A 72,089-nucleotide genomic window follows, 5' to 3' on the forward strand; every position below is an offset into this window, starting at 1 on the left:
CATGACAAAGCTATCCGCAAGATGGGTACCGCGATTGCTCACACTTTGACCAAAAACGAAATCGTGTGAAGTGTTGCAAGGACGGTTTGCAGCTGTTCCAGAAGAATCCGCAGGACTTTAAGCGTCGTTTCGTCACTGTGGATGAAACATGGATACATCACTACACTCCTGAGACCAAAGAACAATCTGAACAATGGGTTACCAAGGGGGAATCTGCGCCAAAAAAAGGCGAAGACCGTTCCTTCGGCCGGAAAGATTATGGCGACTGTCTTTTGGGATTCGCAAGGAATAATCCTTATCGACTATCTGGAAAAGGGTAAAACTATTACAGGTGCATATTATTCATCGTTATTGGACCGTTTGAAAACCGAGCTGCAAGAAAAATGCCCACGATTGGCCCACAAAAAAGTCCTTTTCCATCATGACAACGCACCAGCTCACACCTCAGCAGTTGTGGTCGCAAAATTAATGGAAATAGGGTTCCAACTCGTTTCACATCCCCCCTATTCTCCAGACTTGGCTCCCTCGGACTACTATTTGTTCCCCAATATGAAGAAATGGCTGGCGGGAAAAAGATTTTATTCAAACGAGGAGGTGATTGCAGAAACGAATGGCTATTTTTCAGACTTGGACAAATCCTATTATTCGGAAGGGATCAACAAACTAGAGCAGCGTTGGACGAAGTGTATAAGTCTAAAAGGAGACTATGTTGAAAAATAAAAAAGGTTTACCCCCAAAAATTAAGTAGTTTTTATTTTTGCACGGACTTTTCAAACGACCCTCGTACATACATACAAAAAATTGGTTAGAATTACGATAAATTTAAAAGTTGTGTGTGTGTCCCTGGTAGATTCATAAAATTACGGGATCATTTAACAGAAAAAACAACGGACAGACAAACACACATCTAATAAAGTAACCACATCTCAATTTAATGTTTGATCAACCACCGGAAACAGGATCAATTTGTCTGTAGACACAATTATCGCGCACACCTAGCCGATAATCAGGGAAGTTCTTATTTATATTTCCGGTATATCCATTAGATAAACTAACTGTAACGACGGAAGATGGGGCAGCCTGCCTTTGAAATCTTTGTTGGGTCAGTTCGAGTTGGAATGTGTGTAAGTGTATGTGTACAGGCAGGCAGATGTAGAAGATATCAAGGCTGCAGCAGCTGCATCAATTAATTTCAGATTGCTTTGGGAATTTTTATTGAAATTGTAAACACTTCCTGAATGACGTAATAAATGGACATCCGTTTATTTTATTTATGTATTAATTCTGTTACATATTTAAAAAGCCATTTATATGGGTTTTATTTCTTGGGAAAAACAAGAAAAAACAGGAAACTGGTGTAAACATTTACAGGAAATACAGTTTGTAAAACCTTTCTTTACACTGAAACCGGAAAGCCTACTTCAACCTCTCTCGCAAAAACCTGGCCTAAAAAACTGAAAGATGACAAAACATACGAGGTCTGTAAATTAAGTAATGAGACTGATTTTTTTTAAATTTTTTTATTCAAAAAGAATTACAATTCTATATTGTTACCACCAAAATAACTTCCTTCTGAAGCCACACAGCGCTGGAGACGTTTCTTCCACTCCTCATAGCAGTGCACGAACTCCGATATTGGAATAGCCTTCAGCTGGTCGGTTACAGCCGCTTGAATGTTGGAAAGGTGCCTTGACTTTTTAGATTCAATTGAAAATGACCCCCGATTTTCTGGAACGTGTCATTACTCTGGTGACGCGTCTTGGGTGTTTTGAGCACGACCCAGAAACCAAGTGCCAGAGCCATGGAGTGTGGCACACTTCAACCTCTCCAAGGCCCAAAAAAAGCAAGGATGGCCAAAGACGAAGATAAAAAATACATGCTGATTTGTTATTTCGATATCCACACGGAATCGTCCACAAAGATTTTCTACCTCAAGATCAAACGGTCAATCAACACACTTTTACCGAGAGGTTCTTGAAAAACTTCGGAAAAAGGGTCATTCGTGTGAGACCAAACATCAAGAACAAGAAAGGGTGTTGCATCATGATAATGCTCCTTGTCTCAACAGCAATTTCAATAAACCAGAGTTTTTGGCCAATAAAAACATTCCTCTGGCTCCTCAGCCTCCTTATTCGCACTGACTTGAGTCCTTGTGACTTTTTTCTCTTCCCGAAGTTGAAAAATCACTTCAAGGGAACAGCCATTTTGGGACAGTCGAAAACATCATTCAAACGGCTGTAACTGAAGGCTATTTCAGTATCGGAGTTCGAGCACTGCTATGAGGAGTGGAAGAAACGTCTCCAGCGCTGTGTGGCTTCAGAAGGAAGTTATTTTGAAGGTGACAATATAGAATTGTAATTCTTTTTGAATAAAATAAATTTAAAAATTCAGTCTCATTACTTAATTTACAGATCTCGTAAAAGCAATAAATCTTTCTGTATGTAATGTGAAGCTCGCCGAGAGCTATTGTTTGACCGGAAATTGAACTTGCTAAGTGGCTTCCCCTAATTATCGGCCTTCTAAATATTACCTTTTTCTTTTTTCTTTCTTTGGCCGAAGAATTTCAAGTAGGCAGGGGCGCGCGTGAAAAGTAGCTTATACATATTTACCCTACAATATTAACAACAATACAAGTGAGAGGGGAGAATTATTCCCCTCTTTTGCTCAGTGTTCAGGTAGGGGAGAGGAACTTGAAGGCAAAATATCTCCACCAGCTCCTTCTGGTTGTACTTTACAGCCCTTACCTTTTATGCTAGAGAGCAAGATTTAACGATCTTTATGTCCTGGGCCACCTTATTTCTCTCCTTGGAGCTCTCAATTGAGGGTTGGCTCCCCCTCTCTACACCCCATTATCTTTGGCAAAGAGATTAGCATGTCGAGGAAAAAACTGCTGTACAGTAATGGCGGCGGTTGATAGGAAAACAGTTTTCTTTGTAGTAATTTTATGTAAAAAAAAGAAAAGTGGAAGTGGCTATCCTACCGGAAGTGGTACGCGGAATAATTAAGTGACAGATTTAGGCCTAATAAACCAATCGAATTAAGAGGACTTTTGTCGAGGTAAAACGGGAATACAGGTAAAACCAGACTATAAAGTTTCAAAAGCAGGTAGCGCAAATACCTGCGCTAAATTTCAACTGTTGCCCTAATTTCAGCTAATCAACTATTAACCTTAATCAACTCCATTATTTCTATAGTTCACTTCACATGGGAATAAATGGGGAAAATTTCACTACCTGTTAAATTTTTTAAAATTGGGTCTATACAGGGTGACCAGAGTTATATGCTCCACCCACTTTTTTTTTAACGGCGGGAAATTTCGAACAAATTTAAAAACACGTATTTAATCATTTTTAGTCTAGTTTAGTAACCCCTATATCTCGAGATACAGCATCCAACTTTTGTTTTTTTCAAATGGAACGTTATAATTTTTTTTCATATTTTTATAGTATATGAGTTCCTAAAAAAAACAATAAAACTTTTTTTGAAATCGGTTAGGTTTTTCAAAAGTTATGGTGGTTTAAAATATGAAAAACAAATTTCAGTTTATTATCAAAATTGCGCTATTTTTTTTTTTTTCAAATAATCTGTTCAAACTAGGCACAACAGATCAACAGATAGGCAAGCCAAAACTCTGGACTACCACGCTTTGCTTGTAGCAGCACTTATGGTGGCGAAGTCAAGATCTCTAGGCAGGCTAGAGTTATTCCTACGTTTCAGATAATGGACTGAAGCCACGGGATTAAGGATACTGTACACTTTTTTTTTTTTAGATATCCCCACAAAAAATAGTCCATTGGGGTTAAAGTCCAGAGATTGTGGTGGCCATTGGATGGGACAATGACAAGCACTTTTCATGGAAATTTCTGTCCAGATAACCTTGAACAACTCTCACATTATGTGCCGGGAGTTGATTTCCTAAAACTCCACACCAAACGTTTATAGAATAAAACAACCTAAAACGTCGAATAACTCTTTCGCCAATCTCTCTGAGCAAACCTAATTCGGTATACTATTAAACAGTTTGCAACCTTTTATCTTTTGGGAAATGAAGAATCTACAGCCAACAAATTAGAGTTCGAAAAAAAAAACTTTAGAAGGAGATTTCCGGATTCCATCGCAAACTGGTAACATTTCGTCGTTCTTACAATACCGGAACTACTATGGACGTAACAGGATATATACGGCAGCCCCTATACTGGATCCATTTTATCCATCAACACAATTAATACTGTTTGCCACAGATAAAGGGACAATATTATCATCTAGGGAAAAAATATGACCTCACCATAAAACGGGAAATAATTTATCGCATCAACCCAACATTACGAATAGGTCAAAACAGGATATTCAGTAATTGGGCAAAATTAAATTTAAAGTAAATAGATAATGTAAATTTGGCATTTTAAGTAAAATTTTCAGCATAACACCAATTAGTGAATAAATTTATTGAGGTTAACAATTTTAGAGAGAAAGATTAACAACCAGCCAATTATATTGAATAAAGCTAACGTCAACCTACAATGTTATTATATTAATTATATGCATAGTTAATAATAAAATTGAATTTCTCTACAAACTAATAATATTAATAATAATTCCAGTGGTCTTTGCGAACTGTGTACACCATTATCGATATTACTATTCCGATTTTAATTATATTAATTTCTTACAAAAGATTCTTTACTTTAAAAGGAATTTTTGTTTTTTTTTAAATACGCTATCGATTCATAGAAATGGATTCATCGAAATAGTACTTCCGCTTAATCGTTTTCTTTCAATTTGTTTGTTTATTTTTTTGTTACATAATTAATCTTTATTAGGTGATAAATCCGTACATTAACCTGCACGTTAAAGAGAAGCTTAAAAAATACGTATCGCCCGGAAGTGCTTCTAAAGCAAGTTTCATTAGAAAATGTTAGCAAATAGGAAGTTATATTAGCTTTTAGTGACTATAAAAATATTATATTAAGCATTCAAATTAGCGAGGAATTATTTTGTATGGTTTTATTTGTAATATCCGGGCCCTGAAGAAGGCAATATATTTGTACGAAACGTTAGCACAAAAGACGAGTTGTTTGTTTTTTATTTGGACCGATTCCTCGTCAATTTTGAATTATTAATACAGTAAATAGGAAGTTAGCCAGAGCTGAAGTGATAGCACAGACATAAACACCAGCAATTATACTGGATTTCAACGCGGAGATCACAGGTTCGAATCCAGCTACAGGCCCACAGATTTTCTCTTTCTAGAAGCTTCTAATAGTTTCACTGACCGGTGATGGGACAGTCTTGTCTCTGTAACGAGAGAAAACTCACCGAAAACTGGCAGTGTACTGCAAAAAAAAAAGCACCGGTTACGTTTTAAGTAAACCAACCTTGTACCTGAGATTATTGACACCCTGAACTCTTTCTAGTATACAGGCCGCCTCCTGAGACAGTGTTCTCTCCGATACAAACAATACTGCTCTAGTGAGCTGTAAAAACTTCTAGAAAGCTGTAGAAACTTCAGTAGCTGAGAATCATACAACGTAATCTAAGCGTGGAAATCCAGTATGCTATCCGCTAAGCTAATCCCCCGATCACCACATGTATATGAAGGCGCCACGGTAGCGAGACCAGTAAAGCTAATATGTTTTGTGATACTGGGTTCGATTCTCGGTCTTAGGTCTTGGATTTTATTTAATGGTTAATATGAAAAATTTATAGTAAACTATGTTAGGCGGTTGTAGGCTAGACCCGCAAAGCTGAGGCGTATTGTTGGTTTAGTGGGTTCGATTCCCTATCTCTAAATCTTGGATTTTATTTAATGGTTAATATGAGAAATTTATAGTAAAGTTAGTTAGGCGGTTATAGGCTAGACCCGCAATGCTAAGATGTATTGTTGGTTTAGTGGGTTCGATTCTCGGTGTCTAGGCCTTAGATTTTATTTAATGGTTAATTTGAGAAATTTATAGTAAAGTATGTTAGGCGGTGATAGGCTAGACCCGCAAAGCTGAGGCGTATTGTTGGTTTAGTGGGTTCGATTCCCTATCTCTAAATCTTGGATTTTATTTAATGGTTAATATGAGAAATTTGCAGTAAAGTATGTTAGGCGGTTATAGGCTAGACCCGCAATGCTAAGATGTATTGTTGGTTTAGTGGGTTCGATTCTCGGTGTCTAGGCCTTAGATTTTATTTAATGGTTAATTTGAGAAATTTATAGTAAAGTATGTTAGGCGGTGATAGGCTAGACCCGCAAAGCTAAGATGTATTGTTGGTTTAGTGGGTTCGATTCTCGGTGTCTAGGCCTTAGATTTTATTTAATGGTTAATTTGAGAAATTTATAGTAAAGTATGTTAGGCGGTTAAAGGCTAGACCCGCAAAGCTAAGATATATTGTTGGTTTAGTGGGTTCGATTCCCTATCTCTAAGTCTTGGATTTTATTTAATGGTTAATATGAGAAATTTATTGTAAAGTATGTTAGGCGGTTATAGGCTAGACCCGCAAAGCTAAGATGTATTGTTGGTTTAGAGGGTTCGATTCCCTATCTCTAAGTCTTGGATTATATTTAATGGTTAATATGAGAAATTTATAGTAAAGTATGTTAGGCGGTTAAGAGACTAGACCCGCACTGCTAAGATGTATTGTTGGTTTAGTGGGTTCAATTCCCAGTTTGTTAGTCGCCTCCGTCCACTGACACCTAATTTGGTAGTTAGACGTAAAGCCCGCCTGAAAAAAAAAAAGGCAATTACTTTACTTACTCTAATGTTACCACGCTTTCTTAACAAAAGGTGTAGCCTAACAAAAATTCTTTAGACCTCAAAATGTTCAAAAAGATAAATTGTACAAAAAAATCACTTAGCTCATATGAGCGTGTGGATGGAATAGGTTTAAGATGTCCGTGACGTCTAGAGGGTAAAATTAATGACGAAATAAAAACCTCACGGAGAGTGTGTGTGTATGCGTAGGTAAAAATTACGTAACGTTAATTAGTTAATTAAAAACAAAGAAAATGTTTATATAATAATTGTTTCATTTAACTATTTTACTTTGCGTTTTGTGAGAGTGGCTGTGTAAGTAAGGTGGAAGGAGGTTATGGGGTTAGAATTCAGTGCAGCCAATTAGATAAGGTTACACACAGGAGGGAGTAAAGTTGGCAACGCTGGTTCGCTATCACTTCTCTAACTCGCATTTACCTTACAATAGTAACAGTGTATTGCATTAGGTTAAGTAGGAGTGGAGATCTCTGTGTGTGGACTACTACGAACGAACGAACGAACGACGACGGTCCAACCAGTGAGGGGTTGGGATTTAGAAGTGGCGGGCACGGTAGATCACTATTACATTTGGGGGCGGTTTAGATGGAGCGAGTAAGAGGAAGGCAAAAAGAGGAGGGGTGATGCTAACACTAAGGTGTAAAGCCCCGGCCGCAAGTGGCTTATCGACCGGTCAGGAGTGGGGGTCCTGAGGCCACGCCTATCGTCCAATCATCGTGCTCCTTTTCGCCACACCACTTCTTCTTTCCCCCCACCCCTTCGGAGTGGTTTGTGTTTGAAAATGAAAACAAGTAAAGGCTTTAGTTGTAACCAGTTATCCCCCACCATTTGCACCGCTTACTTCGCAGACTTCTCTCTCTCTGTCACCCTTCTCCCCCTCCGCCGTTCTGTGCTGTTTCCTCCAACTGAAAACCTTATCTTAAAGTGGAGAGAAGGGGAAGAGGTCCTCCGGTGGTATCATTCTCTCACTCTAGTCGGAGCTGATCGTGTGTGAGGAGGGCTTATATTGTGTGCATGTATACGTGTGGTGCGCGCTTACCTTATCCGGAGGAAAAGCTAAACTTTCCATCCATTTTACACGTTCAACCATCTCCCTTGAACTGTCCATCAGAAGAACAAGAAGTACAGAAGAACATCCGGCGGACAAGAGTGAGGGTGGCAGCGAAACGGAAACGGCCTAGGCCAGCCCATCCCACCACCAAAAATACTCAAACCATCATGATGCCCGAAAAACCCACCTAAACCATTCTGGACTCTCTGGAAAGGAAGAAGGAGTATTGTATGAATAGCTACTGTACGGGAAACAAGAGAGCCGTTAAAACAAAACCTGTGTACAAGGGAGAATACGTCGTCAAGAATTGACGTCAAACCGGACAAAGTGGCAGTGCGGCCAACCGTAATCTTAAATAAATAAAAACATTGCTTTAGGTGAAATGATTTAATGTTTCCTTATTTTTGTTTAGTTTAGATTAGAACTTAGTAAATTTCAATTTTAATCTTTTAAAAAGTGCGACGTAATCGTTAATTAAAAACAATAAAAATAGTGCGTTCAAAAATATTATTTATTAATTTTTTGTTTTACGATAATCAAAATAAAAATAAGACAGGCCCCCCCCAAGTTTGAGGCCCCAAAAATATTTACTCAGTGTTTAATTCGCTCATTTATTTTCTTTCCTTTTTTTTTTTAAACCTGAGGGGGAACAAAATTATGTTTTTGAAATGAGCGAATCGCCAAAAATTGACGTAGTCTCAGAAGACGAAGCTGAACCGGTAAGAAGCCGGCCGCAAGGTAGCTTCACTAGTTTCTCCATATCAACAATACTCAGCAAGGATACCGGCAAAAAGGATCATCAACAACAGGCGCCTACCCATTTGCATGATCTACCGACAACATTACATCAGCATGATCCGGCTATGCTGTCCAGGTAGGAGTTTTTTTTTAAAAATTAATTATGCCTTAAAACAAAAGGTAAATAAATAGGATTGTGCTCGCCTAATTTGGACAATTTGTTTTTTTTTAATTTTAGTCTAATTTTAGGTAGAATAAATAATTAAAGTAAAAAGTAAAGTAAAGTAATGCCTATTTTTTGCAGGCGGGCTTTACGTCCAACTACTAAATTTGGTTTCGTGGACGGAGTCGATTAGCAAACATATTCTATTATAAATTTCTCATATTAGACATTAAATAAAATCCAAGACTTAGAAACCAGGAATCGAACCCACTAAACCAGCAATACATCTTAGCATTGCGGGTCTAGCCTATAACCGCCTGACATACTTCACTATAAATTCCTTATATTAACCATTAAATAAAATCCAAGACCCTAGACCAGGGGAATCGGAACCCACTAAACCAGCAATACATCTTAGCTTTGCGGGTCTAGCCTATAACCGCCTGACATACTTCACTATAAATTCCTCATATTAACCATTAAATAAAATCCAACACTTAGAGATAGGGAATCGAACCCACTAAACCAACAATATATCTTAGCATTGCGGGTCTAGCCTATAACCGCCTGACATACTTCACTATAAATTCCTTATATTAACCATTAAATAAAATCCAAGACCCTAGACCAGGGGAATCGGAACCCACTAAACCAGCAATACATCTTAGCTTTGCGGGTCTAGCCTATAACCGCCTGACATACTTCACTATAAATTCCTCATATTAACCATTAAAATGAAATACAAGACTTAGAGATAGGGAATCGAACCCACTAAACCAACAATACATCTTAGCATTGCGGGTCTAGCCTATAACCGCTCCGGCTACCGTGGCGCCTGAACAAATAATTACAAAACATTAATCAACAAAGAGGTTCCATGACCTTTCCCATTTTTGAACGGCAATTCAGTCAAAATAGAGATAAAAATGAACCTAGATTGTCCAAAAATGTATAGTTTAGTTCATAACTCCAGGGTTTTCTAGCCAATATAAAGTTTAAGCTTATTTCAATCAAAAAGGAAATCTGTTTTTTTAAAAAAAAAAACACAAAATTTAGGATTTCAATTTTTATCCCAAATTAGTCTATTTTAATATGGGATTTTTCTTTTTATTTTTCTGGGGAAATTTATTTAAACTGATTCTTGGGGAAAAAAGCGTTAGAGACTTTAGAGACTTTTCTAAATTGACACTTCAAGGTGATTATGGACACCTTAATACATTGTTATTAAGTATTAAATGCTAATATATTAATTACTTTCCGATAACGCTGTAAAACATTCTTTGAGTGCTTAAAAGTGCTTAATTACAGTTTGCTGTAGTTTTAACATGCCGAGTTGCAGAAGCCAATCCTAATGTCAGATTTTCTATAAAAACACCGTGAAAAATTGTATATATATTGTATTAATTACAACGTACGGATGAAAATTCCATCATCTGAATTAATATTTAAAAGTTTTCTCATTATTACCAATATTTTACAGTATGTGAAACTATAAAGCGCATTAAAAGGCCACTTTGGTGGGAAATCTAACCGCCCGTTTTAATCCCGCCAGATTATAAATTTTCACGAATTATTTATAAACAAATTTTAAAAGAAATCGTGAGAAACATTTACGTGAGAAACTGAAGAAAAACACCTACTTCCGCTTGTGTAATTTTTCTTCAGTCTTTTTACTTTAGCAATTCTTTTAATATTAAATAAGAGATAAGATCGCTCGTTACACGGAAATGATCTTTTGAAAGGTAGGAAATCTACCTTACCATCTCTCTCAGAAGGACCCTTTGTTGAATTTCATTGGGAAAAATTACTGTGTAAGAAAAGCGTACGAGTTTTCAGTAAAAATAAATTTCGGAAAATGGAAAAAAATATCTTCCAGTAAAGCGGTACTACCGATTCAGGGATTTTGGATCTTCCGGTCATAACAGGAAGCCCCTAGAACAAATGTAAAGTTTGAGCTTTCTTTAATGTTCCGCTTTTTCAGCTGCATCTCACGCACTTACTGGAGACGTTACAAACAATTCAGCAACAAAATTTTTGGGTGGTTTTATAAAATAGATTTCAAAAAAAGAACATTTTCGGCTAGAACCAAAATAGTTTTAATAGTTTATTCAGAGGTAGTGTCCATAAAATACTGGGTAGTTTCGAGTTTAAAGGACATCAGTTGACCGGAACTGTAATTGTTTTGAACCTTTATTACTTTCTATTACCGGGAAACATTTGTTTAGTGGTTCTTTAGAGGCTAAGTACGATTTTAGATAGTGGTCTTTATATGCGAGTTAGTTTCTTTATATGTAAATAGAATCGCGGTAAGTTCAAATTTGGATATTTCAAGTAAGTGCACCCTGGGGCATTCGATATTGCTAGAAACAAAAAAAAAAAAATCATTAAACTGGTAGTGCTTCTAAAATAATCGATTTTCCCTGGTTAGATCACAAATTTGGAACCGATTTCTGGAATATCGATGTTAATTTTTTTTTTTTAAGGAAGGTTTTTCATTAGTTTTAATGTAGTGGACTATTCCATTATTCAAACGAATTCTTTTTATCTATACGTACGAGGGTCGTTTGAAAAGTCCGTGCAAAAATAAAAACTACTTAATTTTTTGGGGTAAACCTTTTTTATTTTTCAACATAGTCTCCTTTTAGGCTTATACACTTCGTCCAACGCTGCTCTAGTTTGTTGATCCCTTCCGAATAATAGGATTTGTCCAAGTCTGAAAAATAGCCATTCGTTTCTGCAATCACCTCCTCGTTTGAATAAAATCTTTTTCCCGCCAGCCATTTCTTTATATTGGGGAACAAATAGTAGTCCGAGGGAGCCAAGTCTGGAGAATAGGGGGGATGTGAAACGAGTTGGAACCCTATTTCCATTAATTTTGCGACCACAACTGCTGAGGTGTGAGCTGGTGCGTTGTCGTGATGGAAAAGGACTTTTTTGTGGGCCAATCGTGGGCGTTTTTCTTGCAGCTCGGTTTTCAAACGGTCCAATAACGATGAATAATATGCACCTGTAATAGTTTTACCCTTTTCCAGATAGTCGATGAGGATTATTCCTTGCGAATCCCAAAAGACAGTCGCCATAATCTTTCCGGCCGAAGGAACGGTCTTCGCCTTTTTTGGCGCAGATTCCCCCTTGGTAACCCATTGTTTAGATTGTTCTTTGGTCTCAGGAGTGTAGTGATGTATCCATGTTTCATCCACAGTGACGAAACGACGCTTAAAGTCCTGCGGATTCTTCTGGAACAGCTGCAAACCGTCCTTGCAACACTTCACACGATTTCGTTTTTGGTCAAAGTGTGAGCAATCGCGGCACCCATCTTGCGGATAGCTTTGTCATGTCCAAATGTTGATGCAAAATATTATGTACCCGTTCATTCGAGATGCCCACAGCACTAGCAATCTCACGCACCTTCACTCTTCTGTCATCCATCACCGTATCATGGATTTTATCAATGATTTCTGGAGTAGTAACCTCAACAAGGCGTCCAGAACGTTCAGCGTCACTTGTGCCCATATGGCCACTCCGAAAATTTTGAAACCACTTATAAACTGTTCTAATTGAAGGTGCAGAGTCACCATAATGTTTATCAAGCTTCTCTTTAGTCTCCTGAGGCGTTTTGCCTTTCATAAAGTAGTGTTTAATCAACACACGAAATTCTTTTGCGTCCATTTTTTGAAAATCACTCGACTTCCTCGATTCAAACGAATGCCAAACACAAAGAAACAGACCGATCTGGCTGAAACTTGGTGTGTGTTCTTCCAAGAGATGCTACTAACTAAACATAACCTCGATACGCGCCATTGGTGCTATCTCTCTGACTTTGCACGGACTTTTCAAACGACCCTCGTACTGTACAGTATTACAAATAACAAAATATTAAGTAAACATACCAAGTTAGAGAACTCAATTATTTAGACAAAACCATGCAAAAATTTACGGGAAGCGGAAGTCATGAGAGTATATCTCTCCAGTTTTTTTTTTTTTTTTTTTTAATGACCAATAATATTAATCATGTCAAATTATTTTACTTCTAAAATCCTTAAACTCCTGTAAATATCCTTGTTTATTTACTAAAAAAATAATCCTTATGAAGGGAAATCCGGTGAGAAAAGCGGCCCAGTAAAAGCTGGAAAAGCCGCACCAATTTAAAGCCAATAATATCCCAGTAAAAAAAGTGAAATTTTTTTAACCGGCAAGCTTATTTTTGACCAAAGTTGACGTTTTAATGAGAAGAGGTTTTTTCCTAATGTTTGAACCTTTTGTTTTTTTACTCCAGTTGAGTTTTAATATAATTATTTTATTACATCCTGTTCAAATAAATATACACTTTTGGCAATGCCATGTCTATTATACAGCGCGAGATATCTAAAAAGTGTATGTGCCTAAAACTTCGAATAGAATGATAACACACAGGTATATAAAAATCGACTCAAGCGTTGCGATTGCTATAAATCTCTTGGCAGAAGTAAGAGCCACTTTATATTACATAGGGAAGTAGCCCTAATCCCTTTATTCCTGCTAAATGTTATCAAAATCGGACGAAGATTTACACTATTATAAGTAATCATAGTTTTTGTAGGGGCGTCACCTATATGGAGCTAAGATTAGGATTCTAATAGGGCGGCCCCTTAAGGCCTACGCCACTGCGACCCCTTTGGATCTATTGTGGCTCCCCACACTCTAGAGCTCGCCCTCCAGACTCGTCCCTTTGATCAGACTCTTAATTCTGTGGCGAGCGACTCCTGGGTAAAGCTCCTCAGGCCTTGGTTTTTTCCTCCCCCGCGAAGTAACATCCTTCAACACAACACGTGCAGTGCCCGTTTCCTCCTTCTCGTCCTGACAGAACCTACAAAGGCTAGTCATCTGCCAGGCCCGTGCGATGCATGTGTGTTCTGCTTCATACAAATTGCACACAAGCATATAATTCCACATTTTAAATTAATCTAAATATATACACAAACAGAAAAATTAACTTCAAGAAGTAATGTTATATAAAATGAAAGATTTTGCTTGAAATAAAATTAAAATAAAAATAACTTTTAATCTGAAATTTTTTACTGAATATAAGATTGAAATTAAAAATACTTGAAAAGAATAAGCACAAAATAATATTGGTAACTAGGCCCATCTTAGGGCAAAGGCCTCTCCTTGTTTCTTCCATCCACGTTTGTTTTGAGCCGCTCTGCTCCAGAGTACCCCACAGAATTTCTCCAGATCATCCTTCCATCTCAAGAGCGGTCTTCCTCTTTTCCTTGGTCTATCTAATGGTATCCATTCAGTGACTCTCCTCGCCCAGTTCATCTCGCTCATCCTGGCCACGTGTCCAGCCCAATTCCATTTCAGCAATAAAGCTGCTTCTACTACATCAGCCATCCCAGTTTTCCTTCTAATTTCGGAGTTCCTGAACTCTTTGAATACCCAACATGCTTGGCCACAGTTAATAGGCCTACAATTATCGTTATAGCCCCGCGGCCTTGACGGATTAATTCTGCAGTCAGAGCTTGCCGAATAGCAGCCTCTAATGAACTCCTTCGCCTGGCAAGCCACCACTCCTGAGACCTACACTGCACCCATAGTTTAATGGCCACAGTCTTGGAGACCCCCAAAATAGGGCTGCGGGACCAACGAAGTGTCCTGCTGCAGAGCCTTCCAGGGCCACTTCGTTCCCCCCTTATGTCCTGAATGACCGACCAGGCACTCACACTAGAAAGACCTTATTTTGGTCACTAATTTCCCTTCAGGGCACCCAGAGCTAACTTCTTTCCCCCAAAAGGCACATCTGCATTAAATTCCCAATCGAAAGCCATCTCATTCACGGAAATCGGTTCACACGTATAGGCGCTTAGGTTTGTTTACAAAAAAAGGTAACAACAACAGCAACATAAATGATATTTCTGCAACGCTTTTTTGGAAGCAACCTATTTTGATCTGTGATGTTGCAAAAAATTTAGACTTACAAACGGATAATATGGTCTTTATTTTTACAGGAAATTTGGGAATTTTATCCTTTTTACAGAAAAAGAGGAAGAAATTGTCAAAGTTGGGTGTTTTTTTTTTTTTTAACTACTTTCAAAAACTATAGATTGTGCATTGTAATAGTGTAAAATAGTTTTTATGTACTAATTAGTGTCAGAGCACGGCCATGTTTTCTCGGAATCACGGACTGGTTTTGAACTTTTATCCTTCATTAAGGGAATCAGTCTGGAGTAGAGATTTCGAGTTCGCTATATTTCCGGTTCACACTAGACAGCAATAAAGTAAAGTAAAGTAATCGCCTATTTTTTTCAGGCGGGGCTTAACATCCAACTAGCAATTAGGTGTCGTGGACGGAGGCGACTAGCTAACATACTTTACTATAAATTTCTCATATTAACCATTAAACAAAATCCAAGGACTAGACTACGGGAATGGAACCCACTAAACCAACAATACATCTTAGTTTTACGGGTCTAGCCTATAATCGCCTAACATACTTTACTATAAATTTCTCATATTAACCATTAAATAAAATCCAAGGCCTAGACCGGGGGAATCGAACCCACTAAACCAACAATACATCTTAGCTTTGCGGGTCTAGTCTATAACCGCGCGGCTACCGTGGCGCCCCACTAGACAGGGAATATTATCCTGCGCTGCGAATCCAGCCGTATTTTTCAAAATACGATCCTTTTATTCCGTAACGAGCGGAAAACATGAAGTGTAATTGTTTTCTGCAGCCAAAAAAAAGAAGAAGCATATAAAGTTAATAGGTAACACGGGCTGTACTCATCCCTAGAATTAGAGGGACAGGGAGAGAGAGAGAGAGAGAGAGGAAGTAGATCTAGAAAGCGATAAGCAGAGAGACAACATGATCATATAATATGCTCACGTGACTATTGGCTGAATGGTAAGGGAAGCCCTAACAGCACCAGTTGGGCGTCAGTTTTTCCCATCTTGATAAGTCCAAACTTAGCTTCTTTTTTTTGGGGTTGCTGAGCGAGGGGTGAGGGAGGGCTAGCCGATGCGTGTATGGAAGTTTAGACATAACTTTTTGAGGGTGGGGGTGCACACTAAGTTGGCCCAGCCCGGGAACAGATGCCCTGCTCCCGTTGCTAATTAATTTGTCGTGTGCCTGAGTGCCCTTCAACACACACACACACACACTCCCAATCAAATCGCCCCCGCCCTCTTCAACATGTTACCCGCCCTTCCCGGAAATCTATATTTGCCTAATTCCAGCAACAGATCTATATATCGAGTCAACAGGCGGTTTTTATTTCCCCATCTTTTTTAATTAAATATGATAAACGATGTGAATATGGTTGGAGGAGAGGGGGGTTTAATGGTAGTTGCTCCTGGCTGTATCCAACATAATGGAATCCTTTCTCTAGTCAGAATTGTTCTGCCACTTGAAGGAATTTAAGGAGACAAAACTAGGAGTATAGAAATACTGTCCACCAAAAAGCAGTAAACAGCTTTACTATAGACCTGCATTCCAGATCTGAATCAGGCCAAGATCTTGTCAAAGCAACTAATCAGAGAGCTCCTGAAGAAACCATTTATGAAACAGGATAACACCTACAGTATCTGTGTGAGGAGGCTGAAGAAACTTTAACTCCCAATCTTCCAGCAAGACTGTGATTATCCATTGAAAAGTTTTTTTTAAACTCCTGGGAGGTAACTAGGTATTGGGAGCAGGTTATAAAACCTCCCTGGGTTCTTTTTTAGATTCTAGGATTTAGATTCTAGGATGACAATGGGACAGATACAGTAGATTAATTACAACAAAAGAGTAAATAAAATAGATATTGGGAAATTTCTTTAAATACAAAAACCGTCAAAAACAAAACACAGGTAAAGCCAAATAACCCTTATGAACTAAATAACAAATAACCAAAAGATTTGAAGTAAATTTAACAAAACACAGCAATAATTATGTACAAAATTTGGATATCTATTTATTGCGTGTAAGTCCCAATCCAATCAAATTGCGTGTAAATCCCTGAAGAAGACAATATATTTGTCGAAACGTTATTTTTTATTTGACCGATTCCTCGTCAATCATCAATTTCTAAGTTTTACAGAATTACATTTGGTCCACAAACTTTTATGTTTTCAACGCCTTTGAATGAATATGACTACGTGTACCACCGGTGTGATACACGTGGCACGGAAAAGTGTTTTTCTCAAAATCTACTCCTTCGATTTTTCTTAAACTTAAGGTGTTACTAGTTACGTACATACAGATCTACAGCTTTCATAAAGCACCATTTTCCTGGGGAAATTCGGTTAAGATTTATTAAGAAAGAGGCTTTCCTTTATTATAGTGTCTGTTACTGTTCATTTTACAGTTTTCCTAACCTAGGTAATATTGAGGAAAATCAAGTTAAAAAAAAAGCTCTACTGTGGCTGTGTCATGGACACGGCCGTGTGTTGTACGTGAATACGTTTACTTAACGGGTTATATTTTTTATATAAAATATTTTTATTTATTTATTTACGATGAAATCATGGAAACAAATAATTACTTTCACAGCCTTTGCGTCTTTCATTTCCAAATAAATTTCCGAAATGTCAATGTTAACTCTATTACAATCAGTGAAGCTATTGATGTTGCGATATATGGCGACTCCACCGGCTTTGCGACTTTTACCATTCGATTGTTCTTGAGAAGCACTTTCCAACCGTAAACGATCTCTGTATTTGGTTTTAGCTTTTCGACGCGTATAGGCCGACATTATATACTTTTGATATTTTTTTATTCCAACACCTTATTATATTAACTGTCACTATTTTACACTAATTTTTTATACACAATTGATAGATTGAGACGATAGCTAACGATTAAAACTTAAACGAACATCATAGCTTCTCCGAGTCAAAAGTTGTACCATTTGCAAATCTCGATACGCAGCAAAATTATCTCAAAATGGCGGCGCTTCCCCCTCCACCGCGCGCTATGCTTTACAGTCCTCGCTTATCGTAATGAATTCTTTGATCCTTTAGCTATCCATTGGTCTAATTTATTTTTAAGGTAAGGGATTTAAGAAGGAAGGCTAGTTCTTTTGTCGGACAATTGAGATCGGTAACGAGGAAAGAATGGGGATTGAAAAGGAAGGTAGTGAGTACCTTATACCGTGGGGTTCTGGTCGCTCAGGTGACCTACTGTGCGTCGGTTTGGGCCCATCGGGTGGGGACTGCGATTGTGAGGATGCATCTTATGGCCGTGCAACGTTCTATTCTGTTGCTCATGGGGCGTTATAGCCGGACCACATCCACGGAGGCTTTGCAGGTGCTCACGGGATGCTTGCCATTGGACATGGAGGTGGTTAGGGCCGCGGTGAGATATGGTTTGCGAAGGGGCATAGAGGTGCGTGTTCCCATGTTAAGAGCCTTACGATTGTCGGTGGCTGATATGACCGAAGATTACCGGTTATGGTTTAGGGAAAGAATGTATGGCGAAGTGGAAGAGGAATTGAATCGGGAATGGAGGAATAGGTGGCGAGCGTCAACTAAGGGAAGAACAACCTTTAGTTTCGTCCCCGACGCTGCCGGAGGTAGGCGGCTGGTTTCCACTGAGATGCCATATGCAGTTGCACGATTGGTCACGGGACACGGTATGTTGCGCGCCAAAATGTTCGAAACGGGCTTAGCAACGGACCCATATTGCGCTTGTGGAGACCCAGAGACAGCGGAGCACATTATTATGGAATGTGATCTTTATGATGATTTGCGCTGTATTATGTGGCGGAGAGTGGGATTTCCGTTCTGCTTGGCTGGAGACGTTTTCCCCTTGTTACTGGAGAACGCGTCTGCGTATGTGGCTTTCCGCGCGAATTCGCGCAGGCGGCCTTTGAGAGGCGGATGACCTCGGTGGTTGGTAGATGAAGTAGATCTGGTTGGTTGGTTGAAGGGTGTTGTTGGGAGTTTGATTTGGTGCGTATTTTTCGAGTTTGTGTTGGGTGTGTGCGAGTGTGTGTGTGATTTTATTTGTTTTATTTATTTGTAATTGTCTGATTGTTGTTGATGATTTGTTGTTGTTGTTGTTGTGTTGTGCTGTTGTTGTTGTGATTGTCTGTGCCTGTTGGCTTTGTTGCTTTGTTGGCCGGGACTTGTGAGTGTTGAGAGCTCATTTTGTGGTCGTTTGGTTGAACGGAGGAGTGTATACCGTGGGGCGGGTATGAGCTAGCGCTCGGGGACCGCCCCTAAAAAAAAAAGATTTTTTGGATTGCCTCCATATGATTCAAATTTAAAGACGTATTCACGTCAAAAAAAAAAAAAAACCAATGAATTTTCCAAAATGAATCTCGACTGGCCGGAAGTGACACCTTTTTTTTTAATTTTTCACGCGAACGGATCCCAAAAAATTCTTTCTAAACTTTATAAAGTGATTAAAAATATTTAAAATAAATAACCTTTACTTGAAAAATATAATATTTCAAAAATTCTTTAAAATCAATATCCAACTTCCTGCTCTCAAAGCTAATTATCAAGGCGAGAATTTGATCTGGCGTTTTGATAAGAATACTTTTAATTTGTCTCAATTTACTTCATCCATGGATTCCTCTGCAAATATTTATGTATCTGGTACCTCCACGGAAGACCTCTATCAGAACTTTGTATGGACTGTTCAAAATTCACTTTCTTCTTCCGGCGCACTTAAACTTATGCCTTCCTTCCATAAACATAAAAATAAACCCTGGTTCTCCAAAGAATGTATTTCCGCCAAGAAATTAATCCGTAGATGCTTTAAATCATGTAAAAGGAATAACTTCGAGGAAAATTTTTTAAATGAATACATTAATTTGAGAAGAGAATATAAAACACTTATCAAATCTAATAAACAGACTTATTACAATAATATAAAAGATACAATAGCCTCCTTAAAATGTCCAGCAGAATTTTGGGAATGTATTCGCCGGCTCCAGAGCAAAAGGGCAGCTAAATCTCCTCTTTCTCTTTCAGACTGGGAAAAGTTCTATAACCTGACTCTACCGCCAAGATTGCACATTGAGTTTACATATTTAAGCACTTTTAATCCGGATATTGATGGTGATATAACATTGGAAGAATTGTTACACTCTATTGATAATAGTAAGTTGAAGAAGGCTTCAGGGCTGGATTTAATTCCTAATGAGTGCTATAAAGCGTTACCTTCCAATTGGATTCATTATCTGTTAAATTTGTTTAATAAAATATGGAACTCGGACGATATTCCGGCCTCGTGGTGTAAAATAAAATTGAGACTTATATACAAAAAGGGTGACCATTCTGATCCGAATAATTACCGTGGCATAGCCATTTTTAATTCCGTTACTAAATTATTTACATCTATTCTATACAATAGGTTGAGCAAGTGGTGCGATAACTACAATATTCTACCTGAAGAACAGATGGGCTTTCGCAGCGGAAGGGGTTGCGCGGATGCGGTGTTTTCTGTTAATACTGCTATTAACATTCAACTTAGGCTCAAAAGAAGGAGAGTATTCGGCCTTTTTGTGGACTTCAAAAGAGCGTTTGACTCTGTGAACCACGCCAAATTGTGGTTTAAATTATCTCAAATTGGTGTTAGCGCTAAGCTGGTTGGATTTCTTAGGAGTATGTATGATAGAGCCTCTTTTGTAATTTCGGATGGTGCCTCTCTCTCTAATGAGATGGGTGTTACTCAGGGGGTGCTACAGGGCGAGATATTGAGTCCACTACTGTTTTCGCTCTTTTCAGCCGACATTGTAGATTATTTCGTTGATCATGGTGCTCGAGGTGTAAATATCAGCTCACACAGAGATCTTATAATGGTTCTTTATGCAGATGACCTGTGTATATTGTCTTCTTCTTGGCTAGAAATGCAGACTAATCTCAGAATCTTAGAAAGTTACTGTAATGAGAATTCTCTTTCTGTAAATACCAAGAAAACTGTGCTGGTTCCCTTCCATAAAGGTGGAAGACTTCCGAAATTTCCCAAGTTTTATTATGGTCGGGAGAGTATATCTGTAGAGAGCTCTTTTGTATACTTGGGTGTCCCACTCAATGCTTCTGGCAAATTCTCTCAGGCTGGTAGGTGGTTTTTACAGAAAAGTATTGCAGCCAACTCTGTGGTCTACAGATTATTAAGTACTAGTAAATCAGATGTTTGGAGCACCAAATGCTATCTGTATAAATCTCTCTCTGAGAGTGTTTTGCTATATAGTGCCGAAATTTGGGGCTCTCAGTGTTTGGATATCCTCGAAAGGAGCCAAATCTTGTTCTTTAAATCCCTTCTACAGCTTTCCCCCAGTACTCCAAACTCGTACATAAGACTTGAAACAGGAAGGGTGCATGTAAAATACAATGTTTTCAAGAGAATGTTGAAATGGTGGGAAAAATTGCTACTCATGCCGGATAGCTGCATTCCTAGAATTTGCTATCTGAGACTGCATCAACTAGCTAATTTCTCTTCAATACCTTTCAATTGGGTATCGGAATTTAGATCGTTTTTTTATCTCATTGGAGCTGAGGATGTGTGGCTTAAGCAGGATGTTTCTTTTCTGCGAAAAAGCAGATGTGATGTACTTGCCAAGCTGAAAAACCACTTATCTTCAATTGATGTTGACCTTGTTTTAAATAGTCGATATAATTTATATTATAGAAATATTAGCTCCTTTGGATCTGGAGAAAGTTATCTCAATTTGAAGTGCCATATCAACAAATTAAGGTTGATGGCTCAGATAAGACTGGCTTGTAAAAAGTGCTCTAAGGTATCATGTGGTGATATGCGCTACAAATTTTCTCCAGAGAGTTACTGTCTGCTTTGTGATTCACAACAGTTCGATACATTGTCTCATTTCTTTTTAGATTGCCCAGAACTTAATCACCTCAGAACTAAATACATTTCCTGTTTCATAAATGATTCTATGACTGCAACTGAAAAAATTGAAAATTTATTGAACACTTTGGCCTTAAGTAAAATGAATAACCTCTTCTTGTTTACAGTGAATGCTCTCAAACTTAAGTGTTAATATGTTTTTTGTGCGTGTATATAATGTCATTTAACATATACTTGTGTATATGCATAAATTTACTTTTTCCTTTTTTAGGCGGTTTATGTATTTTTTTTGTGGCTTTGAGTTTTCCTCTTTTCCTCTCCGTTTCATATCTATTTTCTAAGTTCATGAATATTATTATGTTTTAATTTTTGTGCAATTTCTTTTATTATTATTATTTTGTTAGTTTGTTTATTTCCAAATTAATCAAATCTACTTAATTTCGATTTTATTAGATATCAAGTGTTCTACTTTTGTTTGTATTTTCTGTATTTTTTAAGCAGTTACTTTAATTTTGTATGTTTTATTATTATATTGTAGATGCGCTGTTTGCATTCCATTATCCATTTTCAATACTTTGAGTTCAGCATTATTGTAATCACAAATACATACAACTCCTTGCTTGTAAAGTGTAAACTTAAAAAGCAATAAATATTATTATTATTAAATTCTTTAAAAGGGTATTTTTACGGGAGATAGGGTTTTGGGTGGATTCGTTCCCAAAGCGGAAATAATTAAACGTTTTTTGAGGTCAACTCTTGTTAGTAGTTTGGGGTTTAGTAGTATGAACAAAGTCAACATTAAGGGTTTTTTTTTTGTAGCTTTTAAATCAAGAAGGCACACGCCAAAATAAAGATGAAGTTGATAACTATAGTAAAAATAACCTGTTATTTTCACTAATGTGTTGGTTTATCTAACTATCTGTCAGCTTCTCCTATCCAGCTTCATCTTTCTTGCTTCCTTTTTGGTTTGTCTGTCTGTTTGTGGCAACTGGTGGTGTTTAGGTGAAAAAAGGACAGGTGCTTGCCTTCCTCTTTTTTTGCTTGGCCAGGGAAGAAGGTACAACAGGACTGCCTAAGGGTGTCTCCACACAAGGGTTTGTCGATCTCTTACAAATACGCACACAGACTCAAGGCTCAGTGAGTTACTATGGTAACTGCGTGTGAGTGATACTCTCCACACTATGTTTTGGTTGCTTATCTCTTGGTGGGCTAAATGTGCCCTAAAGGACCGTCTCGCTTCCTTAAGGACCATTTCTAGCCAGTACTTTCCGCCGTCTGACTCTCGTTAGCAACCAAACAATTCTGAAGTGTAGATATATTTAGTGTCAACAGCAGCGCCACTCACCTGGCAGTTGTCCTAAAAAGCTCTACAAACATTTACCACTTTTTTTTGTTTAACCAATCAGCTTCCAAACTTTCACTTCCATTCATTAATTCAAAAAGGAAGAAATTATATTACCAATTTCAGTCATATTTTATTTATTTCCTGCCAAATTTTCGACCTACGAACTAGGTCATCTTCCGGGCTTATGCTTGCTTACAATTATTACTTGTTTTACATTATTACCATCAAAGGTTGTGGTTGGCGTGTCTAAAAAAATGAGAGTCTAAAGTAAAAAAAAAGTATCGCCTATTTTTTCAGGCGGGGCTTAAATCCAACTACCTAAATTAGGTGACAGTGGACGGAGGTGACTAACAAACATACTTTACTATAAATTTCTCATATTAACCATTAAATAAAATCCAAGGCTTAGAGATAGGGAATCGAACCCACTAAACCAACAATACATCTTAGCATTGCGGGTCTAGCCTATAACCGCCTAACATACTTTACTGTAAATTTCTCATATTAACCATTAAATAAAATCCAAGACTTAGAGATAGGGAATCGAACCCACTAAACCAACAATACATCTTAGCTTTGCGGGTCTAGCCTATAACCGCTCGGCTACCTGGCGCCTTAAATGAGAGTCTATGATACGATTAATAATTACACCAGCTAGAAGCTTTCACAAATCATAATATGGACCGAGAAACTGCCTAACTTATTCATAACTTATTCATAATAATTAGGGTACTTAAATTTATTTAAATTAAGCAGCAAGTTTAAATGAGTAATTTTAAGTGTGCATTCATACTGAGTACCTAAACAGGCTAACCCTTGAACCTTAACAATGTAAAAGAAGTAATAATTGTTAATAAGCTTAAGCCCTGAAGCTGAACTTCAGTCCCTGGGTGGAAAGTTTGCCAAAAATAAATGGCTGAACTTTTATTTTTTCGGAAAATTAGTTTCGATTTTTCTTAAACTATGTACACTATGTGCTCATTTTGGTTTCATTTGTTTTATCCCCCGGAAAATTAGTGGAGAGGTTTCACAATGGCTATCATCCAGTGAACAACCCACAGGACACAACACTTCTTCGAGGGAATGGATTAAAACTGTCCGGTAGGACCAGTTGTATAAGGGTTGATCGTCAAAAACTGCACGAAAAAGCGTAACGTTGAAAAACACCCAACTTTGACAATTTTTTACTCTTTTTCTACAAAAGATAAAATTCCCAAATTTTCTTTAAAATATAGAGCAAACACTCCTTTATAACTGTTATTTTTTTGCAACAACATAGATTGAATAGATTTCGAGAAATACGTTGCGGAAAATGGGCAAAAACGGCATTTTCAGATAATGTTCTTGATCTTGTTGTTCTTGTTCTTCATGTACCTTTTTTTGTAAACAACGTAGCGCCTAAACGCGCGGACCAATTTTCATGAATGAGGCGTCATTCGATTCGGAATTTTATGTAGATGTTCTTTTTTGGGGATTGGATAAAAAGTTAGCTTTGAACAAAATTTCCTGCTTTGAAAATCAAAAGTAAAATAAAATTCTTGGTTGCATTTTCACGTCCACCTTAAACACCTGAAAAGATGAAGTAGATCCAGCGAAAAACTAACATCGAGAATATATATTTTCATGATACATTTTTAAATTATCTCTCTTTTCCCCGCCGCGAAAAGTAGCTCTAATTAAAGCAGTGCCTCCTAAATACTTCTGGCCACCTCTTCATTACAGCTTTTTTAAATTTTTAATCACAAATTTATTAATTATTCAAAAATAAAACAACTCCGTAATTAAGTGGAAAATTCCTTTATATTAAATGGTAATTAGTTTTTTATTAATTCATTAAAATATTAATTCATTAAATTAATTATTTATGAATTCACTTAAAATTACTGATTTAAACTTGCTGCTTTATTTAGATAAAGTTAAGTACTCTAATTATGATTAGCTATGAATAAGTTAGGCAGTTTTTCGTCCAAATTATGGCTTCCAAAAGCTTCTAACTGGTGTAATTATTAATCTTAATATAGACTCCCATTTTTCAGATGTAACCCTGAATGGATCGCGATATTATGCGCAATAAAATGAACAGCATTTATCGCTGTATACAAAGATGAAAATTCTACGCCTTGAGTTATTGGTGACTCTAGCGCTGTTATTGGTCGAATCTATCCAATAGTTTTTTTATCACGGCTTTTATTATTTTATTTCTTTTGAAAATAGACTTTTAGAATTAGGCTATAAATTGGCTGATATTAAAATAGAAAATAATCACTACCAAGTTGCTAGACAATGGAGAACATTTTAGAGTTAGGCGCCACGGTAGCCGAGCGGTTATAGGCTAGACCCGCAACGCTAAGGTGTATTGTTGGTTTAGTGGGTTCTATTCCCTATCTCTAGGCCTTGTATTTTATTTAATGGTTAATAAGAGAAATTTATAGTAAAGTATGTTAGGCGGGTATAGGCTAGACCCGCAAAGCTAAGATGTATTGTTGGTTTAGTGGGTTCGATTCCCTATCTCTAGGCCTTGTATTTTATTTAATGGTTAATATGAGAAATTTATAGTAAAGTATGTTAGGCGGGTTTGGCTAGACCCGCAAAGCTAAGATGTATTGTTGGTTTAGTGGGTTCGATTTCCTATCTCTAAGTCTTGCATTTTATTTAATGGTTAATAAGAGAAATTTATAGTAAAGTATGTTAGGCGGTTATAGGCTAGACCCGCAACGCTAAGGTGTATTGTTGGTTTAGTGGGTTCTATTCCCTATCTCTAGGCCTTGTATTTTATTTAATGGTTAATATGAGGAATTTATAGTAAAGTATGTTAGGCGGTTATAGGCTAGACCCGCAAAGCTAAGATGTATTGTTGGTTTAGTGGGTTCGATTTCCTATCTCTAAGTCTTGCATTTTATTTAATGGTTAATATGAGAAATTTATAGTCAAGTATGTTAGGCGGGTTTGGCTAGACCCGTAAAGCTAAGATATAGGCAATTACTTTTACATTTTAGAGTTCAAAAGATGTCCAAATTATATGCGTTAAAACTGTAATTATGGGTATTAATATTGATCCAACAATTATTAATGCTATTTTATTGAATTAATCCTACCATATTGGGTTCATCAACCCAGCACAAGAAGCACATTAAATGTATACACGGAAGTTATACCGGCTGGGAAAAAAAAATTTTGTGTTGAATAAGTTGAATACGTGGCCCAATGAAATTGTAAAAATAATTTGAAAGGCATGCTATTTCCTGTTCGCTTTTCTCTAATTGGCCGAAATTATAGAAAAAAAAATAGATCAAATTTAGACCCCCCCCCCCCAGGTTGACACACATCTAGGAGTTACAAAGCTTAAAGTTTAATTTCAATACATTACAGTTTTCTGTCGAGCTTTAGTAGATATAAGCATTAATTAAGCGATTTTAATGTTTTCCGGAATTTTGCGCAACCACTTGATAAATAAATGGTTAATTTTAGCGTTTAACCAGATGTTAATGCTTGATTAGTTTTAGAGAAGTTTAAATTAAATATGATTAATGCTAAGTTGGAGGGCGGCATGTTCCAACTTAGTTTAAATGTACATAATTGAGGAGTACAGGGTGGCTAGCCTGGGAGTTTGTTGTTCATCTCGCCAGGGAATGGTCGATCCTTATTTTCTTGAACGTTTTTTTAAAAAAATCATTGAATTATTTATTCTTACAGAAACAGGAAGATCTTCCAATAATATCGCGCTTAATTTCTCCCGCCGTACCACCTTTTTTTCTCGCATAAACTGTTTTTTCTTTCAATCCACAGCCATTATGATCAAATTTATTCAATTAGCTCTCTCTCTCTCTCTCTCTCTCTCTCTCTCTCTCTGTCTGTCTCTAGCTTTGTTCAACTCTCTTTCCGGCGCTGTTTTAACGTCACTACTTTACTTTGTTCAAAGAATCGAGTGAAGAAATCTCTGGACACACTTGAGAATCTTTTTTAGTTGTTTTCAAAATTTTCAAAATGGCGCTTTTCAATTGGGAAAATGGGTGCCATTACTACATGGGCGTGTCCTATACATCAAAATTTTACAACCAATAAAAAAAAAACACAAGTATACGTGAACAGTAACCCGATTCTTATCTGTTTTCGGGGACAACTGCCAATTTAATTATTGGTTTAATACTTCTCGTCTATTTTTCAGTGACGTACAAAACAAACTTACATTTTACAAAACACTATTACTGACCAATATGGTGGACATATGGAGAGCAGAATTGTGGGGGCACCGCTAAAACCATCCAACATCCAACCTATCCAATCTTTTCAGTCTAAAGTCCTCCGCCGAATCGTTAACGAGCCCATTCTATGTATCTCCCAACCGCACCCTCCATCATGATCTCAATATTCCCGTATGTAAATGAAGTTAATCCACACCCCTGATTCCTGAAATTTCCACAGCAAACTCTCTGTGATCACCCCAAATCCTCTGGCTTAATCACTATCCACATCGTCCCATCCTGCCATACCCAGGGTGGCCAACTAAAAAAAAAAAATTCGTACTTGAATAAAAAGCAGTAAAGATTAGAGATTAAAGCGCATCCTTCTTTGGATACATAATCCACCCAAGTGTAACCTTCCCCCTCTCACAGCTGACCGGGGTTGTACTAATTCTCTGGGTACTGGCACGACGCCAGCCACACCAAAAAAAATTCTTCATAACAATCATAGGTTGGCAGCCCTGGGAGTAGTAGTATATAATATACGTATGAAGGGCTGACAGAAAGTTTGTGCGTTCCGGCACCCTATTTACGTTCTACACAACATTGTTCCTAAACTGAACAAAAAAACCTCTGCTATTGAACAGAGGCGGCCCGATTTCTTCAGTGACGCACACACGTACGTTCAGGTTTTAGAACCATAGTATTTTGTATAAGGTTAACCAACCGGATATTAACTCCGGAGTTACTACGTAATAAACAGATGCGCACAGCTGATTCTGTCTAATTCTGTGAAGAGACTACAAAACACTGTACTAAATTATTTTTATTTTATAGAGACATTAGTTGTAATCATATCCGTCACACACAGATATACTCCAAGAGTCGATTTCCGGGGAGGAAAAAATATTGTTTCCTGTAAAAGATTGTAGATTAATTGTGTTTTTTTGAAATTACTTTACAAAGTTTTCAATGGTTTGTAAAAACTGTATAATTACACTGAAATACATTACAGAGATTTTTCAGCGACGCTCAGTTTACAGGAGCCATTATTTAGGAAGATTTTCCAGGAAGAAAATTACTGTTGCACACTAATGGCAATTTTAAGAAAGCTCGTACATTGAGGCAGCAGTAATCGTTTGGAAACGTCAACTTCGGGGTACGCGGTTCATGTCAAGCCGAGTTTTTGAAGTATTATATTTTTAGTCATAATAAGTTGTTTGGTAGTGTTTCAAAACGTATTCAAGTCTTTTAAAGGTTCGTTAAAATATTGATGTTGCTTAGGTCATGTCACGTATTGTCTTTTATTTTGAAATTCTTCAACAAAACGCCAGTTCATTCATGTGCTGTTTCTATAGTGATAGCCATTAATATAATAACTGAATCTTCAAGGAAACCATAGAGATTTTGTCGAAGTTATTATTAGTTTTTATTTTACAATAAAATTCAATATACTTAAGGGGGACGAAATTTGGGCACTTTACCCCTACATTACAGAGATTTTGCTTAGTTTACAGAGTAAACCTAGGAGCCTATTTCCAGGAAGTGGAAGTATCCATTGAATTGAAGCGGAACTTCCCGGGGGGGGGGGGTTGAGGAATATTACCCTTCAAACTCTCAATTTTAACGAAACATTTAACCCTCCTTATCGAGTAGTTATTACAAGAGATAGAACAGACACATTACAGGGAAATTAGCACCTATACAGGGCCACTTCTACCCAGGGCCGGATTTTCCTATAGGCTAACTAGGCTTCAGCCTAGGGCCTCAAGATCCAAGAGGGGCCTACATTCAAAATTGTTAGCAAAATTAAAATTACACTATTGTAAAACAAGAGAACACTAAAACACATTTTTAGTGATGTATCACTGTAGTGATGTATTTTATTATCTCTCATGTAATTTACAAACTTAAAAATGGGAGGTGCAAGGGCCTCCTCATAAGTGGGAATAGCCTAGGGGCCTCTTTTCATCTAAATCCGGCCCTGCTTTTACCCACTTCCTGTCACTCCCTCAGAATTGTTCTTAATCGAGTTCCACCACCCCCAATAAATGTTTCAAATACTAGGCGATTTTTTTTTTTATATTTTGAAACACTGTACGATGTTTTATGGAAATCTTAGGAACTGATTGCGAGAGGAAATCTCAAAATATGGAAAAACTATACTCGGAAAAATGCCACTTCTGACTTTCTCTTCAAATTCAGAAATTCAGTCTCATATTTGATTCTTATTAATACTATAGAGGTGGTAAATACAGTACAATGGCACAGTAATGACACTTTAGAGGCGTCTAAGCATCCTAAGCCCTAAATCGAACTGTTCCTGAAAAACTGTTTTTAAATAAAGATTACAAATCAAGCTTAAAGAAGAATATTGTTGAGGAAATCTCAAAAATTGATTCATTAAAATAGCACTCCCGGTACAACGGCAAATCACTTTTTCTAATCCCCAAACGGGCATTTCCGGTAGAAAAAAAAACTCAAAACCGGAAATCTGCACAATTACCACGCACACACACACACACACACAGTAACAGGAAGTACATAAAAGGAAGAAGAAAAGCACCAACGAGCTTTATTATCTCGATATCTTTACACAAAAGGAAGCTTTTAAAAAAGCTCAATTAATGGACGGACACTAAAGAAAAGATGATTGAACACAATTTATTTGAAATATATATATATATATATTTCAAAATTTCCATTGTTTTCCTTCTTTATATATATATATATATATATATATATATATATATATATATATATATATAAAGAAGGAAAACAATGGAAATTTTAAACTGACAGCATTTTAAAATAAATTGTTTTTCCCCAGTATTTAAACGTTGTTAAATAGAGCTTCCGGTTTATTTCTTTTTTTGGGACAGAGGTTTTGGTCACTTTCACTTTGTAGACTCAAAATTTTGGTTTCCAGTCTAAGTCCAGGATCAGTTACCTAGACAACCACATGGTTTAAGGGGAACTGTCACTAATAAATGGATTGTTTGCGACAATAAGCAGGCTGAGAGCGAACTACACGCGGTGTGCGGATCGTATCTTCACCAGGATCAACAAAAAGGTCCTCTCTCCTCTTTGCGTAGATTGCAATGAGGAAGAGAATTTCAAACATATAATAATGATATGTCCACGTTATGTGGTAGAAAGGAAACGAATGTTTGACGACATATACAGGTATTTAGATGCACCATTTCGCTACGAAGACATAGTATTCTCCAGCAACATCTATGTGCTTAAGCCGATAGTAGAGCTAGCAATGAAATATGAATTTATTTAAAAGTTATAGAATGAATGCAAGAAAATGATTACAGAAGGATTACGGTGATTTTAATTTAGGTTAAGCTATAAGGATGGCAGGAATATAGAGTACTGATCCATCCATTAGTTGTAGTTTATATAAATAGTTGTATATAGTAGAGGGATGAATGTGTGAAGGGAATGTATTTATAAGTAAGAATGGAGAGTGAGGGATATTCTAGTGATAAGCACCTAGGCGAGGCTGGCTGTATGGCGGAAGCCGATGCCAAAAAAAGAAAACAAAAAAAAATAGTCCAGGTTTGCGAAGGGAAAAAAAAGGTGATTTCCACTTTTAGAACTATAGTGATTGGCCAAAGACGAGTTCTAACGAAATACTGTAAGCCCTATAAAAATTCACGTAAATTATCCATACGTGCTAGGATATCACCACTTCTTCCTGGTTTTACAAGTTAAGCGTGTTTGACGTGTATACACCGTATACTACCAAGTGGTACGCGGCGAGCCAAAAAAGGTTGGGAAACGCTGCTCTAGGTCCATGAACAGACAAGACAGAAGTCACACCAACTCCCATTAATGAAGTAAAAATATTACATTGTCAATTAGCCCTGAAGATGGACCTAGTCCCTAGGTCGAAAGCTCGGCATAATAAATGAATATATCATGACTGAAACTGGCAGTTATTTTTTTCATCCTATTAAGCTAAGTTTCAATAAGGTAAAGCTTAATTGAGCTTAAACTAAAATTGTAGATTTAAGCTTTCGTAGATTACCCTTGTTGATTTAATTAATTAAAACTGCATTTCATTAACCTTGAGTTAGCTCTCTAACTTCCTGTTTTATAAAAATAATCTATCTAGAACACTCACACGACTACCTCTTACTGTAATACCCAAGGCTTTATTAAACCGTAAATACGTACTAACGCTTGTTTGGGCTTTACGAATACTTTTGAGGGTTGCTTAACCAGTTAAGCGCTGTTGACGTGTATACACGTCAAACCCAAATCTCTATTACGTGTATACTCGTTGTGAAAAATATAAAATTGCCATTAACTATAAAAAAAAACTCGAAATTTTAATAAAATACAAATAAGAATATTATTTGGTGGGGATGTTTCCTTTAACGTACCCAATAGAACTGCGGTGGGTGTCAGCCAAATGACCAAGTGGTTGATACATGTTTGGACTCCGCATTAGAGATTGGGGGAATTACGGACACGATAAAAGCTCTCAAAACCCTTGTGCAATGCCCGTTTTTTACCTTTTAGATAGAGGTTCATAGCATGATTTCATTTTGCACAGAAAGCTCTTTTCTCTTCCTTGTAAAAGCTCTTGCGCCTCTAGTTAACTATGTGCAATGCATACTTGAAGCGGTGCAAGATTTTTTTGAAATGAGCACAGAATGCTCTGGTAATCTGTAAGCCCCCCACAGATTGTAGAAAAAGTCGCTTGCAGTGAGTATATTACGGATGTTGTAAACTTTCTTGGTTGTTTTGCGTTCGACGTACATACGTACACGTCATTTTTCTGATTTTAATTCCGCACACTTTGTGGGAGGTTTTTTTTTTAAAACTAAATTCCCGCGCTTAACTGGTTAAGGGCAGGGAAATTCAATCGGAAAACTTACTTCTCAATCTAAGTAAAGTAAAAAAATATGATATGAAGTTCCCGCGAGAGTGGAGACTTAGTGCTAAGTTTGAAAAAAGAAAATTGTTTTTTTCCGCGCCAAAGCGGTGGGGGAGGAAAAATCATTTCAGGGCGGATTTCCCAACCCCTCACTCCCCCCAAAAAAGATTATATCATTAAATATGTAATAATGCCGAAGGAAATCCGGTTCATAAAAAGGAAATAGAAAAAAAATCACCGAATTCACAGAGGAAAATGGAGAGAAGATAAAAAGTTGCTCACAGAATCGGCACTGCTCCTGAGATTCACTGCCGCCCACCCGACTGAGTTGCTCAAAACCACGGCCACTTATATACATATATTTATGTACAAAGATTATATTAAGTTTTAATTAAAAAGTTTACTTTAAACTTTGTTTTATTTATTTATTTTAAAAAAAACTTTATATCTTTTGCTTTCTAACGCAAAAACATTGCTCTAGCATTCAATCTCCTCTTTATAAATTTATTTTTTTTAATCAGTCTTCAACGTAAAACTTCTTTATACAAATAATTTATTAAAAAAAAAAAATTATATAAAAAATAAAGTCGAATTTTTGCTACAACAAAAAAAAAACTTTAAAAGTTAACAAGAAAATAATCCGATTTTAAATTGATGTAGAAAATGGATTAACAGAGCTAGAGACTGCAAAAAAAAGATCTGGAGTTACCACTCTCATGACTTTCTGTTACTGCCATCGAACCCATTAATATACTCCCCAGACTCGAATATTGGACCCCCACCACAATGTTAATTCTCACCAACATTATGATTTGTAAAATTGGTAGGGTAAAGTGCCCAAATTTCGTCCCAGCGCCTAATTTCGGCAGATATTCGCCTAATCGGCAAAAAGTGCCACTTCCGGCTTAGTCGATCTTCAGCAAATTGGGAAATTTTAGTCTTTTCTTGTGATTTTACTAAAAAAAAAAAAATATATATATATATATAGGTGGCAATGCGGGCGCCACGGTAGCCGAGCGGTTAGAGGCGAGACCTGCGAAGCTAATATGTATTGTGGTACGATTCCCGGATTTAGGCCTTGGATTTTATTTAATGGTTAATATGAGAAATTTATAGTAAAGTAAGTTAGGCGGTTATAGGCTAGACCCGCAATGTTAAGATGTATTGTTGGCTTAGTGGGTTCGATTCCCTATTCCTAAGTCTTGTATTTTATTTAATGGTTAATATGAGAAAATAGTAAAGTAAGTTAGGTGGTTATAGGCTAGACCCGAAAAGCTAAGATGTATTGTTGGTTTAGTGGGTTCGATTCCCTATCTCTAGGTCTTGGATTTTATTTAATGGTTAATATGAGAAATTTATAGTAAAGTAAGTTAGGCGGTTATAGGCTAGACCCGCAATGCTTAGATGTATTGTTGGTTTAGTGGGTTTGATTCCCTATTTCTAAGTCTTGTATTTTATTTAATGGTTAATATGAGAAAATAGTAAAGTAAGTTAGGCGGTTATAGGCTAGACCCGCAAAGCTAAGATGTATTGTTGGTTTAGTGGGTTCGATTCCCTATCTCTAGGTCTTGGATTTTATTTAATGGTTAATATGAGAAATTTATAGTAAAGTAAGTTAGGCGGTTATAGGCTAGACCCGCAATGCTTAGATGTATTGTTGGTTTAGTGGGTTCGATTCCCTATTTCTAAGTCTTGTATTTTATTTAATGGTTAATATGAGAAATTTATAGTAAAGTAAGTTAGGCGGTTATAGGCTAGACCCGCAATGCTTATATGGTATTGTTGGTTTAGTGGGTTCGATTCCCTATCTCAAAGTCTTGGATTTTATTTAATGGTTAATATGGGAAATTTACAGTAAAGTATGTTAGGCGGTTATAGGCTAGACTCGCAAAGCTAAGATGTATTGTTGGTTTAGTGGGTTCGATTCTCCTGGTTTAGGCCTTGGATTTTATTTAATGGTTAATATGAGAAATTTATAGTAAAGTTTGCTAGTTGCCTCCGTCCACGACACCTAATTGGTAGTTGGACCCCGCCTGAAAAAATAGGCGATTACTACTATAGATGGCAATGCTTGACAATGCACGAATAGAAAGGGTAGTCTAATCTCCCTCTCGCTCAAAACTATTGAAGATCTATCCCCCACCCTTATTGGAAATCAACTACCTCTTCGGGACAAAATCCTAATTTAATAACTTGGTAATGTTTCACCCCAGACTCTTTTAAAGTGAAGATAGTACTTCAAAATAAACTGCTGGACATCCATGGTGTCACGTTGTACAGGAGCTTCACCAGAAAAGCCTTAAGTTCCCCTGTCTATCTCACTCTGTCAGCTTGAAGATGAAGTCATCAAGTTGGTTGTTACTCTTGGCGATGTTAGAGGGTAGAAGGTGAGCCAAAAAGTGGTGCTCTTTGGAGTGAAAGTTGACTAACTAATTAAAGAGCACGATGCCATCATGGTGGCACGCTCATTGACCTCCATTAAGGTGTAGCCAGGAGGATAGGAGGAGCCAGGAACAAACAGACATACGGAAACTGTGGAGAAGTACCAACGTAAGCTGCTCACAACCAACGGGTATGACGTCACTCTACTCCTCTGCAGCTCCTGCAGGTGGATGTGTTTAATTATTCACAAACAGTTAACAAAGCAAAGGAGAGCCACCTACCTCCTCTACTCTCCCTCTTTTGGTCCGGGAGAAGGAGTGAAGGAGGGAAGTCTCCTACCTTGGTGTTTATGTACTAGAAGACTCCCTAGGGATGGCACGATTCTGCGCCCTTTCGATGCTGCCTCTCGCACACCCTCTCTCTCTCTTCTTCTGTCCCTAGGAAGAGCCAAACTCCCTTAAGGAAGTTTCCCTTCCGACCAAGACACCCACCATTCTGCACCAAGACATCCAGTTTTCCAGCCTACCAACTTAATGTTAGGCACATAGTAAACTCCACTCCTGAAACACTGCCTCATAAAGTGCTTTAAATATTTAAACCACAACGACTTCCTCCCTATCAGCAGTTGTGCCAACTTTAGCCAATTAATAATTCAATAATTTAATGAAATAATAACATTGATGCATCTAGCCAATACGGCTCTTTTGTTAACTAATCTTATCTTTAGTACGCCCATAATTGAAAGTAGAACGACCAATCCTAAATTTTCGATATATACAGGGTGTTCATTTTAAGACGGCTCAAATGCATTTCATGCTTAAACGGTTAATCTAAGCAAAAAATGGTAGAGAGAAAATTTGTTGCTCGCCACCTGCAGTTTCAGAATATGTGACTTGATTTTAGATTACTGCCCACAAAAGTGAGGGTTTGCAGTTGACCCCCATTTTCATATACACAGTTTTAAAGTGTATAAAAAGTTATGAAAGATACCGGAAACCACAATTCGATATCTTCAAAATTAAAGGTGCTAGGCCATTTCAAAATCTGGATATTTATTAATCATATTTCAAATTTTTTAACTTGTTATCAAAGAGAAAGAAGAGCTCGCGATAGGTCATTTTTATGTATTTTTTCATTCCCTTTCTATTAAAAATATTGCCAAAGCAGTAAAGCTAGTATTTTTTCTTAATATCGGGAAATAAGTCGTTTTTCCGAGTGATTATTCTAAGAAAAATCAAATGTTAAGAGCTTTAGATGTTCTCAAGCATACACAAAATGGCTAAAAATTAATTTTTTAATTTTACAAACAAGAAGATTTAATAATTATTTGGTAATTTTGGGAGAGTTGCGTTTAATTACCAAAAAAAAAATTGGAAACCTCCTGCCACATATTTAAGTGATAAATATCTTTCATGTAAAGGATCAAACTTATTCCTTAACTTATCCTCAACTTGTGAAGCATGTACTGTGCCTTCAAAGTTGTCTCCTCAGGCTTGCAAGCCAGGTTATCAACTGCTCTCTGTATCTATACAAAGGACATTACGTTCTATTGGCTACAGAATCTACAGAATCCACCTTAAGTTCTAAATTGTGTGTAAACCGTCAAGAAAGGACGCAGGAAATACTTGAATAAAAACCAAACTAGAATAAGCATGCATCGATTCTTGCAGTACTTCCGGCGGCAAACTGTTGGTAGGGAGGTTCTTATATATTTTTTTTTGTTGCTGCTCAGCTCGTTGTATCTAAGTGCTTACTCGTTTGTCGACGTCTTGGCGCGCCCGCACAGACTTACTTACTTACTTACTACAAACGTAGCAGCTTCTTAACTTGTACTCTCCCATTTTAGCCCGCTGAAGTTGGAAGGGGGGAAGCCATTTCAAGCTGGGAAAGCTGCTGGGATCCCTGGAGGATTTCCCTTAGCTACATCTCAATCTTTTCTTCCACTTCCGCCTGGCTCTTCTACATTGCCAAGTTTTTTTTTCTCTGAATCGTGCACTTCGATGGTTTTATGTATTTGTGTGTGTACGCTAAGAAGGAGTTCTTTTATATGTTGTAGAAGTAAACGATTTGAGAAAAAAAAATCTCTTTTTCCTAAGAAACGTTTTTCCCTTCTGCTTTGCTCTAAACTTCCCTTGAGTGTTACTAACTTCTACTTTCTGGAAGATGAACACCTTAAGGGAGCAAGATTGTACCGTACGTACCTACCTCCTTGGCTATGAACACTTTATCTTCGATATATACATCAAACTGAACGTCCTTGGAACACACACACACACACATGCACGCTAAAAACCGGAAGCAAGATAAACTTTTATCGCACTTTGTACTACCTCTTTCCGCTCACCATTTGAACATTCATACGCATGCGCACAACTACCCAAACTGTGTTTTTTTTTTCTTTTTGCTACAATCTTATGAACATAAAGAAATATATGTATTTACCACTGAACGTTTCAATTTATTTTTACTTAAATCTCAAGTACAGTCCCATTTTGTGTGTTTTTTAAAAAGATAATTCTTGCTGAAAGCACAAATTTTCAACGATTGCTACATTTTTTGTCGTTGTTTACAGGTTAGGCCTAATGGGACAACTTGGAGCCTTGCCGTTGTTATTTCCTAGCCACCATGGTTCTAATGCGTCTACACTGGACAAACCATGGTATTCTGCTGCAGCTGTAGCCGCAGCAGCCTGGGCTAGAGTGCATCCGCCACCTTTAAGTCCTACAGGTGAGTTTTTGGTGACTGAATCATAGTTTCAATAGGATGAAAGAAATAACTGCCAGTTTCAGTCATTATAAACTTTATTATGCCGCGAGCTTTCGACCTAGAGACTAGGTCATCTTCAGGGCTGTGGAACATATTTACAGTGTGGTAACAATTATATTACCAATTAATTATATTACAATGAATATGTACGTATAATGTATAATGTAACGAAAATTTACAAAAATATTTACCTAATTTACAGTATACTGTTTTACATCATTAGATAGTTGGTGTGTCTTCTGTCTTGTCTGTTCATGGACTGAGTGTGATCGGTCTGTGTGTGATATGTGTTAGGTTGTGTGGAAGTCAGTGTCGCCAATTGTCACAAGTATTTTTGTAGTAAAAGTTGGTGCATATGTTGTTTAAATTGTTGGTGTCAGTTTTGAAATTTAGACTATTTTCTGTCTTAGATATTTATATCATTTCTAGTAGTTTTCCTTTTTGGTGTGTTGGTTACTGATTTAAGTATCTTTGTGTTTGGGGAAATCAAAAGTGTGATGACTTGAGAAATTTGCAACACTGACTTCCTTACAACTAAACACAATAGTAGTATCGTATATATATTATGTATACAAGAAATGCTTTAGCGTACAGAAATTGGTTGGTAGAGCAGTTCAATTATTGAGTGTACGTTGGTGTGTGTGTTTGTATGTGAGTGTATGTGTTGAACTGGATTGTATATAATTAAACAAAATAAATATGTTCATTTAGGAAAAAACAAAGAAAGGTCAAATTCCTGGCAGACGTTTGTTTTCAACCATTGTCAGATTGCTTTATATTCTTTAAGAAATATAATTTTGAGTTTAATAAGTTTATTTTGTAATTTAATTTGTAAAAGTTTCTTTTTTTTATGTAAATAAAGCATATTCATTCATTCATTCACACTCAGAACGATCACATTCAGTCCATGAACAGACAAGACAGAAGACACACCAACCCTCTAATGATGTAAAACAGTAAATTGTAAATTAGGTAAATATTTTTGTAAATTTTCGTTACATTATACATATTCATTGTAATATAATTAATTGTTAACATACTGTAAATATGTTCCACAGCCCTGAAGATGACCTAGTCCCTAGGGTCGAAAGAGCTCCGGCAAAATAAAGTTTATAATGACTGAAACTGGCAGTTATTTTTTTCATCCTATTGGGTAGTAAGCTTAGCCTTTGGAAAGCCAAGATTTAAAATCTTAATTATAAGTAATCTAAGGCCTAAATCCAGGGAAATCGAGCCCCTCAGACCCGTAATGCATCTCAGCTTTGTCGGGCCGCTAACCTACTAACCGCTAACTTGGGGGGCCCTTAGTTTTAAGAAAATGTTTAAATTTAAGACTTAACATGCGATTATGTAGAACACTAAAACAAGTACCTCTCTATTTGGTTTCTTCAGTAAGTGTGAATGAAGTCACTAATAGGAGACTATAGTTTGGACACGATGCACAGGCACACAGGAGAGTTAGGGACTCCCTGAAGTAAAATTTTCCTCAGAGGCTGAGGGTTTTTCATTGTTTTTCCCCTCATTACTTACTTTTATACTTTTATATTCAGTAACAATTTATGTAATTAGCTGGAGGTTATAGTATTTATACTGGAACTCCTTATGTACATATGTATATACTTTCAATTGTTAAATACTGTTTATTCTATTCTATTCTAATGTTTAAATTTTAAAGCAATAAGTGTTAAAAAAATGTTGACTATTTTCATCCGTTTTGAAAATTTGAAAAATTTTTTTAATTGGTGTGCTTGTTTTTGTTTGTCTGTCTGTGGATGGTGACGTCAGCATAACTAAAAAAAAAAAACGCCGGAAATGCCTGTTTTATCATTAGAATTAAATATGTAGAAATTTGAAGCAAATTTGGCTGACAGGAAGTGTGTGCCATTTCATTGGACAAAGTTTTGTATTTTTTTTTCTTTTTTGAAGCAATTTCCCCCCCCCCCCAAAAAGGTAACTTTAAAGAAAACTTGTTTAATATTATAAAGTCAAGTGAAAATTGTAAGCTTCGGGAAAAAATTAAAATTAATTACGTAAACTTCGATGAGGAATTGTCGTTTAAGTGTTTACATCAGATTTTTTTTTTTACCGTTTAAGCGACAATTAATCATCAAAAAGCTTGAATTAAGCTTTAATCTGATGAGTAGCTTTTGGCGCGGAGGGAAGGGGAAAAGAAAGAAACCGTTACAAAAATTTGGCCTTAATAACCCAGGGAGAACTTTAAGCTAACAATATAGCAAGTCTTTCAGATGTTTTTAACAGTTGAAAAAGAAAGAAAATTTGGTGTGGAGGGTGATTGGTTGGGTGGGGGTGTGGGGGGGTTGCTTTTGTCAGTGAGAGAGGCGTGGTCTCTGAGGCGTGGTGGTGGGGGAATAGTATTAGCCAATCAGAACAGGCAGGTTTTATAAGGGGGACAATGTAACAGAGTAACTTGGTCCGGTTACCTTGTCGTCGCCCCCCCCCCTGACGTGGTAACCACCACTCCTATTTATTTTGTTTGAGCAAGAAGAGAAACTATAAAGGGTGAGGGGAAGGCAGAGGGGGTTGGTTAGCTTTGTGTGTGTGTGTGTACAGGGTTGTCAGTTAGTTTATAGTACATGTCGCATATAACCTTCTTCAAACGTAACCATAACATTTGTTGTTGTTGTTGTTGTTGAAGTAGTAGTTTGTTTAGTTGATGTAATTTCTACTTTTTTTTTTTTTTTTTGTTAGTGTGAGTGGGCTGTAAAACAACAATCTCTTATTCAGTTAGCAACCCTCCACAGGGAGGTGCTCGCAACGCCTACTATAATCAAACCACTCTGGGTGTTGCCGAGAAGGGCACACATCGTTCTAAATCTTCTTAGCCGACTACCATTCACTCATACCCAGTAATGGGAGAACATCTGCTCTCCAGTTCAAATCAACTAAAACACATTGCTCTGCCCTTCTCGCCACCACTCATTCCACCTGGAAAAAATACTTTGTCCCAAAAATTAATCTGGAAATTGATATTTGTTACCATAAATATGTTAAAATATGACTTCACTCGTTGTAAGTGAAAATACTGTAATCAAACAGATTTTCTATTTGCAGTTTTCCAACGGAAATACACACGTTATGTTACGAGAAAATTTGTTTTTATAAATTGGTGTGTACGTGTCTGTCTGTGAATGTGAAAGTTCAAAGTAATACATTTTCATTTAAATCTATAAATTTCAAGATATATTTATTTTTTATAATTTGGAAAAGCGCTGATTAGAACAATGGGAGACACTTGAGAAAAATCTAATCACCATTTGTCCCAGAACTGCCCCGCCCCCCCAAAAAAAACGATTTCTTTTAGAAAAATTATTCAAATTAATGTAATAGATATATAAATGAAATGAAAATATAAAATTTGGAGAAAATTGTAGAAGCCATTTTGGAAAAAAAAGAGGAAAAATTCCACATCAAAATGATATTTCTGGTTAGGTAACTTTGATAGCTTAGTTTACAAAAAAAAAAAATTATAGTCAATCCTTCGATGAGATAAATCGAAATATAGAAATACAAAATAAGGCGCCACGGTAGCCGAGCGGTTAAGAGGCTAGACCCGCAAAGCTAAGATGTATTGTTGGTTTAGTGGGTTCGATTCTCAGTCTCTAGGCCTTGGATTTTATTTAATGGTTAATAAAAGAAATTTACAGTAAAGTATGTTAGGCGGTTATAGGCTAGAACCGCAATGCTAAGATGTATTGTTGGTTTAGTCTAAGTCTTGGATTGCATTTAATGGTTAATATGAGGAATTTATAGTAAAATATGTTAGGCGGTTATAGGCTAGACCCGCAAAGCTAAGATGTATTGCTGGTTTAGTGGGTTCGATTCCCTATCTCTAAGTTTTGGATTTTATTTAATGGTTAATATGAGAAATTTATAGTAAAGTATGTTAGGCGGTTAAAGGCTAGACCCGCAAAGCTAAGATGTATTGCTGGTTTAGTGGGTTCGATTCCCTATCTCTAAGTCTTGGGTTCTATTTAATGGTTAATATGAGAAATTTATAGTAAAGTATGTTAGGCGGGTATAGGCTAGACGAGCAAAGCTAAGATGTATTGTTGGTTTAGTGGGTTCGATTCCCTATCTCTAAGTCTTGGATTTTATTTAATGGTTAATATGAGAAATTTACAGTAAAGTATGTTAGGCGGTTATAGGCTAGAACCGCAATGCTAAGATGTATTGTTGGTTTAGTCTAAGTCTTGGATTGCATTTAATGGTTAATATGAGGAATTTATAGTAAAATATGTTAGGCGGTTATAGGCTAGACCCGCAAAGCTAAGATGTATTGCTGGTTTAGTGGGTTCGATTCCCGGTCTCTAGGCCTTGGATTCTATTTAATGGTTAATATGAGAAATTTACAGTAAAGTATGTTAGGCGGTTATAGGCTAGAACCGCAATGCTAAGATGTATTGTTGGTTTAGTCTAAGTCTTGGATTGCATTTAATGGTTAATATGAGGAATTTATAGTAAAATATGTTAGGCGGTTATAGGCTAGACCCGCAAAGCTAAGATGTATTGCTGGTTTAGTGGGTTCGATTCCCGGTCTCTAGGCCTTGGATTCTATTTAATGGTTAATATGAGGAATTTACAGTAAAGTATGTTAGGCGGTTATAGGCTAGAACCGCAATGTTAAGATGTATTTTTGGTTTAGTCTAAGTCTTGGATTGCATTTAATGGTTAATATGAGAAATTTATAGTAAAATATGTTAGGCGGTTAAAGGCTAGACCCGCAAAGCTATGATGTATTGTTGGTTTAGTGGGTTCGGTTCCCTAACTCTAAGTCTTGGATTTTATTTAATGGTTAATATGAGAAATTTACAGTAAAGTATGTTAGACGGTTATAGGCCAGACCCGCAAAGCTATGATGTATTGTTGGTTTAGTGGGTTCGATTCCCTATCTCTAAGTCTTGGATTTTATTTAATGGTTAATATGAGAAATTTACAGTAAAGTATGTTAGGCGGTTATAGGCTAGACCCGCAAAGCTAAGATACAGGCAATTACTTTTACAGTTTAGAGTTTAAAAGATGTCCAAATTATATGAGTTCAACTGTAATTATGGGTAATAATATTGATCCAACAATTATTAGTGCCATTTTATTGAATTAATCGTACATTATTGGGTTCATCAGACCAGCACAAGTAGCACATTAAATGTATAGACGGAAGTTATACCGGCTGGGGAAAAAAATCTTTGTGTTGAATAAGTTGAATACGTGGCCCAATGAAATTGTGAAAATAATTTGAAAGGCATGCCATTTGGAAATATCAACAAGAATGACCAAGATAATGCAATAATTAACATATATGTTTAAAAAAAAAAGTAACAAAATTGTAGCCAATCAAAGCACACGGATTTTACAACAAATTTTCTGTAAAGTTAGGAAAAGTAAGTGAAACCACATCTGCTAGTAAATTACTGCGCAAAACTGTAGGCAAGCTCTGTGTGTGTGTACTTAAAACCCACTTTTTCATTGTGTGAGTGTAGGAGAGAGAGGGTTGGTGTGGAAAACACATTGACCCAATTACCCGTGGAAATAGGTTTGACCAACCACTTAAACATTAAGCACATAGTGAAAGGGAAAATCCAAATCCATAAATGGAGAAGATATTTTCCACTCTAATAGACGAGTAAAATGAATGATTTTCCCTAAAGCTGTGCGGTTTTTACCCCTTTTAAAAGAGGGGAAAGGTGTACTCTGGATGTACTTTTAGGCTCAATGCTCTTGTAGCTACTCCAGCTATAATGGCAGGAGGGATTAACACTTTTCATCTACAATGCTAACATCTTTAAGTAGCTTGCAGATTTAATACTTTTAAGCGTTAAAAGGGTGTAAATACAAATCGGATGATTTTGTCAAAGGAAAAAAAGCAAATAACTTAATAGAAAGAACGAATTTAGTTTACTTACATTTTACTGTAAAAGTTTTAAGCTAATTACTGTTAATTATTTGTGGTGATTGATTCATAGTCTAGTCCAGCGTTTCCCAACAGTGGTACGCGAAAAATGATCAGTAATGGCGGATATTAAAAATTAAAAAAAATTTAAATCATAAAACTATCATAGAAATGATTTTTCCTATAATACATAAAAATTATTTTAATTAATAATATTATACTGTAAAGTTGTACAAGTATTGTAATAAGGTTAGTCTGTCTCAAGATATACGAGAAAATATAATAGCACATTTAACAGGATTAAAATTGTCTTTCTTGGAGTATTTTTCCAAAACCCTAAAACAAAATGATAATTGGATTTCAAACCCCCTTCTATTAAGAAAATTTAGGAAAAGCTACATCATTGCCGATAAAAGATAAAGAAAATTTAATAGAATTATCATGTGACAGAACTTAAATGATAACTATGTAAAAATCTGCTTAAAGAGACTGGATTGTAATGGAGTAAGCTCTATCCAAGCAAATTTAATTGGTACTTACAGAGGTAGTTGAATGCTTAAAAGTAAATTAATTTAGAAGATTTGGGCACAAATATAATAATCCTAAAGGAAGAACTTTGTAAATTAATTAATAATTTTGAAGAGAAAAATATGTACGCAATTTTTAATTATTTAAAAAACATTTTAAAACTAAGATTTTACATTTTACAAAGTTTATAAAGTGAACACGAACTCATGGTATTGGCTGGAAGAAGATAGTTGTTCTTATTAAAGGATTAGGATGAGCTGCGGTAGAGGAATGAAATTTGAGAAAACGAGTGTTAGCAAGATCTTTAATGAAAGAGATTTAGAGGTCATTATGGATAGTGAGATTAGATACATAGAACGGAAGCGTTAAGAAGTATTTTTGAATATTTTTGGACTGTAATGTCTGGAGGCGTAGTGAGTTACAACGGTTTAGTCGATCTCCACATACTTCGATGGGCCGTATTATCAAATAGGTCGCAGTAACAGTAGATATAAGAGTCCTTTTGTTATGTAGGTTAAGTTTCGATCGTTTTTCCAGTAGTCTTGGCGAGAAGTTTTGTAGCGTTGGTTAGTTTCTTGCCTTTTCGAGTCTAGTCTGGGGGATGATTCCATGACAACCGTTTGCTTCTAGGTGCAGTCCAAGGTAGCGTACTTTGTCCACAGTTGGTATAGGAGTTTGGTTCAGGAGGTAGGATTTTCCGTCTGAGAGTAAATACTAAAAACTTTGACTTCGTAACGTTGGTTTTGATTCTCCATTTGTGTAAGCCAGTCCTGTAAATGGTTGATGTGTGTTTGTAGAGTTCGTGTAGCACGATAAGAGGATCGGAATGAGGAGATGAGATTGCAGTATCGTCAGCAAAGGTGGAGTGGATGGTATTTGGGTGTTGAGGTGTGTCTGCTGTATATAAGGAGTAAAGAAGAGGACCTAGGACACTGCCCTGAGGAACACCAGCTCTAGTTAGATGGTTATCAGAGTCTGCTGCTCCACAATTCGGAATTTAACTTAAACATTTAAACCCAATTAATGTTATATAAAGAGGGGGTCCACAGGAATAGTGCAGATAGATGCAGAAATTTCACTTGTAACGTCACCTGATGAAAGGAATTACAAAAACCCGCAAAAATCGCCCGCAATAAATTTTGCTTTGCAAGTTACCTGCAGCAAGTAATTTTGAATTTAGGTTAAACGAATGTGCGAGGGCCCCCCGCCAGGACATCTGCTTGTAACACATGCGTACCAATCTGCATAAATGATAGAACCCCTTATTTTATAGTTAACGATCTTTATTTGAAACAATAAAATAATCTCAAGCGGAAGTCCCCCAAAAAACTTGCCAAAAAGCAAAAAACAACTAAATGACATCACCATTAATGTCAAAAAATATAAAATGAAAATAAAATATATCCAAACAATAATTTATTACTTCCTTTTAGCGTACTTCTATTAATTTTTCTTTTTTTTTTTGTATTTCCGGTTTCAAAAATTACAAAACAAGAAATAAAACTGCTAGGTAATTTGTGTAGATGTGTACAAAATACTAATATCGTAACATTAATTAACAGTTTAAACAAATGCTTATAAAAAGAATGGACACTAACAACAACAAAACAAACGAAACGGAAATGCGGACGTGTGGTCAAAGTGTAAGGTTATTCATTAAGAAAAAAAACTTTCCAGTACACACAGACGATCAAGATAACGGATTAGCTTCATTAATACGGAAGGCTGTGGGAATACAAGGGCGTTGTAATGCCGGAAGTAAATCTATTAACTCTTACAGAATAAAAAAGAAAGAAAGAATATACGTATCTCAGTAGATTTTTACACAAGTGGTCAAAAAAAAGTAAATCTGGTGAGTACCCTCAAATGACTTCCTCTTATAGACACTTCCGTAACGAAATAAAATATTCTTAAAAATTAGAATTCGATCTAAAATAGAAATTAAAGTGTCACTTCCGGTTACGAAATTTTAATGATCCCTGTGTTACAGACGTATACTACGCAAACGTATTTTCCTGTTTCCAGTACTATCGTATTATAAACGTTTTATCCAGTAGCCTAAAATAATAATTTGCAAAGACGTTTACTTCGAGGAAGGTGCACACGAAATTAAAGCAAATAAATCGATAACTACACAAATCGTGATGCTGCGATAGGCGGCCGATTGTATTAGTCAAGCTATTAGATTGTAAAATATACAGAAAATCAGTTCGCATCAGCGCGCAACTGTAACAGTACGCAATTAAGATCGATTGTAATCTCGAATGACCTGAGCCGTAGTTTACTGCCTGCGTCACTGCCGGCTACAACCAATACAAAAGAAAAAAAGGCTCGAAAACAAGGCAGGTGGTTAGTCGTAAATTAATTTCTAAAAACGATCCCCTAATTCTAGACTGACTTGATCAGGTTGTTCCTTAAAGGCGGAATAAACAAATTAATAAATATATTAAATACCTAATCAGATAAATAATTTTTTATTTAAATACATACGTCATTAGGCAATGTGATGTAATTACCCCCTAAAATATATTATTACAAAGAAATGAGAAATGTTACGCGCAGATAAAACACCCGGATACAAAATTAGCTTAATAAGTGATTTCGGCCGATATATTCTCGTTAACAAAGGCGATAGAAGAGATTTACTAAACCAGCAATACACCAAGATATTGACGGATTAATATAAACCTTTATATTAATAACACTATCAATTTAAATCAGATCGATATATCGATTAAAAGAATAATAGTAGTTTATGAGATATTTGAAATTGAATTTTGCGTCTCAAAAACCGAACAAACTACCAAAATTTCACTTCCATTTTTCACGCTTCAAAATGGGCACAATTAAACGAGATTTTACTCAAATGTAGAGAATCTTCAGCTGTATAATTGTACAAAATTTCATCATTATAGCAGTAGTAGTTTATGAGGTATTTGAAGTTGAATTTTGTGTCTTAAAAACCAAACAAACTACCAAAATTTCAAATCTATTTTTCTCGATTAAAAACGGACACAATTTAACAAGATTTTACTCAAATATAGAGAATCTTCAGCTGTATAATTGTACAAAATTTCATCATTACCGCAGTAGTAGTTTATGAGATATCTGAAGTTGAATTTTGCGTCTTAAAAACCAAACAAACTACCAAAATTTCAAAAATCCATTTTTCTCGCTTCAAAACGGATACAATTAAACGAGATTTTATTCAAATATAGAGTTTCTTTAGCTGTATATTTGTACAAAATTTCATCATGACCGCAGTAGTAGTTTATGAGATATTTGAAGTTGAATTTTGCGTCTTAAAAAACCAAACAAACTACCAAAATTTCAAATCGATTTTTCTCGCTTCAAAACGGATACAATTAAACGAGATTTTATTCAAATATAGAGAATGTTTAGCTGTGTAATTGTCCCAAATTTAATCGTTATAGCGGTAGTAGTTCATGAGATATTTGAAGTTGAATTTTGTGTCTTAAAAACCGAACAAAATACCAAAATTTCAAATCGATTTTTCTCGCTTCAAAACGGATACAATTAAACGAGATTTTACTCAAATATAGAGAATCTTTAGCTGTGTAATTGTACAAAATTTCATCATTATAGCAGTAGTAGTTATGTGATATTTGATTTTGAAATTAGCGTCTTAAGAACCGAACAAACTAACAACTTGTCAAATTCTTGTTATGAGGCCGTCTTTTTTTTGAAATAAATACAGTACAATACAAAAGAAAACGGTAACCTTGAATGTTTAATTATATGCAGAGAAATTACTAGACACCGGAAATGGGTTGATTTCACAGTGTTATGTATGTCGCAAAGCCATAAGTATGGGTACAAAATGCTAATCTCATTTCAGTGATCAGCCTCTTTCTAAACAAGCACGAGCGTGCTTCTTTAGTTTTAAGCTCCTTTAATTGAGTCTTAAAACTCTTGTTAATCGTTTCAAGGTTTAATTTTGTTAGATTTATAAATAACTTGAGGAGAGAATCCCGCGGGAAAGAAAGCAATTGAGAAATTCTTGAAAAAAGGGGGAATTTTCAGTTTTCCCCACAATAATAGAGGAAGTACCGAATAAGGTTTTTGAAAAAAAAATTAACCGGACGTGCCTCTTTATTGTATCGATTTTCTTTTTATTTAAGATTTTCTTGAAATAATTTTATGATTTTCTTGAAATATTGTATTCATAAAAGTTCTTAAGCAGCTGTTTCGTATTTAATTGTTGTTTTCTTATTTTTAGGATAATTTTTAATTGTCTGGGTCTTGTTTTTAAGATTTTAACAGTAAATAGTGGCTAAAACTACGATACATAGAATTCACAGGTTAGAGAGTCATCAAAAAATCTCTCTATTGGCAACCCTGCTTTTGAAAAAGGGAAAAATTCATTTTCAAGAAACAGTTGGCAATAAAAACACACGTGTTTATATGAGAATTTCGAGTAGAATATAGGATTTAATTTGAAAGGTTTTTTTCCAGGAAAATGAACGATTAACTGGGAAATCAGGAAGATAGCGCTATAAATGTGGGGTTTTTTTGAGCTCAAGGAATCCCATGGGACAAGTTAGTTTCCAGAATCTGGGCGATCGTATTTGTTTCTAATAATTTGAATATTAAATACTTCAGATTTTTTTTTGGTTTCACAATTACAATCATTTCCCCCCTCCAAAAAAACTAATTTGTTCATGAAATTCGCAGCGTTAACCGAGACAAAATAGAGAAGCCAAAAACGGGAAGCGGAACGAGGATTTAGCAAACCGATTAAGTAGTTAATCAAGGCCGAAGCCTTTTCAATAAACATTCTAATACCATGGCCCCGCCGCATAGATTGCGGAACTGAGAAGGTTGGTTGGTATGTCTGACTGGAGTGGTTTTGTTTTATTCCGAGGTCTGGGTATGATGATGACGTTTCATCATCCCTTGGCGAGCGGGACAGTCTTCAAACTTCCGCTTTTGGATTTTTTATTTTTGTTTTGTCAATGACAACAAGGGGCCGCCCCCTATCTACTACACACGATTCCCTTATTCAAAACTATCGACCAGCCCTTGTTGACAATACATATACATTGCTGACACAATGCAATACGTGAAGCACTAGAAAATCTATCTCACACTCACATACATCGACTTCCTTCCCTTCTTTCCGGTACAAAGGCACAAAACCCTAAATACCTTCAATTGTTCTGTTCCATCAATGACTCTACTCCCTTTTCCTTTAATTTGTCCTAGACATTATTGTCTTCTGTCGACCTCTATAGTCATATTAAAGAGAAAGAAATCTGATTGGTACACATACGCGACTTCCTTTCAAGATCCTAACATACGCAGTTTTCCCGAAATCTCTTAAGAAAAAAAAAAATAGATCACCTTTTCTATTTCCGGAACACAGAACTACTAGTTATAGTTTGAATTTCAAAACAGATACGAACAATCTAAAATACGCCAAAATACAAACTGCAAAACACGTAAATAATTCTTTTTGACAGTTGGCAACATTCGCATCTGAGGTCATTGACTTCCGGAGTTTTTGTTTTTTTTTTGATCAGTAAGAAACTCACAGCAAGTGAAAATTTAAGGGCTGTAGCTTCATCCAAGCCCAGGATCTCCTCGAGATCACATTTGTCTTGGGTAGAAAAACTCTACCAAGATTCGCTTCTGAATGAAATAACGGAGCACTAGAATGAACGAACTAATCCACTAAATAAAATTAAGGGAATGTAGCTAAATAGTTATTTATTTAACAAGTGTGGAAAGTAGTACTTATCCTCACGAGCGAGCGAAGCGAGGCGAGTACAAGTGCAAATTGCCGAGTGTGAGGAAAATACTTTACACTCGAGTTAAATATTATATTTTTTCTGCAACCATTAGGGATATTAACTTAAAAAAAACTAAACAGGAATCACTAGAATCCATTTTAAATTTCTATAAGGTAACACTATAACCTTTTTAACTGTTATAATTAAAAATATCTAATTATTTATTAAAATATTATTTTTATTTCTATATTCCTTTCAATTTTTATTTTATGTTTTTAATATTCGTTTTTTAATTATTTAGATAAAATTAATTTAAATAAGCTTATTAAAGTTTTACAGAAAATATTTAATAACAAAACTTCTTATATCAAGGAAGCTCAATAAAGTTTTTTCACTCACTAGTGCGGAAAGAGACACTAATGGGAATTTCCCCCCGCTAGTGAGGTAAAGTTGGGCATTACACAGCTGATTTTAATTGAGTAATGAGAACATTCCTACATGGTTGCAGAAAAAATAGCATTAAATTTACAATTAAAAGGTACTAAATTAGTCTTTCTCAACGTACAAATACTGAAGTACGAATACATTTAGTTTCGACCTAAAATAAAGACAAAAAATCTTCTTACTTATATCTTTAATTGAAGGCAAAAAGAGGCATTTCATTGTTAATGAGATAAATGATTATCAAATCCAATTAAAAGAGAATGAAGTACGAAAAGAAGCTGCTAAATATCTTTTAAAGCGGTTAAACTCCGTTTTTCTCTTATATTCATATAGTTTGTTAAAAACATTTCATTTCCAATGGAAAAAAGAAAAGGAAGTTTTCCACGAATAACCTTAATTATCTGAGGAAAATGAATTTTTTTGCAGCTGCAAGAATTGTGAAAAGTAACAGGGAAAGTTGCATGAATTTTCTCAAAGGCTTAACAGAGAAAAACAAGTTTTCCTTTTCCTAAATTTCCATTGATATTTTGAATAATGATTTTAGGAGTATTGAGGTGAGGTAACCGCACCTCAATACTCATAAAATCAATTAACAACGGTCGAAAACCAAAACTATCATTTAGAATATCAAGATTTTGTGACTTTAATCTGATTTCCCTTTGTTACAGGTGGATCAACTACTACGAACGACGAGACCAGCCGAGCGTCCACACCGCACTCTGTGAGCGCCGGCACATCGGTGGCCGTCCAAAATCCAAACAACGATCAACATCGTGCTAGTCCTAGCTCGTCCGGACCGGATGAATCAATCGCCAATCCGTCACACCTATACTCAGCCAAAGACTATCTACCAAAATATAGCGGACAGGATGACATTCAAGAGGAGGAAGTGGCCGACGATGATGATGAAAAAGATGATAAGAAAGAGAATCTGGGCAATAAAAGGAAGAAAAAGACAAGAACAGTATTCTCTAGAAGTCAAGTGTTCCAGTTGGAGTCAACGTTCGATATGAAACGTTATCTATCGAGTTCAGAACGTGCCGGCTTGGCCGCTTCGTTACATCTAACCGAAACACAGGTGAAGATATGGTTTCAAAATAGGCGCAACAAATGGAAACGTCAACTGGCCGCCGAACTGGAGGCAGCAAATATGGCGCATGCCGCCCAACGATTGGTTCGAGTGCCCATATTGTATCACGAGAGTGCCAATCTTCATCATACGCCGACCACAGCCACCTCGACTACGCAACCTTCAAGTCCATATCCGTTGTACTATCCACATCCACAGGGTGTGACTTTACCGGCCAGTCCTGTTGTGTCCAGAGCGCCGTTGCCTGGGCTCGTCTGAGACAAACTCAGACCGGACACCCAGGCTGATGTCACCTAAATACATTCAGCCCTTTCTAGTCAACCATTGTACATATAGACTCTTTTATTTAAATAAAATTACAACAAATTGTATTTAACTCACTCACTTAAGATTTTGAACACTCAGGTCTTAGACAAGGAACGGTCAATATATATTTTTCTTCGAATTCTAATTGATTTTCTAAAAAGTTCTTTTTTTTACCTCCCTCAATTCTTCCAGGATTCTTGGTACTATAACCAATTATTCTTAGTCTCAATAAATAATCCTTTTATTTTATAACATAGGAATCGGCACTGCACGTGTTGTGTCAGTGTGAGGGGCTCGTAATAGCTAAGGATGTTACTTCTCGGAGGAGGAAAAACCAAGGCCTGTGGAGCTTTACCCAGGAGTCGCTCTCCAGAATTAAGAGTCTGATTAAAAGGACAGGTCTGGAGGGTGAGCTTTAGAGTGAGGGGAGCCACAATAGATCCAAAGGGGTCGCGCAGTGGCGTAGGCCTTGAGGCAGCCCTAATTTAATCTAATCTAATCTAATAACATAGGAATTTGGATTTTTGTTCACATATTTAAATTTCACCGTAAAAAAAATATTTCAAATGCAAAGCTTTAGAAATGTTTGAGTAATATTTAAAAAAAATTAAAATATCTCCACAAACTTTAATGTTTTGAAAGAATGGGATAAGTCAGGGAATCGCTTCCAATAAATCCTTCTTCAGAAGCGGTCCAAATTAAACTGGAAGGAATGCTAGATAAGGTCTATACCCTTGCAATACCAGGGGACAATCCAAGGAGTCCCAGAGAAAGGAGCCGGTAATGAGTATTTAACGTCCCTCACTGAATCCTATACGTCCCTATTCAGGCGACCTCAGGGTGAAGGGAACCTTACAAGGATTGTGTTTGGAGAAGAAGGAAACCACCAGTCAGGTATCACTAACGAACCTTTCCCCTATATGTCCTCAGGGGATATTCTAAAGGATACTTACTCAAATTATTGAAAAACCAAAAAAGAATGGGATAAGTCAGGGAATCGCTTCCAATAAATCCTTCTTCAGAAGCGGTCCAAATTAAACTGGAAGGAATGCTAGATAAGGTCTATACCCTTGCAATACCAGGGGACAATCCAAGGAGTCCCAGAGAAAGGAGCCGGTAATGAGTATTTAACTTCCCTCACTAAATCCAACACGTCCCTCTTCAAGTGACCTCAGGATGAAGGGAACCTTACAAGGATTGTGTTTGGAGAAGAAGGAAACCGCCAGTCAGGTATCACTAACGAACCTCCGGGATATTCTAAAGCATACTTCCTCAAATTATTGAAAAACCAAAAAAGAACTCCGTCATCATTTATGGAGTAGGACGGGAAGTTCTCTTCGAATTTCCGCTTAAATAATTATTTGAGTTTAATAAATTATCTATTTTTTTTAAAAAAAAAATCCCAATTCATCCTACTACTATTGGCGCTACAGCCCATTATTGGGCCCTTGGCCTCCTCAATCCGCTTCCGCCAGTCCTCCCTATCCCTTGCAGCACCCTTCCTCACTCCTAGCAGGTCACCAACATCCACGCCTACCCCATCACTCCATCTTAATCCTTGTAAGATTCCCTTCATCCTGAGGTCGCCTTAAGAGGGACGTATTGGACGTATTGAGGGATGTTAAATACTCTTTACCGGCCCCTTTCTCAGGGACTCCTTGGAGAGTACGAGCATTGTCCCTGGTATAGACCTTATCTACGTAGAATCATCCCTGCCCACTCTCCTGATCCTATGTACATTTTCCCTAGTCCAAAAAAAAATGCACCTAAATTGAGGAACCTAATCTTCTCCAACAGATAGATGTTGATGTTTAATTAAGAAAACGATCGTATAGCCTATAATTTAGAAGGATTACTATTCGAGAATAAGAATATCACAAACCCTGGAATAATTTTTCTTTGAGATGCAAAAAAAGAAAAAATAGATTCTATATCTTGGAGCCGATTCGTGAAAAAGAAAAACGCGGGTTAATTTCTTTTTATTGTTTATTAATATACTTATTTATTTTCCAAGAGTTTAGCGACATTTTCCTTCATTTTCTAACAAAGCATCTTCAGTTCCGGCGAAGTTTATCCGGTTTTCAGGCGAGCTATTTCCGGTAAATTTAATTTGCATTAAAAAAATAAATAAATAAAAAAAAACGCACACAAAATTTTGCACTTAGATTTATTATTTATTAATTTATTTATTTTCTTAATAATAAAGAAAAACCATAAAGACTTTATTTGGGATTTAAAAGAAGAGGAAAACTAATAATATAAATGTTAACAGTAATGATAACCGCCCTTAAAATATCTTAACCAATAGAAAAATTACAAAAAATCCACTACCTCAACAATTATCTTGATTCAATATTTTCACGTGAATTTTCCTTACAAGTTCCTTTATTAATAATCAACCAACACTTTTCTTTTTTCCTTCTTCTGGAATAAAATTCTTTTTCCCCGTTTTTCTTTTTTAAATTAATAAATTAATTTTAAAAAAATTAACTTAAAACAATAGGATGAAAAAAATAATTGCCATTTCAGTCGTGATACATTTATTCTGCCGCAGCTTTCGATCTAGGGACTAGGTTCATCTTCAGGGCTAGTTTACAAAGTAATATTTTACAACATTACAGGGTTGGTGTGTCTTCTGTCTTACTTTGTAAACTAGCCCTGAAGATGGTCCTAGTCCAGTGATGGCGAACCTATGATCCGCGGGTCAGACCAAGCTTTTTCACTGACCCACACAATTGCTAGGCAACCATTTGTTTGTTTTTACGCGGGTTAATTTAGATTTTCTAAATGTGGTGGATAAAATTTATATTCTATCTGTATTGTTTTTCCAATCACGCATTGGACACAAAAGCAATTTAAATGCTATCTACAAACCTTTAGTTTGATCATTACAGTTCTAAAAAACGCAAATGACGACAAATGCTTTTGTAGTATTTGAAATAAAGCAAAAAGTGTTTACGAAATAGGCAAATAAATAGTTATTTATTTAACAAGTGTGGAAATTAGTACTTTTCCTCATACGAGGCAGGGTTTGCACCAAATTGCCGAGTGTGAGGAAAATACTTTACAATCGAGTTAAATATTATATTTTCTCTGCAACCATTAGATTTATTAACTAAAAAAATTAAAAATTTCATTTTTACAGTCTACAAATAGTTATTTATTTAACAAGTGTGGAAAGTAGTACTTTTCCTCATACGAGGCAGGGTTTGCACCAAATTGCCGAGTGTGAGGAAAATACTTAACACTCGAGTTAAATATTATATTTTTTCTGCAACCATTAGATTTATTAACTAAAAAAATTAAAAATTTCATTTTTACAGTCTACAAATAGTTATTTATTTAACAAGTGTGGAAAGTAGTACTTTTCCTCATACGAGGCAGGGTTTGCACCAAATTGCCGAGTGTGAGGAAAATACTTAACACTCGAGTTAAATATTATATTTTTTCTGCAACCATTTATTAACTAATAAAATTAAAAATTTCATTTTTACAGTCTACAAAAATTAATTTATTTATTATAAACATTTATTGTTATATTACAATTATTTACATTACTTACGTATTTACATTACTTATTACATTTTCTGCTGTTTCTTTTATTGATGGAGGAGTGTTTTCTAAACAGGAATCACTAGAATCCATTTTAAATTTCTATAAGGTAACACTATAACCTTTTTAACTGTTATAATTAAAAATATCTAATTATTTATTAAAGTATTATTTTTATTTCTATATTCCTTTCAGTTTTTTAATATTCGTTTTTTAATTATTTAGTTACATTAAATAAGCTTATTAAAGTTTTACAGAAAATATTTAATAACAAAACTTCTTATATCAAGGAAGCACAATAAAGTTTTTCCACTCACTAGTGAGGAAAGTGACACTAATGGGAATTTTTCCCCACTAGTGTGGGAAGTTGGGCATTACACAGCTGATTTTAATTGAGTAATGAGAACTTCCCTACATGGTTGCAGAAAAATGTATAATTTTACTTATACTTTGTTTATTTAAAAAAAAAAAAAATCGACAACCCAAAGCAAATGACCATATTTAGATTTTTCTTCAGATAAAACACACTTCTATTCAGGTTTTTGTTCAGTTATGTTTTGTAAACTCCCATAGCACTTGTTTCGTCCCCGTTTTACCCCGTTAAGCCAACTAGAATTTTAATGATGTTTAGTTTTGAAAATATTCAGTTTAAACTTAACTCTTGTGCCAAATGGGCTTTTAGTGACCCAAGAGCTAGTACTAAAAAAAAATGAACAAAATTTGACCCACGTCTCAAAAAGATTCGCCATCCCAGACCTAGTCCCTAGGGGGTCGAAAGCTCCAGCAGAATAAATGTATCAATGACTGTAAAACTGGCATTTATTAATATTCACCCTACTGAAACTATGAATCAGTCACCACCAAATAATGAACAGCTATTAACTTAAAACTCTTTTACTAAATTTTTTAAGTTAAAAAATAAAGCTCACTCATTCCATAATCATCATAATCACAAAATTAATTTATTTATATAATACGCTTGTATATAATTTATATATAAATATATGAATCTAAATTAGCGCTGTAGTGTATAAAAATTATGTACTAAATTAAATAATAAATTGAAATTTTTGTTTGTTCTCCCCCCCCCAATTTTGTATTGTAAATTTTGCCCAAATATCACTTTCTGTGTACTTTTTAAATTAAATAAAAATTACAAAAAAAATGGATACATTGTTTATAAAAACAAAAAAATTATAAAATAAAGATATAAATACATAAAAATATAATTAAACATATCAATGTAATTGTAATATAAATAAAAAGTAAAATAAAACCTAAATACAAATTATATATACTAATAAATAATTTGGGAAAAAAAAACTGTTGTGTTCAACTCACATGACTTTCTCTTACTACTGTAATTAAAACTCTAACTTACTGTAAGCTGAATATAAAAGACAGGAAAATTCTACTTTGGGAGGGGGAGCCATCCAAACGAGATTTTATTAGAAAATTATTATTTAAATCAAATTGAAATTTGAATATATTTCCTTTAAAACAAAATCGTAAAAAGGAAGCTCCCAAAAAAATGTGCGGGGGGGAGCGGGGCATGTTTATTGTAGCCCGGGTTTCGAATTTTCATCCATAATCAGAGGAAGGAAGAGAAATTTTCTTTTTAATTGGAAGGAAAATTTATTGTTTTAGATGATTTTCAATATTGTATAAAATTCGATAGACCGTAACTATACGAGTGTTGTAACTTATTGGAAAAGCGGGGTTTTCCTCCTATTCTAGGTTTCCTGGGTAAACTGTTTTCCATCATTTTTTTAGGTGAAAATATAGCTTTTCTTTAAACTGGGAATTCTAATTAAAAAAATTGTATTCTCCCCCCCCAAAAAAAAATTATTATTGAACCTTATAAAATGCCTAAATGACGTATAACGTGAACTATCCCAAATTTTGCTCTTCCAGAAGTGCCCTTAAAAGAATTTACCTTTAAAAAAAAAGAAAAAAAGGGAAAGTCTCCAAAAAGCTATAGATTTATTATGTACGAGTAACCAAATTTGGAGGAAGTGATTCAAGCCATTTTTCAAGAAAATCTAAAAAAAAAAAAAAAAAGTGAAAACCAAGAAAACACTCAATAAAATGGTACTTCCGGTTTGTGGGAAAATTTGTTCGCTAACTTTTCCTCAGTTTTAACTTCCGGCAAAGTTTTCGTTTTCGATTAGTGTCTTCGAATGCATAACTAACTCACTCTTCTTGAAAACCACTTTTCTTTATTTTTTATTTGACTCTAGAGAGCTCAAAGGATGTGAAAATCTATACAAGATCTTAATCTTGAGATCTAAAAATCTCAGTAGTAAGAGAAAGTGATATATATTATATATATTATATATATATATATATATATATATATATATATATATATATATATATATACATAGAACATGCAGTTTCTTCAGCATACTTTATGCTCTGAAATCATGTAATATATTAAAAATAAAATTTTGTAACAAATACATCGCATGAATTCAAAGATGAATTCCAGTTGTATGGTTTTTCTATGGCAATTTTCCTGAGAATGTAATCGTGAAAACTAGCCGGAAAATGCTTGGAAAATGTTCGTGGCCACGCAGTTCTGGAGTGTTTTCCAGTTTAGGGCTGGAAGATGATTCACTGCTCCGTGTTTCTACTTTGCCCTGCTGGAGCAGTAAGGTAGATTCCTTAATCCAGCACGCTGGACAGCTTGAAGTAATCATTTCCTTTACAGCCATTAGTTTTTCCCCTTCTCTCCAAGTTTTTCACCATTTTCTTCTTAAAAAAAAATCATAGCGGCATTTTTTTTCCATTTTCATTTTCACACGAAATTTCTCATTGATTTATCTAAAATTCATACAACTTGGAAAACGCTCTATTATTTACACGTACATAAATAAAGAAAAACTATTTATCGGAAGAAATGGACGATTGTACGAAGTTACCAAGAAAAGATGTAGTCACACATGAACGTTTATGTAATATATTTGTCATTATATGTGATATGTGTAATTTATTAGGTTATTACATAATTATGATTACATGAGAAAAAGAAAAAAGTATTAAAAGAAAAAATTTAAAATGATGTTTGTTTCATTTATTTCCTTTAAGAGTTTTTCCTTTTTAGTTGATTGACTTAGGAAAATCGTAAGAACCATTTTTGTAATTAATCTCAGAAAAATGGGAAAACTATTTTTAGTAAAGCGATACTTCCGGATATGAGTTTTATTAACAATTAAATAAAATCCAAGACTTAGAGATAGAGAAACGAACCCACTAAGCCAACAATACATCTTAGCTTTGCGGGTCTAGCCTATAACCGCCTAACATACTTTACTATAAAGTTCTCATACTAAACATTAAATAAAATCCAAGACTTAGAGATAGGGAATCGAACCCACTAAACCAACAATACATCTTAGCTTTGCGGGTCTAGTCTTTTAACCGCCTAACATACTTTACTATAAATTTCTCATATTAACCATGAAATAAAATCCAAGACTTAGAGATAGGGAATCGAACCCACTAAGCCAACAATACATCTTAGCATTGCGGGTCTAGCCTATAACCGCCTAACATACTTTACTATAAATTTCTCATATTAACCATTAAATAAAATCCAAGACTTAGAGATAGGGAATCGAACCCACTAAACCAACAATACATCTTAGCTTTGCGGGTCTAGTCTCTTAACCGCCTAACATACTTTACTATAAATTTCTCATATTAACCATTAAATAAAATCCAAGACTTAGAGATAGGGAATCGAACCCACTAAGCCAACAATACTTCTTAGCATTGCGGGTCTAGCCTATAACCGCCTAACATACTTTACTATAAATTTCTCATATTAAACATGAAATAAAATCCAAGACTTAGAGATAGGGAATCGAACCCACTAAGCCAACAATACATCTTAGCTTTGCGGGTCTAGCCTATAACCGCCTAACATACTTTACTATAAATTTCTCATATTAACCATTAAATAAAATCCAAGGCCTAGAGATAGGGAATCGAACCCACTAAACCAACAATACATCTTAGCTTTGCGGGTCTAGTCTCTTAACCGCCTAACATACTTTACTATAAATTTCTCATATTAACCATGAAATAAAATCCAAGACTTAGAGATAGGGAATCGAACCCACTAAACCAACAATACATCTTAGCTTTGCGGGTCTAGCCTATAACCGCCTAACATACTTTACTGTAAATAAAATCATGCAAAGAAAATATTATTCAAAATAAAACTTACAGGTCAATGTTTAAGATAGATCCAGTAAATAAACAATCTTACGTCACTATAATGTAGGCTAGACTCGCCCGGAAGTTGCTCAAGACTTTTAGTGTCAAAAGTTTTTTAACAGAATAATTTCTCTGGCTAAAATCGTTTTGAGCTTTTTGAGGTGGGCTAAAATGATCCTTTAAATGAACGACTAGCGAATCGTATTTAAGAGAATGCGGAACATTTTTTTTTGCTAAAGTAAAAATGAGAAAATAAAGCAAAAAAAAAGAACACACGAAATTCCCTGGACTTAAATTAAAACAAACATTAAATGTGAATAAAGATGAAAAAACAAAAAATAAATAAACACTAATAACATGTAATCTGAACAGCTGATTTAATAGAAAATAATAGCTTCCCTTTACGGCTGTGTTTTTGTTGTTGTTAGCGAAAAGATGAAGATTTTGGTTAATGATAAAGCAGATGTTGACAGAATAAGTGACAATTATAGTTATCAAAAGAAAATTTGACATCTTAGGGGGGCCAGATCTCTAAAGATTATAATCTCTCACTGTGTTTGTTGACTGGACCCATCTGCGGATCTATTATCAGAGAAAGGAGACTTGTGTCCACTACGAAAATGTTTTTTTCTCCCCAGGTAAACATATTTTGTTAAATTACTTTGTTTCAAAAGAAAAAGAAAATTTAATTGAATAAAAAAAAACAAAAAAAACGCCCTACCGCACGCAAAAAATTAATCTTCACTTATTACGTCATTTCCGGCTTGAACAGCTGATACAGCTGATTGATCTATACACACAAAAATTGATTAAAAAAATGAAATTAATGTTTTAATTAATGCAAACTGTTCAAGCAGCTTGTGAAATCGAATGATTTTTCACAATTACTTTGCAACGATAAATTTGCATTTTTTTCTTTCACTTCCTGTTACAAAGCTAAGTTAATAGAGGAAGTATTGGGAACTTGTAAAACTTTGGATTTAGGGTTTTTTTTTTTTAAGGCCGGAAATGTCTGTTTTGAGGTTCCCTGATTAGTACAGAAAAGTAAGTATTTTTTATTATTAGAAACATTTTTGCCGGGGGAGAAAAAATAAATTAGATTTTGGGGGCACTATTGGGTCAGAAAGTGCCCCCTAAATATTGGGTTTCAAGAGAATTTATGTTCGCAAATTGAGGTAAGGTTGAGTGAGTATTTTTACTGGATTTTTTCTTGTTCCAGAGGGAGGTTATGCGTGGGTTACCTAAAATATTAATGAACAATAGAACAATATGAATTTTGCCTTAAAATTTTTAGTGAACGTAAAATATTTATATACTTATTTCACTTGAGAGGAGATCACGAGACCAGACTGTTCTCTTAAGGCGCCTCGGGTTATCAGGAAGAGTTTTAGAAGAAAGATTTTGTGAGCTAGAGGATTTATATGAGATTGCAGGCTGAAGTGGAGTTTTCTGTATCTTGTTTTCAGTGACAAAAGGAATGTTAAGGTGACAGGGTGTATAGTCCAGGATGGACAACTTAAAATGGAGCGTTTACAATAGTTCGAAGTATTGATTGAAGGGACTGAATCCTTTGGAGACTGGTGCGTTTGGATTGAACCCCCATAGCTCTATTCCATAAGCCCAGATGGGTTTCAAAATAGTAGTGTAAATCAGTCTTTTGTTGTCTAGAGAGAGTTTAGATCTATCGTCTAAGAGTCTTTTAAGTAGTCAATAGTCTTGTCCGGATTATTAGGAAGAGTTCTTGAAGAAAGATTTTGGAGCTAGAGTATTTATATGAGATCGTTGGCTGAAGTGGAGTTTTCTGTATCGTGTTTTCAGCGACTTCGGTGATAAAAGGAATGTTAAGGTCACAGGGTGTATAGTCCAGGTTGGGAGACATAAAATGAAGCGTTTACAATAGTTCCAAGTATTTCAAGATTGAAAGAGATTGAATCCTTTTGGAGATTGGAGCGTTTGGTTTGAACCCCACAGTTCTATTCCATACGTCCAGATGGGTTTTTTTTCAAAATGGTGGTAAAATAAATCAATCTTTTGTTCTCCACAGAGAGAGTTTTTGATCTATCGTCTAAGAGTCTTTTAAGTAGTCGACAGCGTCTGTTTAGTTCTGTTCTTTTTAGTCTAGTGAAAATATTCAATTTAGCGAGGAATCGGTCTAGAACAAAAAGAATACAGAATCCTTAAATATTGGTCGTCGATTCCTACGATACGATACGAAAGATGTACGATGAACATGAAGCCAGGAAATTCTCCCTCGTACCAAAACTGTTGAATCCATTTTTTCGTGAAAATCTACAAATTTAAAAAGAAAAGAGATGCACTTCCGGTTCTAGGATGCGGATGCTGTGGTGAGTCTCAAGCGAAATATTGAGATTCAGGAGCAACTCAAACCGGATATGATCACTATTCCCCAAAATTCCAGATGGTCGCAATCATCTAGCGTGAGAAAATAAGGCTTTAAAATAAAGGAAGTCCTATGACGTAATGAAATCAAACTATTATTTATTGTAACTTAAGAAATTAGGGAAAACAATAATAATTATATTACAATTGAAAGGGGGTGTACATGGACTTAAATGAAGTTGAAAATAACTTTAAGGGTATTTGTAACTTTTGTTACATAACAAGGAGATAAGTGGATTTTATGCGGGCTAAACATTCTCTAGTTCTGTAAACTGAATACCAGGACGCAAGTATTTTTTCAACAAATTGAGTATCAGCTGACACAAGTAGAGTGTTGACATTTCTGCGGCTTCCCGCCAAACAATCGCTTTACCCTCCTCCAACCCCCCACCCTTTCGACTGTTGAAAGGGTTAATTAAATAAAGTAATTGGTATTTGACCTCAACTTTTGCTAAGAACACCCACTTAGTATCTCTATTTAGTTTGGACTTAAATAACATAACCTACTAGCAACCAGAGGTAATGATAATTATGTTAGGTCATGGTCCAATGAGACTGTGCAGCACTATGTAGGAGGTGTGTCCCCGTTTATTCTAAAACTAGGGATTCCTCGTTCTTCGGGAGGTTAAATATCTCCCTTCCCGGAGATTTGAGGCATCTGGTAATCTTAACCAGAACTTACTTAGGTTTTATTCCAGTGCTCTAGAGCAGGGCTCGGCAATCTATTTCAAGTAGAGGAGCCATTTCTTCTTAAATAATTTTAATAAATCTTACCAAGAGCCGCAAGGATGATAGTGTAAACAAACTCTGTAGATCATTTGTATTTTCACAAATTATTGTTTTATGATATTCAGCAACATTTAAATGTTTTATGTATTTATTTTCACATATTGCAAAGTAAATAAACAAATAAATAGTAACTAAACCTGTGTTTGAATGAAAATGGCGGCAGTCCTATATATTACGTACTATATTTTAATATAATTCTATTCAATTTCAAACCTATCACATTTAAAATTATTATTGAAAAAATATCTTTAATAAATGAAATTTGCATTTGTTTCAATAAAATTGAAATATACAATACGTACAATGCCGAACAAAAGTCTACATAGTAAGTACTAGGTAATGTTCTGGATCAAATGACTGACTTGATAAACCCTGACTAACCTCTTCCTGCGTACTTTGAAGTAAGCTCCCTTAAATGGATCCCAGATACGAGTGAATTCCCCATTAACAACTCTAGTCTCTCCAGGAATAGTGCAGGGGTAATGTTCTGGACTAGTTCAAATTCTTGTTTTAAATTAAAGTGTGAAAATTCCTGAAAAGGTTTTCATGAACAGTTTTCCGTCATCTCTTGAAATTGTCTTCTGAAAAATTTCATTTAATAAGGAACAACTCAAAATAAACTCATCCCAATGAACAAAGTAGCAGTAAATAAATAACAGAATAAAAAACAAAACAAAACAGAACAAGAAAAAGAACAAAGAATTTTGAAAAAAAGAGGGGAATAGCAAGAGCAAAAAAGACAAGCAAACTGTGACGTAACTTCTGTCGGACAAAAATTATGAATATTCAACAAGTTGTTGATTGCACGTCAAACAATGATGAAAACTTCCTTAAAAGAATAAGGGGGCCCCACAACATCAAGGCGCAGGCGGGGCAACAAAGAGAAATTTGGAGACTTAATGTGAGAAAGGAGGCCGTCATGAGCTTTAATTACCTTGGAGAAGTTAATTACATGCTTAAAAACAAAAAAGATGGTGCCTGAGTCAATTCAACCGAAGCGATGATATACGGCAAACCTAGTTGAATCAACATTGCTAAATCATCAAAGAAGTTACCAATTCTTTTCTTCTAGTAGCTCCACAAAACTGGCTCTTTTATATTGTGGGTATCTTCCAGTAATTAGGAGTCTATTCACAGGGAAATCCCTCTAAGCAAGTCTTCTAGGGGTTCTGGATAATATCATATCGTAACACTTCCTTCCACAAAGTTTTTCAGAAAATTTGAAAAAAAAAGAAAAAAAGAAAAGTGAATCCTAGAACAAGTCGGCGAAGAGGGTTTCCGGATAGTTTCGTCTAGTTGCGGAAACGCTGTCTCCCGGCGAGAAAACCCAAAAATAACCCCGCCCCCCAGTTTAAATATAATTGCTCTAAACATCGCTCTCCAATCGTGCTTCCTTTAATTTAGACTATTAATGTTAAAATTAAGGCGTCACGGTAGCCGAGCGATTATAGACTAGACCCGCAAAGCTAAGATGTATTGTTGGTTTAGTGGGTTCGATTCTCTATCTCTAAGTCTTGGATTTTATTTAATGCTTAATATGAGAAATTTATAGTAAAGTATGTTAGGCGGTTATAGGCTAGACCCGCAAAGCTAAGGTGTATTGTTGGTTTAGTGGGTTCGATTCCCTATTTCTAAGTCTTGTATTTTATTTAATGGTTAATATGAGAAATTTATAGTAAAGTATGTTAGGCGGTTATAGGCTAGACCCGCAATGCTAAGATGTATTGTTGGCTTAGTGGGTTCGATTCCCTATCTCTAGGTCTTGGATTTTATTTAATGGTTAATATGAGAAATTTATAGTAAAGTATATTAGGAGGTTATAGGCTAGACCCGCAATGCTAAGATGTATTGTTGGTTTAGTGGGTTCCGATACCCTATCTCTAAGCCTTGGATTTCATTTAATGGTTAATATGAGGAATTTACAGTAAAGTATGTTAGGCGGTTATAGGCTAGACCCGCAAAGCTAAGATGTATTGTTGGTTTAGTGGGTTCCGATACCCTATCTCTAAGCCTTGGATTTTATTTAATGGTTAATATGTGGAATTTACAGTAAAGTATGTTAGGCGGTTATAGGCTAGACCCGCAAAGCTAAGATGTATTGTTGGTTTAGTGGGTTCCGATATCCTATCTCTAAGCCTTGGATTTTATTTAATGGTTAATATGAGGAATTTACAGTAAAGTATGTTTGCTAGTCGCCTCCGTCCACGCGACACCCAATTTGGTAGTTTGACGTAAAGCCCGCCTATAAAAATAGGCCATTAGTTTACTATTAAAATAAAATTGTATTGAAATTTTGTTTGTAAATAAAATTCGGTTTAGGGTCTCAATGTATTGGTGGGAAAGTCCTAATTGGAAGAAAACTCACTTCCAGAAGTATCGTTTTACTAAAAATAGATTTCCCATTTTTCTGAGATTTATTACGGAAAAGATTGCTACGATTTTCCTATGTCGGTAAAACAATCAACTAAAAATAAAGTCACCTCAGCACTTACTTCCTTCCTATTTCCATAAATACGGTTAACGTTAGAATATTAATTTATTAAAGAAGAAAAATTGATGAATAAATAAAAGATAAATCTGTCGTAATTGATGTATGAATAAGTAAATATAAGATAACCTTATTAATTAATTACCAAATATAAAAGCAATTTAAATAATTAAATTAATTAAAACTTGAATAAAAGATGGTGGCTGGGTGCGAGGGTTAGTGGAGGGAGGATTGATCAGATTAGTGCTTGGATCTAAATTGTTTTTAGCTAATTTGTGAAAAAGAACAATTTAATTGGTGTACACCTAAATTAGGTTTTTCAATGGAACCAATTAGTTAAACAGGTAATTTTACATTCATGATTACACTTACGCACGCACAAACTGACTAGACCAGTTTGTGCGTCCATATATATTGGGCTCAAAATAAAAACAATGAAAGATCAAAACAATGAACAAGAACAAAAGATCAGCCTTTTTGTATTGCCCATTCAGTATAATAAAAATACAATAATTTTATTGTTCGCTTAATTTGAGTACCAATTAAAATTTATTAATATTCTATGTAGAAAACAATAAGCGGCCTTCCGGTGTTCATTTATTGAATTTAATTAAATTCCATTGATTAGCTTTACTTCCGCTTGTTTACGTTATGAAAAGTTTATTTAGGATCGTGAAATTGTTTTTCCTTAAATCTTATCTTTCGCTATTTATTACGTACACTTTTCAAAAGCATTGTCTGTAGAATATATTAACTTAATACCTTTTTTTTTTGGTTATGGCTTTCCCACTTTTCAAAAAACCATTGCGTCAAGAAAAGTCGTTTTAGTTAGACGATTTTATTTTATTTTTTTGAGGTTAGACTAGAGAGAACAGTTTGATTCCCTATCTCTAAGTCTTGTATTTTATTTAATGTTTAATATGAGAAATTTATAGTAAAGTATGTTAGGCGGTTATAGGCTAGACCCGCAATGCTAAGATGTATTGTAGGTTTAGTGGGTTCGATTCCCTATCTCTAAGTCTTGTATTTTATTTAATGGTTAATATGAGAAATTTATAGTAAAGTATGTTAGGCGGTTGTAGGCTAGACCCGCAATGCTAAGATGTATTGTTGGTTTAGTGGGTTCGATTCCCTATCTCTAAGTCTTGTATTTTATTTAATGGTTAATATGAGAAATTTATAGTAAAGTATGTTAGGCGGTTATAGGCTAGACCCGCAATGCTAATATGTATTGTTGGTTTAGTGGGTTCGATTCCCCCTGTCTAGTCCTTGGATTTTATTTAATGGTTAATATGAGAAATTTATAGTAAAGTATGTTAGGCGGTTATAGGCTAGACCCGCAAAGCTAAGATGTATTGTTGGTTTAGTGGGTTCGATTCCCTATCTCTAAGTCTTGTATTTTATTTAATGGTTAATATGAGAAATTTATAGTAAAGTATGTTAGGCGGTTATAGGCTAGACCCGCAATGCTAATATGTATTGTTGGTTTAGTGGGTTCGATTCCCCCTGTCTAGTCCTTGGATTTTATTTAATGGTTAATATGAGAAATTTACAGTAAAGTATGTCAGGCGGCTATAGGCTAGACCCGCAAAGCTAAGATGTGTTGTTGGTTTAGTGGGTTCGATTCCCGGTCTCTAGGCCTTGGATTTTATTTCATGGTTAATATGAGAAATTTACAGTAAAGTATGTTAGGCGGTTATAGGCTAGACCCGCAAAGCTAAGATGTATTGTTGGTTTAGTGGGTTCGATTTCCTATCTCTAAGTCTTGGATTTCATTTAATGGTTAATATGAGGAATTGACAGTAAAGTATGTTAGGCGGCTATTGGCTAGACCCGCAAAGCTAAGATGTATTGTTGGTTTAGTGGGTTCGATTCCTACCTCTAAGTCTTGTATTTTATTTAATGGTTAATATGAGGAATTTACAGTAAAGTATGTTAGGCGGTTATAGGCTAGACCCGCAAAGCTAAGATGTATTGTTGGTTAGTGGGTTCCGATTCCCTATCTCTAAGTATTAAACCATTTTATTTAATGGTTAATATGAGAAATTTACAGTAAAGTATGTTAGGCGCTTATAGGCTAGACCCGCAAAGTTAAGATGTATGGTTTGTTTAGTGGGTTCGATTCGTTGTGTCTAGGTCTTGGATTTTATTTAATGTTTTAATGTCTGGTAAAAGTCGACTCAGATGATGAATGCTCTACAGTCATAGCAGAAAGTGGTTCAACATTTCGCGGAAGACCGGGGACGATGGACTTACTGTTGTTAAGGATGGTTTAAAGGACTTTAGGAAGGGGGAAAACTAGAAGAGTGGGGGTGCCTAATGGGTTGAACGATCGGAAAATATCTGTTTTATTGATGAATCGTATGGCTGTATCCTGTATTACATTAGGAAACAATATCACCTCCCAAAAGCCAAAATCAATACAAATATATAACATGATGTGATGGTGGTTGACCACGATCTAATCTATCACAATTTATTACAATAAACCATCCGTGCAAAGAAGTTATGTTCTTTGAAATACGACGAAATGTACCGGAAATCAAGCCAACTACAGCCAGCATTGAATTAACTTGGACTTTTTGTTTTACAGATATCCTGTTAAGAAATACACAGACCGAAATATTGTTTACGTGTTCAGTAAACCACAAAAAGTATATGTATTTCCGGGGAAATTTCAATTTAGAAAAAAATTGGCGCGTCACATGATTTTCTCTTAAGAATCAAAACTCAAAAATTGTCTTCAAATTACGGACAATTAAGTCATATTTAATTTATATCAAACAATTACACTGTTTTTATAACCGTACATTATGTAACTACTTGCAGATTGTTGAACGGATTAAATGTGTTGCTAAAAAAAAAAGAAGTTTGTAGAGTACCGGAAATGCCTCAACACTACTCCATGGATTGTTTAGTACCGGAAGTGATTCAACACTAATCCATGGATTGTTTATTTTCTCGGAAGTAGCTATTAGGTTTCCTGTAAGATTTTATTGCGTAATTTACAGTTTACAAACGTTATAATGTTAATGAAAAATTAAATATGATCCAAATGTTCTGAAGTTTTGAAGTCAATTTTTGAATTAGAACCTGGTGAATAGTAGTGAAATGTCGTCACACATTTATTGCCACCATAATTTCTGCACTCCAGTTTCGAAACTGCCAATTAGAAATAAAAACTTTTTTTAAAAAAAGATAAAAACAAAAAAGTAATACACACTAAACAGTTCTGTTCACAATATTATATAAATTATCTAGAAGGCAGGTGTAGGTCGGACTGTTTGGAAAAGAGAGGGCCACTCGCTGTACATCTAGCGCTCTCGCTCGCACAGCGATATAGTCTGTCCAAAATAACAACTAATCGTCTTCTGTGGTAACGATTTATTAGTTTCAGGTGTAGAATTGGGGATGGCCATACCCCAGAGAGAGACGCCCTTTTGCATTCAAATTAATTACCTTTCAAAAAATTTATTGACTTATAACAGCATTTATTTTATATAATTAAGAAAATATATAACTTCAAAAAAAAGAAAGGAAATTAGATTCCAGAACTGATGAGTGGGCTAAGCTAAAATGGGGTCACACTCTTTTTGCTAGTCTTATCACGTATATTCTGCTCTGTGTGTGTAGAAACAGAATATCTTAAGAATAAAATATTGAAAAAAGTTCAAATTTTGTACGTTTCCTATTAAAACTATTGACGCTTATATATTATATGACGTAGTCCTGTAAGGCTTCAACATATTTAACTAAAAAAAAAAAAAATTTAGCTTTAGGTTAGCTGGCTATTTTATCTGGGTAGATTGTAGTTGATTCTAGAGTTCTTTTTCTTCTAGATTAGCGGAGTTATTAAAAATCATAAGTCATTGAAAATCATTGACCTCAAACCCGGTTAATTCGGGTGAAAACTCAAAATCGCAAATGTGCCTTGAACGATTACAATACTACCTCTTCCTGCAGTGAGAGTAAGAAAAAAAAAGAAGAATACAAAATTAAGTAAAGATGAACACCTATTTGTAGAAATATGATAGGTTAGTTTTTCTGCTTTTAACTTCTTTGCTTTCAAATATATAATATTATATCGTACGCCCATCTTTCTCGCAAAATAATCTTTTAAAAAGAGACCAAAATCTCTGAACAAAGGCAACAGAGTGTTACGTTGATCTGTCCTTAGTCCCTTGACAACCTCTACCTTCAGCAAAAAGTATTTATCTCTGGCGAATGACAAAAAAAAAACAGATGACTGGCAGGTTATTTGATCTTTATTGTTAGCGTTCAGATGACAACGGGATGTAGGCGAACATGACACATATTACTCTAAAACTGCCGCAGAGATTTCAGTTAAAAAACATTGTATAATATAGTTACCATATTTGTCCAACTTGTTTGTGACGACATCACCCCTAATAATAAGGACATACTCTAACCAATTGCTCGAAAGAAAAGAATACTTCCTTTATGGTTTGGAGAATGTGGAAAAAAAAAATTTGTTCAGATGCCGGTCTAGGGCTTAGATTTTATTTAATGGTTAATATGAGAAATTTACAATAAAGTATGTTAGGCGGTTATAGGCTAGACCCGCAATGCTAAGATGTATTGTTGGTTTAGTGGGTTCGATTCCCTGCCTCTAGTCGTTAGATTTTATTTAATGGATAATATGAGAAATTTATAGTAAAGTATGTTAGGCGGTTATAGGCTAGACCCGCAAAGCTAAGAAGTATTGTTGGTTTAGTGGGTTCAATTCCCTGCCTCTAGTCGTTAGATTTTATTTAATGGATAATATGAGAAATTTATACTAAAGTATGTTAGGCGGTTATAGGCTAGACCCGCAATGCTAAGATGTATTGTTGGTTTAGTGGGTTCGATTCACTATCTCTAAGTCTTGGATTTTATTTAATGTTTAATAAAAGAAATTTACAGTAAAGTATGTTAATTTACTTGATGCAACAATTGTTGCAAGTGAGAGAGAGAAGAAAAGGAAGGTTCAGTTTATAGGTTAGAATAATTGGATTTAAATTTTATTTAAATTATTTACCAATTCATTAAATTTTATTTCCCACTTTTATGTAAATTGTTTTATCATTAATTTTAACATAAATAAGAATCCTAGAAAAGATAAAAATAAAAAAGAAATAATAATCACAAGCACAAAGAACTTCTTAAACCTATAATCATGCACTCCAAGCCCCCCCACACACACAAAATCGTTCACTGTAAAAAAAATATAAAAAATCGATTTTTCTACAATTGGAAGAGAAGAACCGATTGTTGGAAAGATTTTTGTGTGTGAACCACGTGCAGTAAGAGCAGGGGAAGACAAAAAAAAAAAATTCCAAACCATCTTACCCCCTCCGCCCACCCAAAAAAAAAAGAAATCTCTTTTCTGTTGGCAGAACTGTAAATCTGGGCGGGCAAAATGGGTTGTGAAGGGAGGTTTCTTTTTTTTTATTCTCGTGTTTGAGTGTCAAGTTAACAAACTGTCGCTGTTTGTCTGCGACAAAAAGAGTGCCATGAGTTCTCCTTGTCTACGTTGTGAACTTAGCGAATTGAACTTTTTTATGTATATATATATATATATATATACATAAAAAAGTTCAATATATATATATATACAGTTTTTTTTATTTACTTAGTTTGTTTATTTTGTTAACCAGTTTGAACATTCTGTCCTTTGTTTGCAAAAAATGTTTGGAATAAAATTACTCTCTTCTCTTACAAAAGAGGAAGTACTTAAATTGGGACGATTTCCGGTTCAATGAGAAGTAATTTTTGAGTTTTTTTCAACTCCGAACGGATTTATTCAAAAATTAATTCTTAATTCTCTTTAGAAAGAATCGCCCACCTCCCATTATTTAAAAATTAAAATAAAATCGCAGGTACCGTTTTTGAGAAAATCATTTTTAAAAAGACGTAAAAAATCTGTAACTTGTAACTTCCGGTAAACCGATTTTTGGCCAAAATGTTATTGTAGCGATCTTTCCGTTAACCGGAAAGCTGATATAACAATTTCAGTTTTTTTTTTTCGGAAATACAGATGGATGTAGACAATTGAAAGAGAAAGTAAGTAAATGTGGTAAAAAAACACGATTACGCATTAATTTTTTTGTCCATCAGTTCAGTTTCAGGAAGAAATAATAATGTAAATAATATGTAAATATTTGTTTACATAGATAATCAATATTTACATACATACTCTATGGCAACAGTATCCATCTGGAGAAATTAATCACCCTCAAATTAACAGCGGGGTAGCTGGTGGAGGAGGTTGAGGAGGAGGTAAAAAGGCGAGTACCCTTCACAGGGCCCCTAGGGCATATAACAAGGTCCTTACTTCCAGCTTACTAACCTAAACCAGCAGCAGGTGCTTGCTTAAAGCCCCGTCAGACTTATTATCTCCTTTTTCTATTAAAGTGTTAATAGTGTACTCCATTAGCCATAACAAAACACTTTTTTAAGTCCTCACAGTCTCTTTACAACTGCTCTTCTAAAACTAATCTCTTCAATCTCTCGACACATTTACTGGAATCGTTTTACGCATAGAAATGTTATTGTCACTTAAAATAGTTTATTGTTTTAAATTACATCGTTTTTATTGTATTTTATTTATTATTTATTGTAGGATTAAAGAAAATTTGATGGAGTTTTCCTTTAATAAATATCTACACCGAACACTTACACGATTTTCTCTAACTCAAAATCGCAAGAAGCTAACTTTTATATACAATATTTAAGAGCAACTAACGATTATTTTAGTACTGTATAAATTTCTCATATTATCCATTAAATTAAATCCAAGACTTAGAGATAGGGAATCGAACCCACTAAACCAACAATACATCTTAGCTTTGCCGGTCTAGCCTGTAACCTACTAACATACTTTACTACAAATTCCTCATATTAACCACTAAATAAAATCCAAGACTTAGAGATAGGGAATCGAATCCACTAAACCAACAATACATCTTAGCTTTGCCGGTCTAGTCTCTTAACCGCCTAACGTACTTTACTATAAATTTCTCATATTAAACATTAAATAAAATCCAAGACTTAGAGATAGGGAATCGAATCCACTAAACCAACAATACATCTTAGCATTGCGGGTCTAGACTCTTAACCGCTCGGCTACCGTGGCATCTATCTTGCATTTTTCTAATTCCAAATAGTGAAACACATTTGATCCTAACTCCCAGATGGTAATTCTGCCCATTATACCTAGAGAGAAACTTAGTAATCATTATGAAAAGAACCTCGGAAAATGGAAAAACCCCTGCGATAAAATAGAACTTACAGTTTTGAAATTTACTTCAAAATTCAGTATTTTAGGCCTGTCTTTAACGTTTTCTTAATTATGTGTTGTATAAAGCAGAGAACAATACATGTTAACTAAATGGTCCCCTTTTTGAGGGACAGCCTACCGGACATTCTTCTCCCATCACGATCACAGTGTTTCCTCTTACCAGAGGTAAGGAGTAAGTGATAAAAATACAATATGAAAGAGTAGCCTGATGGGTGATGGAAAGAGAGTAAATTTCATGAAGGTAGAAATTA

The 72,089-nt window shown here is 35.4% G+C and overlaps 1 protein-coding gene across 1 annotated transcript; it reads left to right on the forward strand.

The window, feature by feature from the left end:
• Positions 1-7,274: 7,274 nt before the first annotated feature.
• On the forward strand, positions 7,275-56,714 carry LOC141446764 (uncharacterized). Its single transcript, XM_074113496.1, has 3 exons — positions 7,275-8,680; positions 36,863-37,017; positions 50,358-56,714. Exons 1-3 carry the CDS (start codon positions 8,475-8,477, stop codon positions 51,035-51,037), a joined length of 1,041 nt encoding a protein of 346 aa, XP_073969597.1. The 5' UTR covers positions 7,275-8,474; the 3' UTR covers positions 51,038-56,714.
• Positions 56,715-72,089: the final 15,375 nt, after the last annotated feature.

This window comes from Rhodnius prolixus, unplaced genomic scaffold (assembly GCF_049639745.1).
Source record: "Rhodnius prolixus isolate KJV_2025 unplaced genomic scaffold, Rpr scaffold_7, whole genome shotgun sequence".
Classification (NCBI taxonomy): Eukaryota; Metazoa; Arthropoda; class Insecta; order Hemiptera; family Reduviidae; genus Rhodnius; species Rhodnius prolixus.

What these genes read in the sequence shown, in the direction of transcription:
- LOC141446764 (XM_074113496.1), top strand. Translation starts at nt 8,475, where the DNA reads ATGAGCGAATCGCCAAAAATTGACGTAGTCTCAGAAGACGAAGCTGAA. An exon ending in GATCCGGCTATGCTGTCCAG is followed by an intron (nt 8,681 to 36,862) that starts GTAGGAGTTTTT and finishes CGTTGTTTACAG; the next exon opens with GTTAGGCCTAATGGGACAAC. An exon ending in GCCACCTTTAAGTCCTACAG is followed by an intron (nt 37,018 to 50,357) that starts GTGAGTTTTTGG and finishes CCTTTGTTACAG; the next exon opens with GTGGATCAACTACTACGAAC.